General features: G+C 44.3%; 2 protein-coding genes across 2 annotated transcripts; one reads left to right on the top strand and one right to left on the bottom strand.

Annotated features, from left to right (window-relative positions):
* The first annotated feature begins 22,162 nt into the window (after positions 1-22,162).
* On the top strand, positions 22,163-23,909 carry LOC123117365 (BTB/POZ and MATH domain-containing protein 1). The gene has a single exon (XM_044538133.1). It carries the CDS (start codon positions 22,424-22,426, stop codon positions 23,483-23,485), a length of 1,062 nt encoding a protein of 353 aa, XP_044394068.1. The 5' UTR covers positions 22,163-22,423; the 3' UTR covers positions 23,486-23,909.
* A 15,962-nt stretch (positions 23,910-39,871) lies between these two features.
* On the bottom strand, positions 39,872-40,776 carry LOC123115165 (uncharacterized). Its single transcript, XM_044536405.1, has 3 exons — positions 40,430-40,776; positions 40,181-40,294; positions 39,872-40,047 (listed from the first exon to the last, which is right to left on the bottom strand). Exons 1-3 carry the CDS (start codon positions 40,614-40,616, stop codon positions 39,872-39,874), a joined length of 477 nt encoding a protein of 158 aa, XP_044392340.1. The 5' UTR covers positions 40,617-40,776.
* Positions 40,777-72,089: the final 31,313 nt, after the last annotated feature.

The raw sequence follows: 72,089 nt of genomic DNA, 5'->3' as shown, positions 1-72,089 counted from the left end.
GATATATGTTACTTTGTGCTCGCTACTAAATTATAAATCATTGTTAATTAAAATTGGCTTTGATATACCTTGGGATCTGGGTGGATTCATTACTTGAGCACTTTATGCCTAGCTTAATGGCTTTAAAGAAAGCGCTGCCAGGGAGACAACCCGGAAGTTTTAGAGAGTCATTTATTCCTGTTGAGTGCTTTTATATAGTTTAAAAACAAAAAAATAAAGAGGGGAACCTAAAACTTTTCAAAAAGGAAAGTGAAAGTGAGAAAGACAAGCATTGTTGAAGTGGGAGAGCTCCTTGAACTTTGTTCATGCTCACAGAAACTTTGTGAATCTTGATTACAGAAACTTTTCATCAAAAATAATTATCCCCTTGTACAATTCTGTTGTATTATAAAAATAATGTGCTAAGGTTTGCCTTTAGGATGTTTACAATGCTTGTTGGTTTGTACGGTGCAGGACAGAAACTTTAGCTGTAGTACGCGATTTTACATTTCTATCTGGAACGCCAAACGGTTCTGATTCTTTTTGAACTGTCTTTCTGTACAACTTGTTTATTTTTCCTAATTTTGGTAGAATTTTTGGGGTACTAGAAGTATTGTGATTGTTCAGATTGCTACAGACTGTTCTGTTTTTGACAGATTCTGTTTTTGATGCATAGTTTGCTTGTTTTGATGTATCTATCAATTTATATTAATGGACTAAGCCATGGAAAAGCTATATTACAGTAGACACAATGCAAAAACAAAATATGAATTGGTTTGCAAAAGTACTTAAAGTGGTGATTTGCTTTATTATACTAACGGATCTTACCGAGTTTTTTGTTGAAGTTTTGTGTGGATGTAGTGTCTAATCGAGGATGTCTCGATATGAGGAAAAGGAAAAGAGGCAAGAGTTCAAGCTTGTGGATGCCCGAGGCACCCCAAGTAAATATTCAAGGAGACTCAAGCGTCTAAGCTTGGGGATGCCCCGTAAGGCATCCCCTCTTTCTTCAACAAGTATCGGTATGTTTTCGAATTCGTTTCGTTCATGCATTATGTGCAAGTCTTGGAGCGTCTTTTGCATTTAGTTTTCACTTTTCTTTTATGCACCATGCTGGTATGATATAGTCCTTGGTTGATTTATAGAATGCTCATTGCACTTCACTTAAATCTTTTGAGTATGGCTTTATAGAATGCTTCATGTGCTTCACTTATATCATTTGAAGTTTGGATTGCCTGTTTCTCTTCACATAGAAAACCGCCATTTGTAGAATGCTCTTTTGCTTCACTTATATTTGTTAGAGCATGGGCATATCTTTTGTAGAAAGAATTAAACTATCTTGCTTCACTTATATCTATTTAGAGAGATGACAGGAATTGGTCATTCACATGGTTAGTCATAAAATCCTACGTAAACTTGTAGATCGCTTAATATGATATGTTTGATTCCTTGCAATAGTTTTGCGATATAAAGATGGTGATATTAGAGTCATGCTAGTGGGTGGTTGTGGATTGTAGAGACACTTATGTTGAGGTTTGCAAGTCCCGTAGCATGCACGTATGGTAACCGTTGTGTGACAAATTTGAAGCATGGGGTGTTTCTTTGATTCTCTTCCTTATGAGTGGCGGTCGGGGACGAGCGATGGTCTTTTCCTACCAAACTGTCCCTCTAGGGGCATGCGTAGTAGTACTTTGCTTCGAGGGCTAATAAACTTTTGCAATAAGTACATGAGTTCTTTATGACTAATGTGAGTCCATGGATTATACGCACTTTTACCTTTCCATCATTGCTAGCCTCTTCGGTATTGTGCACTGCCCTTTCTCACCTCGAGAGTTGGTGCAAACTTCGCCGGTGAATCCAAACCCCGTGATATGATGCGCTCTATCACACATAAGCCTCCTTATATATTCCTCAAAACAGCCACCATACCTACCTATCATGGCATTTCCATAGCCATTCCGAGATATATTGCCATGCAACCATCATCATCATCATATACATGACTTGAGCATTCATTGTCATATTGCTTTGCATGATCGTAAGATAGCTAGCATGATGTTTTCATGGCTTGTCCGTTTTTTGATGTCATTGCTACGCTAGATCATTGCACATCCCGGTACACCGCCAGAAGCATTCATATAGAGTCATATCTGTGTTCCGGTATCGAGTTGTAATATCGAGTTGTAAGTAAATAAAAGTGTGATGATCATCATTATAGAACATTGCCCCATAAAAAAAGAAAAAGAAAAAAAGGAAAGGCCAAAGAAGCCTAAATAAAAAAGGGGGCCAAAGAAGCCCATCGAAAAAGAAAAAGAAAAAGAAAGAAAAAAAGGGGCAATGTTACTATCCTTTTTCCATAGTTGTGCTTCAAAGTAGCACCATGTTCTTCATATAGTGAGTCTCCTATATTGTCACTTTCATATACTAGTGGGCATTTTCATTATAGAACTTGGCTTGTATATTCCGATGATGGGCTTCCTCAAATGCCCTAGGTCTTCATGAGTAAGCAAGTTGGATGCACACCCACTTAGTTTCAGTTTGAGCTTTCCTACACTTATAGCTCTTAGTGCATCTGTTGCATGGCAATCCCTACTCCTCGCATTGACATCAATTGATTGGCATCTCCATAGCCCGTTGATTAGCCGCGTCGATATGAGACTTTCTCCTTTTTTGTCTTCTCCACACAACCTCCATCATTATATTCTATTCCACCTATAGTGCTATATCCATGGCTTGCGCTCATGTATTGCGTGAGGGTTGAAAAAGCTGAAGCGTGTTAAAAAGTATGAACCAATTGCTCGGCTTGTCATCGGGTTGTGCATGATGGGAGCATTTTTGTGTGACGAAAATGAAGCATGGCCAAACTATATGATTTTGTAGGGATAAGCTTGCTTTGGCCTTGTTGTTTTGAAAAGACATGATTGCTTTATTGGTACACTCGAAGTATTATCATTTTTTATGTCAAATGATAGACTATTGCTTTGAATCACTCGTGTCTTAATATTCATGCCATGATTAGACATATGATCAAGATTATGCTAGGTAGCATTCCACATCAAAAATTATCTTTTTTATCATTGACCTACTCGAGGATGAGCAGGAATTAAGCTTGGGGATGCTGATACGTCTCCGTCGTATCTATAATTTTTGATTGTTCCATGCCAATATTCTTCAACTTTAATAGACTTTTGGCAACTTTTTATATTATTTTTGGGACTAACATATTGATCTAGTGCCCAGTGTCAGTTCCTGTCTATTGCATGTTTTTTGTTTTGCAGAAACCCAATATCAAACAGATTCCAAATGGGATAAAAATGGACGGAGAATTATTTTGGAATATTTGTGATTTTTGGGAAGTAAAATCAACGCGAGACGGTGCCCGAGGGGGCCAGGAGACAGGGGGTGCGCCCTAGGGAGGAAGGCGTGCCCTGGACTCTCCTGGTCACCCCGTAAGGTGGTTGATGCCCTTCTTTTGCCACAAGAAAGCTAATTTTACGAGAAAAATCTGGGCGAAAGATTCACCCCAATCGGAGTTACGGATCTCCAGATATAAAAGAAAGGTGAAAGAGAAGAATCTGAGAACGCAGAAACAGAGAGATAGATCCAATCTCGAAGGGGCTCTCGCCCCTCCCAAGCCATGGGAGCCAAGGACCAGAGGGGAAACCCTTCTCCCATCTAGGGAGGAGGTCAAGGAAGAATAAGAAGAAGGGGGGATCTCTCCCCCTTGCTTCCGGTGGCGCCGGAGCGCTGCCGGGGGCCATCATCATCACCGCGATCTTCACCAACACCGCCGTCATCTTCACCAACATCTCCATCACCTTCCCCATCTATATTCAGCGGTCCACTCTCCCGCAACCCGCTGTACCCTCTACTTGAACATGGTGCTTTATGCTTCATATTATTTTCCAATGATGTGTTGCCATCCTATGATGTTTGAGTAGATTTTCGTTGTCCTATCGGTGATTGATGAATTACTATGATTGGTTTGAGTTGCATGTTTTATTATTGGTGCTGTCCTATTGTGCCCTCCGTGTCGCGCAAGCGTGAGGGATTCCCGCTGTAGGGTTTGCAATATGTTTATGATTTGCTTATGGTGGGTGGCGTGAGTGACAGAAGCACAGACCCGAGTAAGTAGGTTGTTTGCGTATGGGATAAAGGGGACTTGATACTTTAATGCTATGGTTGGGTTTTACCTTAATGAATCTTTAGTATTTGTGGATGCTTGCTAGAGTTCCAATCATAAGTGCATATGATCCAAGTAGAGAAAGTATGTTAGCTTATGCCTCTCCCTCAAATAGAATTGCAATAGTGATTACCGGTCTAGTAACATAGTCAATTGCTTACGGACACTTTCACAACTCCTACCACCACTTTTCCACACTTGCTTTATTTACTTTATTGCATCTTTATCTAAAAAGCCCCTACTTTTTATTTACGTGTTCTTTATTATCTTGCAAACCTATCCTATCACACCTACAAAGTACTTCTAGTTTCATACTTGTTCTAGGTAAAGCGAACGTCAAGCGTGCGTAGAGTCGTATCAGTGGCCGATAGGAATTGAGAGAGTATTTGTTCTACCTTTAGCTCCTCATTGGGTTCGACACTCTTACTTATCGAAAGAGTCTACAACTATCCCATATACTTGCGGGTCATCAAGGTGTCGTACGTTCGGTACTTGATCGGTTGATTCAAGAAGATGTTCGACTACATCAACCGCATTAAGTTAACGCTTCGGCTTTTGGTCTATGAGGGTACGTGGACACACTCTCCCCCTCGCGTTGCTATGCATCTCCTAGATAGATCTTGCGTGAGCATAGGAATTTTTTTGAAATTGCATGCTACGTTTCCCAACATCTCCTAGATAGATCTTGTGTGAGTGTAGGAATTTTTTTGAAATTGCATGCTATGCTTCCTAACAGTGTCATCCGAGCCAAGTCTATGCGTAGATGGTATGCACGAGTAGAACTAAAAGAGTTGTGCGCGGTGATCATCATACTGCTTACCACCAATGTCTTATTTTGATTCGGCGGTATTATTGGACGAAGCGTCCCGGACCAACCTTACATGACCACGTTCATGAGACCGGTTCCACCGACAGACATGCAACTAGTTTTGCATAAAGGTGGCTGGTGGGTGTTTGTTTCTCCAACTTTAGTTGAATCGAATTTGACTACGGCCGGTCCTTATTGAAGGTAAAAAAGCAAACTTGACGAAACACCATTGTAAAACTTGCAACAACAAAGTAGAGGACGTCTAACTTGTTTTGCAGGGAATGTTGTGATGTGCTATTGTCAAGACATGATGTGATATACATTGTTGTATGAGATGATCATATTTTGTAAAAGTTATCGGCAATTGACAGGAGCCTTATGGTTGTCGCTTTATTGTATGAAACGCAAACGCCATGTAATTGCTTTACTTTATCACTATCCGTTAGAGATAGTTGTAGAAGCAATAGTTGGCGAGACGACCACGACGCTATGATGGAGATCAAGGTGTCAAGACGGTGACGATGGAGATCATGACGGTGCTTTGGAGATGGAGATCAAAATCTCAAGATGATGATGGCCATATCATGTCACATATTGTGATTGCATGTGATGTTTATATTTTATATGCATCTTATTTTGCTTAGTACGGCGGTAGCATTATAAGATCCCTTAACTAAATTTCAAGGTATAAGTGTTCTCCCTGAGTATGCACTATTGCGAAAGTTCTTCGTGCTGAGACACCACGGATGATCGGGTGTCATAGGCTCTATGTTCACATACAACGGGTGCAAGATAGTTTTGCACATGCGGAATACTCAGGTTAAACTTGACAAGGCTAGCATGTACAGACATGGTCTCGGAACGCTAGAGACCGAAAGGTCGAACGTGAATCATATAGTAGATATGATCAACATAGAGATGTTCACCATTGAAGACTACTCCATCTCACGTGATGATCGGACATAGTTTAGTTGATTTGGATAATGTGATCATTTAGATGACTCGAGGGATGTCTATCTAAGTGGGAGTTCTTAAGTAATCTGATGAATTGAACTTTAATTTATCATGAACTTAGTTCTGATAGTATTTGCAAACTATGTTGTAGATCAATAGCTCGCGTTGTAGATCCGCTATGTTTTTTGATATGTTCCTAGAGAAAACGAAGTTCAAAGATGATAGTAGCAATGACGTGGACTGGGTCCGTGATCTAAGGATTATCTTTATTGCTGCACAGAAGTATTATGTCCTTACTGCACCGCTAGGTGACAGACCTATTGCAGGAGCAGATACAGAAGTTATGAACGTTTGGCAAGCTCGATATGATGACTACTTGATAGTTTAGTGCACCATGCTTTACGGCTTAGAACCGGGACGTCAAAAATGTTTTGGACACCACGGAGCATATGAGATGTTCCAAGAGCTAAAATTGGTGTTTCAGACTCATGCCCGTATCAGGAGGTATGAGACCTCTGACAAATACTTTGCCTACAAGATGGAGGAGAATAGCTCAGCTAGTGAGCATGTGCTCAGAACGTTTGGGCACTACAATCGCTTGAATCAAGTGGGAGTTAATCTTCCAGATAAGATAGTGATTGACAGATTCTCTAGTCACTATCACCAAGCTACTAGGACTTCATGATGAACTATAATGTGCAAGGGATAACGGAAAAGATTCCCGAGCTCTTCACGATGTTGAAATCAGCGAAGGTAGAAATCAAGAAAGAGCATCAAGTGTTGATGGTTAACAAGACCACTAGTTTCAAGAAAAAGGGCAAAGGAAAAGAAAGGGAACTTCAAGAAGAATGGCAAGCAAGTTTCCACTCCCATGAACAAACCTAAAGTTAGACCCAAGCCTGAAGTGAGTGCTTCTACTGCAAAGGAAATGGTCACTGGAAGTGGAAGTTCCCTGAATACATGGCGGATAAGAAGGATGGCAAAGTGAACAAACGTATATTTGATATACAGATTATTGATGTGTACTTTACTAGTGTTCGTAGTAACCCCTGGGTATTTGATACCGGTTCAGCTACTAAGATTAGTAACTCGAAACAAGAGTTGCAGAATGAATAGAGACTATTTAAGGATGAAGTGACGATGTTTGTTAGAAGTGGTTCCAAGATTGATATGATCATCATCGCACACTCCCTATACTTTCGAGATTAGTGTTCGACCTAAATAAATGTTATTTGGTGTTTGCGTTGATCATGAATATGATTTGATCATGTTTATTGCAATACGGTTATTCATTTAAGTCAGAGAATAATTGTTGTTCTATTTACATGAATAAAACCTTCTATGGTCATACACCCAATGTAAATGGTTTATTGAATCTCGATCGTAGTGATACACATATTCATAATATTGATGCCAAAAGATGCAAAGTTGATAATGATAGTGCAACATACTTGTGGCACTACCATTTAGGTCATATTTTTTGACTATATACTGCAAGGCAACAGCCTCACAGTCCTTTATTAAAGCCAAGTATCACAAGATATACAAGGTTACAAAAAAAGGAACAAGGTTAGGGAGTAAAGGCTACTTACAAAGAGAGTTTAAGGTAGGGAAGCTATCCAAGAAGTTAGACTATTCCTATATTTACACTTGATTCTATGAGCTAAAAGAGAAATATCATGAATAAAAATCCTCCTCCATGATCTGAAAGTAGGCAACTCATAAAGAAACTCCATGCGGATGGACTTTTGGAATCACTTGATTATGATTCATTTGATACTTGCGAACCATGCCTCATAGGCAAGATGACTAAAACTCTGTTCTTTGGAACAATGAAGCGAGCTACTGACTTATTGGAAATAATACATACCGATGTACGCTGTCCAATGAGTGTTGAGGCTCGCGGCGGGTATCATCATTTTCTAACCTTCATAGATGATTTGAGCAGATATGGGTATATCTACTTAATGAAACACAAGTCTGAAACATTTGAAAAGTTCAAAGAATTTCAGAGTGAAGTGGGGAATCATTGTAACAAGAAAATAAAGTTTCTATGATCTGATCGTGGAGGTGAATATTTGAGTTGCAATTTTGGCCTTCATTTAAAACAATGTGGAATAGTTTCACAGCTCACGCCACCTAGAACACCACAACGTAATGGTGTGTCCTAACATCGTAACCGCACTTTATTAGACATGGTGCGATCTATGATGTCTCTTATCGATTTGCTACTAACATTTTGGGGATATAGATTAGAGACAACTGCATTCACATTAAACAGGGCACCGTCAAAATCCGTTGAGACGACACCATATGAACTGTGGTTTGGCAACAAACCTAAGCTGTCGTTTCTTAAAGTTTGGGGATGTGATGCTTATGTCAGAAGGCTTGAGCCTGATAAGCTCGAACCCAAATCGGAGAAGTGCGTCTTCATAGGATACCCTAAGGAAACAATTGGGTACACCTTCTACCACAGATCTGAAGGCAAGATCTTTGTTGCCAAGAACAAAACCTTTCTAGAGAAGGAGTTTGTCTCGAAAGAAGTGAGTGGGAGGAAAGTAGAACTTGATGAGTTAGTTGTACCTTCTCTCAATTTGGAAAGTAGCTCATCCGAGAAATCCGTTCCCGTGATGCTACACCAACTGGAGAGGAAGCTAATGATGATGATCATGAACCTTCAGATCAAGTTGCTACAGAACCTCGTAGGTCCACCAGAGCACGATCCTCACGAGAGTGGTACGGTAATCCTATTCTGCAAATCATGTTACTTGAACATGATGAACCTACGAACTATGAAGAAGCGATGATGAGCCCGGATTCTGATAAATGGCTTGAGACCATTAAATCTGATATAGGATCCATGTATGAGAACAAAGTGTGGACTTTGGTCAACTTGCCCGATGATCGGCGAGCCATAGGGAATAAATGGATCTTCAAGAAGAAGATTGATGCTGATGGTAATGTTACTGTCTACAAAGCTTGACTTCTCACAAAAGGTTTTTGACAAGTTCAAGGAGTTGACTACGATGAGACCTTCTCACCCGTAGCGATGCTTAAGTCTGTCCGAATCATGTTAGCAATTGCCGCATTTTATGATTATGAAATCTGGCAAATGGATGTCAAAACTGCATTCCTTAATGGATTTCTTAAAGAAGAGTTGTATATGATGCAACCAGAAGGTTTTGTCAATCTTAAAGGTGCTAACAAAGTGTTCAAGCTCCAGCGATCCATTTATGGACTGGTGCAAGCATCTCGGAGTTGGAATATACGCTTTGATGAGGTGATCAAAGCATATGGTTTTATACAGACTTTTGGAGAAGCCTGTATTTATAGGAAAGTGAGTGGGAGCTCTGTAGCATTTCTAATATTATATGTGGATGACATATTGTTGATTGGAAATGATATAGAATTTCTGGATATCATAAAAGGATACTTGAATAAAAGTTTTTCAATGAAAGACCTCGGTGAAGCTGCTTACATATTCGGCATTAAGATCAATAGAGATAGATCAAGATGCTTGACAAGATTTTTCAATGAGTACATACCTTGACAAGATTTTGAAGGAGTTCAAAATGGATCAGTCAAAGAAGGAGTTCTAGCCTGTATTGTAAGGTGTGAAGTCGAGTAAGACTCAAAGCCCGACCACGGCAGAAGATAGAGAGAGAATGAAAGTCATTCCCCATGCCTCAACCATAGGTTCTATAAAGTATGCCATGCTATGTAACAAACCTGTTGTGTACCTTGCCATGATTTTGGCAAGGGGGAACAATAGTGATCCAGGAGTAGATCACTAGACAACGGTCAAAATTATCCTTAGAGGACTAAGGAAATATTTCTCGGTTATGGAGGTGATAAAGAGTTCGTCATAAAGAGTTACGGCGATGCAAGCTTTCACACCGATCTGGATGACTCGGAGTCTCAATCTGGATACATATTGAAAGTGGGAGCAATTAGCTAGAGTAGCTCCATGCAGAGCATTGTAGACATAGAAATTTGCAAAATACATAACGGATCAGAATGTGCCAGACCCGTTGACTAAACCTCTCTCACAAGCAAAACATGATCACACCTTAGTACTCTTTGGGTGTTAATCACATAGTGATGCAAACTAGATTATTGACTCTAGTAAACCCTTTGTGTGTTGGTCACATGGCGATGTGAATTATGGGTGTTAATCACATAAAGATGTGAACTATTCATGTTAAATCACATGGCAATGTGAACTAGATTATTGACTCTAGTACAAGTGGGAGACTGAAGGAAATATGCCCTAGAGGCAATAATAAAGTTGTTATTTTATATTTCCTTTTATCATGATAAATGTTTATTATTCATGCTAGAATTTATTAACCGAAAACTTGATACATGTGTGAATACAGAGACAAAACATAGTGTCCCTAGTAAGCCTCTACTAGACTAGCTCGTTAATCAAAGATGATTAAGTTTCCTAACCATAGACATGTGTTGTCATTTGATGAATGGGATCACATCATTAGGAGAATGATGTGATGGACAAGACCCATCTGTTAGCTTATCATAATGATCGTTAAGTTTTATTGCTATTGCTTTCTTCATGACTTATACATATTCCTTTGACTATGAGATTATGCAACTCCCGGATACCGGAGGAATACCTTGTGTGATATCAAACATCACAACGTAACTGGGTGATAATAAAGATGCTCTACAGGTATCTCCGAAGGTGTTTGTTGGGTTGGCACAGATAGAGATTAGGATTTGTCACTCCGAATATCGAAGAGGTATCTCTGGGCCCTCTCGGTAATGCACATCATAATAAGCCTTGCAATGTGACTAATGAGTTAGTTACGGGATGATGTATTACAGAACAAGTAAAGAGACTTGCCGGTAATGAGATTGAACTAGGTATGAAGATACCGACGATCGAATCTCGGGCAAGTAACATACCGATGACAAAGGAAATAACGTGTGTTGTCATAACGGTCCGACCGATAAAGATCTTCATAGAATATGTGGGAACCAATATGAGCATCCAGGTTCCGCTATTGGTTATTGACCGGAGAGGAGTCTCGGTCATGTCTACATAGTTCTCGAACCCGTAGGGTCCGCATGCCTTAACATTCGATGACGATTTGTATTATATGAGTTATGTGATTTGGTGAACAAATGTTGGTCGGAGTCCCGGATGAGATCACGGACATGACAAGGAGTCTCAAAATGGTCGAGTGGCAAAGATTGATGTATTGGTTTATAGTATTCGGACACCGGAAGTGTTCTGAAATGTATCGGGTACATATCGGAGTACCGGGGGGGTTATCGGAACCCCCCGGGGGAAGATATGGGCCATATGGGCCATAGAAGGGAGGCACACCAGTCCACAAGGGGTGTCCCCCTCTCTCTATCTTCCCCTCTTTCCCCCTCCGGTAAAAGGAAAGGGGGGACGAATCCAACTAGGAGCCCAAGTAGGATTCCTCCTACTTGGGCACGCCTAGAGCTGGCTCCATCCCCCTCCCTCCTTTATATACGTGGGGAGGGGGTGCCTAGAACACACATCAAACATTGTTAGCCGTGTGCGGCGCCCCCCCCCCCCCTCCACAATTTACGCCTTCGGTCATATTCACGTAGTGCTTAGGCGAAGCCCTGCGCGGATCACTTCACCATCACCGTCACCACGCCGCCGTGCTGACGGAACACTCCCTCGACACTTTGCTGGATCAAGAGTTTGAGGGGCGTCATAACGTGTGCAGAACTCGGAGGTGTCGTACGTTCGATGCTTGATCGGTCGGAATGAGAAGAAGTTCAACTACATCAACCGCCTTAACAAATGCTTCCCCTTTCGGTCTACGAGGGTACATGGACACACTCTCCCCCTCTTGTTGCTATGCATCTCCTAGATAGATCTTGCGTGAGCGTAGGATTTTTTTTGAAATTGCATGCTATGTTTCCCAACAGATAGCCCTTGTGCTCATCACTGTATCCAAGAAAGACACACTCAACAGACTGAGCGGTTAGTTTGGTGCGTTCACGAGGGGCAAGCAAAACATAACAAACACAACCAAACAAACGGAGTACCGAATAATCAGGAGAACGACCAGAAAGATGCTTGAGAGGAATACCACCTTGTAGAGCAGCAAATGGGTGAACGTTGATGAGATAGGTGGAAGTAGTAACAGCCTCTGCCCAGAAGTGAGGCGGAAGACAGGCGGCTATCATCATCGCACGTGCCGTCTTAAGAAGGTGACTATGCTTGCGCTCAGCCACGCCATTCTGAGGATGAGCACCAGGGCAAGAGAACTGAGCAAGAGTACCCTGTTTAGCAAGAAATCCTCGCAGCGCATGGGAGATATACTCACCAGCTGAATCTACGCGAAAAACATGAATAGGAGTGGAAAACTGGGTATGAACCATGGCAGCAAATTTTTTGTATATAGATAGGACCTCACTATGAGAAGACATGAAATAGATCCAAGTGTAGCGAGAAAAGTCATCTATAAAGATAACAAATTAGCGATGACCCCCTTTCGAAGCGAAGGGAGCCGGACCCCAAACATCAGAGTGAATGAGATTAAAGGGACGCTCGGACACTGACTCGCTGTGATGGTAGGGTAGCTGAATCTACTTACCAAGCCGACAACCCATACAATCCAATGAAGCGTTGCCAGAGACAGACCCTAGAACACCACGATGAACCAGAGAAAAGAGACGAGAACCACATAAATGGCTAAGATGATGATGCCACTGTTGAAAAGAGATGGTAGATGCAACAATAGGGGTTGCATTGGCAGAGGTGGAGCGGAGGAAAGATGAAGCCAGTCAAGCTCCTAGAGAGCATTAGAACGTCGAGGGCCAGCACCAAGTAGAGAGCCCATGCAACAATCCTGAATAGAACATGAATCAAAGTCGAGAATGACCCTACAACTAGAGTCAACAATCTGACCACCAGATATGAGCTGCATGGTAAGTCGAGGAACATGAGAGATAGAGGGAACATGAAATGAAGAAGTGCTAAGAGTGCCTCGACTAGCTACAGGGAGTGGAGTTCCATGAGCCGTAAGAACACGAACATGAGACCCATAGGTCGAACGGAGGTCAAAGTGGAAGAATCATAAGTCATATGAAAAGATGCTCCAGTATCAAGAATCCATGGGGATGTACCTGAATGAGTAGGAAGTGGTTTCTCAATGCCATAAGAGTCAGTCATGGAACCTGCAGAAACTGTCGGTGAGGAATCCCAACCATCAAGCAGGCATCGTTGTTGTGCAATCTCACATGCAGACAGGGACAGGACATAAGAGGTCGAGGTAGAAACATCTACCGACGATGAGCAGTCACCACCACCCATGGAAGCCGAATGTAGAGTCGACGAGAGTAGCGAGTCGACATAGAGTTGCATGTGGAAGCCACATGGGGAGTCGACATAGAGAGGTCACTACGACGCGCACAAGCCGCAAGAGGAGTCGATGTAGAGTGACTAGCAGCACCGGTGGATGTCGCAATAGGTGTCGAAGTAGAGTGACAGCCACCACCTCCAAGTGGGCAAGCACCAAGCACCGATGAACGGCGCATGTGCGAGACGGGATAAATATGTGGAACACTGTCGGAAAACATCAAGCAGTGAGGGAGAGGTGTACCAGACGAAAACATTGCACTCTTTTTTTTACTCTTTCTCTCTATGTCTCTTTTTTTAGAAGACAACAGTTGAGCCAAGAGCCGAAAGAATTGCCAGACCGCTCACGGCGGCCCACCAGGAGCCCAAGCAACCAGCGCCTGAGGAATCGTAGGGATCGATCTGAATGGGAACTAAAAGTGCGGCAGTTTCACACACGCAGACAACCACGCGAGCGCACGCGGAGGCCAACTGCGCAGAGATGCCGGGTCCGGACGGGCGGCCGGCGGCGACGGGCCAGAGGGGCCAGCGGTGACGGGCAGACTGTCCCAGAGCTTGTCAGCGACAGGCAGACGGGGCCGGAGGAGCAGCCGGGCGGCGACGAGAAGACAACGAAGGAGCAGTGCGCCCGATGGGCTGCGGGCGGCGGCTGGAGGAGCACCGGGTGGCAGCCTGAAGTTCACCGACGGCGGTGGAGAACCTCCTCCATGGCGGCCTGGGCGGGGTGAACCAGTTGGAGGAGCCGGAAGGTGCAAGACACACGGGAGCGGCGGCCTTCAGCCACGCTCTAGAGTGGAGACAACAACGATCTGGTGGAAAGAAACGGCAGTAGCGGAGATGAGGGAGCTGCGATGCCGGGCAAGAGGACGACGTCAACGCGACGGAAGGATCAAGCATGAGTTGCACGTGCGGAAAAATTTGACCTAAGCTCTAATACCATGTGAGGAAATATGCAACTTGTATTACTAGGAGGCCAAAGCCACCATATTTACTAGGAGGTATAACTCTAGTATCCAAATCTGTAAAAACAAATTGTCTAGGTTGACTACAGTGGCTTTGTCATGTGGTGGCGGCTCGGCGTTGTTGAAGTTTCGGTTGACAAATTTGTGAAGTTTCGTAATGAAGAGAGCAAATGTCAGCAAAGATCACTGGTATCAAACATATAGCAACTTATATATGTACATATGAAAAGACATCTTTTATTTGAACTTAGATAGGAACATATATATGACGCTGAACCCAGAGACAATATATCTACTGATGATGCTGGATCACAAAGGGGGTTTAGAACTGGATTTGAAAGTGGTTCAGTCACTGGCTCTAGGTCCACGAACCCTAGACAACCAATCACTTGGGCACAACCATCAGACTGGAGAAGCAACTTCCACTTCAATGTTGAAATAACAGTTGCCTGAGTCTCAACACATATCCAGGATTAAAACCCTAGAGCTCCTATTGAACTCTAAACAAGGGGACTCAGTTGGTTTCAATTTCCTAAGGGAGATGGAGTCGCTGAGGATGAACGGTCTTCTCATGAGGAATTGGATGATTTGCAAAAGGAAAAGGAGGAGCTTGCCTGTGGAGAAACTGATGAGATGAATTCAAGTAATGATCAATATGAGGTTTATTTCCCTATGCTTTCCAAGGACAATGGAGACAAATGAAGCTAATGATCAGGTTGGAGGGCTTCAAGTTGCACCACCTGCGTCGAGCGTTAATCATTTGTTGTTCGCGGATGATAGTTTACTATTTTTGGTGCAACATTGGTCCAAGCAGGGAATGTGAAGAGAGTTCTGAAGGCTTATTGTGATGCATCGAGACAAATAGTTAATAATGAGAAGTCATCTATTTTTTCCAGTGGGGGGGTGCCTGAACAGATCAAGGAAGGAATTAAATTGGTACTTCAAGTTCCTAATGAAACATTATCGGAGAAATACTTGGGTTTGCCAACCCTTGTTGGTAGCTCAAGGAATGAAACTTTCAAGTTCTTGAAGGACAAATTATGGGCTAGAATACAAGGCTGGATAGAAAAGTGCTTATCAGTGGCGGGCAAGGAGGTGCTTGTTAAGGCCGTAGCACAGTACCACTTCTTCAATGTCTTGCTTTAAACTTCCCCGTGGATTATGTGAGCATTCTAATGGTATGCTACACAAATTCTGGCGGGGTAGCAAGAACGAGGAATGGAAGGTGGCTTCAGTTTCATGGTCTGGGGTGACACAGCCAATGAATATGGGTGGGCTGGGTTTTAGAGATGTTGAGTTCTTCAACTTACTGATGCTAGAAAAACAAGCTTGAAGATTTTTGCAAGATCAGAGTTCGCTTAGTAGCCTCAAGGCTACTTACTACCCAAACGTAGATTTGTTGGAAGCTGAATTGGGCAGCACCGAGCCAAGTTTGGCGTGCTATAATTTTTCCGATAAAGGGTGATTTTATTATCTCAGAATGTAGCATCAAGGGGATACAAAACCTTATGAGTAACACCCGGCCTTTGCATAACTAAGATGTGCAAAGCCAAATCCAAAAGTCTGACAAAAAACATGAAATAAAAACCAACATATCGGCAACAGTAGAGTCCTATAGACCGACACTATGCCTACGTCGAAGGTGGTGGTGGATTGATCCAGAGGTTATGCTGCCACCCATGTTGGGAAAAAACCTCCATAGCGACCTGCTCCAACCGTGTACGCACTGCCTTGAACAGGATTGGTGCTCCGGTCATTGTAGCATAGACCACATATGAAGCAAGTGCGTACAACGGAAAATAATCTGCAGAGGAGAAGCATTTTTTCCATTAAAAACCAAATAGTTTCTACATAGCCAGTGTGAAGAAATTAACGCATTCACTCCCACCCTTTTTTTGAAGGACCCGGTTTAATGTTGGCGTTTCATTGATTTAGCAGAAGAGAGTGACAAATTCTTTCTGATCAAGTGATCAAATGAGGCAAAGAAAATTACAGCGATCCCTGGGAGAGGCTTTGCTCCCAAGTGTGGATGCCTGAACGCGATACCTCACGTCATGTCCCCAAAGGGTTGCTCTATGAATTTGGCACCTGCCATTCTCCATCCTTATAAGCGCTTTAAACCTATTTGGAATACCGTCCAACCAGTGACCAAATATAATGGCAACACTTGTGGGCGGATATAAATTTGACGCTATTTGGATGATTGACCATGTAGAATGTGCAAACTTACATTGGAAAAAGAGGTGTTTGATTGTCTCGTCATGAGTACAAAAACAACACTTCTTGCTCCCTTGCCAGTTGCGTCGTGCGAGGTTGTCTTTGGTTAACACAACTCTCTTACGAACATACCACATAAAGATTTTCAATTTTAGTGGAATCTTGGACTTCCAAATTTTCTTGTTATTACTCACTGGTACCTCAGAATGTGTGAGCGCACGGTACATAGAGTCTACTGTGAAAGACCCTGATGTAGTAAGGTTCCAGCGAAACACATTCCGGCCTTGTGTCAGTTTAATCGAATCCAACCGGGTTTAATCGAATCCAACCGGGACAAAAGATTATGCCATGACAGAAGTCTGGGGCCAATCAAATCCCGTCTGAACAAAATGTTTAGCAGGGATGAGCTGAGCACGTGCGCAATAGTATTGTTCTTATCGTGAGCAGTGTAATATAAGGCTAGATATTGTTCTCTGAGATTGGCATTGCCTAGTTAGATGTATTCCCAGAAGCGAATCTTCAACCCGTCTTTTATCATGAAAAACCCAAAACAGATGTTTCTTTGCCGCCATTAGGCCAGCCCAGAAGTGCGAGTCACCAGGTTTCCAATATGCCTAGGACACCGCCTTTTGGCCTAGATACTTGTTGCGCAACATGGTTTGCCAAACTACATCCTCGGTAAGAAGTTTCAAAAACCATTTACTGAGCAGGGCCTCATTCTTGTCCTGTAGGTCATGAATTCCAAGGCCGCCTTGGTATTTTGGCCGACAAACCATGCTCTATTTGGCCAACCGATATTTTTTTCTTTTCTCCGTCTCCTTGCCAAAAAATCTGGATCTAAAATAGTCCACTCTTTGCAGGACCCCTTTTGGGAGTTGGAAGAAAGAAAGAACATAGAGAACCATATTTGCGAGGATGGAGTTAATCAAAACCAGCGGTCCTCCAACTGACAGTAGCTTGCATTTCCAACTGCTCAATCGTTTCTCTAGATGCTCCTCTACATGATTCCACTCTGCAATGGTGAGACGCCGATAGTGGATCAGTATTCCCAAATATTTAATCGAGAATTGGCCATGTGCACAACCAAAGAGGTCAGCATAATCGGCAGCTACCTCAACGGCTTCTCCAAAGCAGAAAAGCTCACTTTTATGGAAGTTAATTTTGAGACCCGACATTTTCTCAAACGCTGAAAGCAAGAGTTTTAGGTTTTGAGCCTTGTATAAGTCATGTTCCATAAAAAGGATTGTGTCATTGGCATATTGCAAAATAGAGAGGCCACCATCCACAAGATGTGGCACTACTCCTTCTATCTGGCCGTCCTGCTTGGCGTGCTCAATCAGAATAGCAAACATATCAGCAACAATGTTAAATAAATAACATTGGGGACATGGAATCACCCTGTCGTAGTCATTTTTTGTATGAAAGTAATGCCCTACATCATCATTGACTTTGATGGCCACACTACCTCCAATTACAAAATTTTGGATCCACTGACGCCATTTATCAGAGAAAACTTTCGTTCTTAGGGCTTGTTGGAGGAAAGACCATTTGACCTTGTCATAGGCTTTTTCAAAGTCAATTTTGAATACTACTCCACTCATGTTTTTCTGGTGCATCTCGTGAACGGTCTCATGCAAAATTACTACGCCATCGAGTATATTCCTTCCTTGCATGACCGCTTTTTGAGATGGCCAAACAACATGGTCAGCTACCGAGTTTAACCTATTTGTAGCCACTTTAGTGAAAATCTTGAAGCTAACATTAAAGAGGCATATGGGTCTGAACTGTTGGATCCGTTCAACCTCCTTAATCTTCGGCAACAAGACAATCTCGCCAAAATTAAGTCTAAATAGGTCTAGTCGGTTGGCATGAAGACAATTAAACAAATCCAAAAGGTCAGTCTTGATGATATCCCAGAAATTTTGATAGAATTATGTGGGGAAACCATCTGGGCCTGGAGCTTTGTTATGTTCCATTTAGAACGCCACCGCTCTCACCTCCCCTTCTAAGAATGGTGCCGTTAGGATGTCATTTTCCTCCGCCGTGACTTGTGGAATATCATCCATTCGGGTCTCGTCAAGGGTAAAGTTCCCTTCAACTACGTGCTATACTTGAGGGCAGAGACACCCTCAAGCTCGGACTGATAAAACACATCGGTACTAGGGAGAAAACAAGAGTATGGGATGATAATCGGCTGCCTAGAGACTTCAATCTTAGGCTAATTTTGGCAACAACAAACCCTCTAGAGATGGTGAGTTATTTAATCCAAAGTATGACAAGAACATGGGTTACATCTATTTTGGATGACAACTTTATTGATATGGACAAAGAGATCATAAGAAAAAAATCATATTAGCTCAAGGAGGCAAGATGAATTTTGAACATGGCATTATGAGAAACCCGGTAATTTCTCAGTTTGGTCGGCATACTGGATGCTTGTGGGCATTAAGAAACAGAGAGAAGATTGGCTTGAGCATTGACCAAGCAACTCAAACACAAGCAAGATCAAAAAAATCATGGGTACAGCTGTTGCATGTCCGTATTCCTACCAAGGTGTGGATGTTCATATGGAGGCTAGCAAAGGTGTCTATCCCTACAGGAGAGGTCCATGTTCATAGGAATATGGCCACTGATAGTATCCACCCAATTTGTAATGCAGCCTTGGACACATGGCGACATGCACTGCTTGAATGCAGCATGTTGAGGGTTGTGTGGGTATTAGCTGACGAAGAGATGTTGGAACATGTTATCATGAACCGAACAGATGATGCCGGGCTTTGGATTTTCTGGCTGTTTGACACGATGAAACAGTATGAGTTAGCAATGGTGCTAGTTACTCGATGGGCTATATGGTGGGAGGGGCGTCAGGAAATACATGATGGGGAGTTTCAGAATCCTATATCCACACACAAGTTCATCACAAAGTATGTAGAAGAGATTGATGTTTCGGTGAAACTAAAGAGAGAAGTGCGCCCTATAGGAGAACCATCGAGGCGGAGTAGGAATGGATTCTATCAGAGACTGGATGGTGTAAAATAATTGTGGATGGAGGGCTTTCATGAGATGGCCGAAGAGGAGCAGCAGCAGCTGTTTGCCACGATGGGTTTGGACATTATTTGGGTGCTTCTGTAGTCGTTTTGGCAGGTCAGACAGATCCATCATGTTTGGAAGCTATGGCATGCAATGAAGGCTTTGCACTTGCCCAAGATCTGTAGATTATGTCGGTGAAGCTTGCTTCTGATTGCCTAGAAGTGGTGACTAATTTACAGACAAAAGGCAAACTGCACCTATTCAATAATGATCTTGAGAGAAGTGGAGGAGAGAACTGAACTCTTTGATCGAGTGAACGTGGTTGACCGTCAGGCTATAGCCCCTTCGCCAGGTCCTTAGGCTCTCACCACCATCTGGACGATCCGGCTCCCCTTAAAGATTAGGATCTTCTTATGGCAATGGATTCGTGGCCGCCTTCCGACCGGCGTAGAGGTCCTGAAATGCAACGGCCCTGGTGATGGGCGATGCCCGTTCTGCGGGCATGAAGAGGATATGAACCATATCTTCTTCACATCGTGTCCGCGCAGTTCCTCTGGAGTTGTTTCCACGATTTAGTGGGTGGAAGCTGGGACCACAACAACTTCCCCGCTCTCTTTGCCAAACTTCAGGCGTTACCACCCGCGTATCGCCACATTAGGTGGTTGACCGTCGGTGTGCTAGTCTAGACGCTGTGGACTACTAGGAATAAGCTTGTGATTCAGCATGTCCCTCTTCGTCGTGCTACTGACGCTTTGTTCAAAGTGTCTGGTTACCTGCAGCTTTGGCGGCCGCTTAGCCGCCCCAGGGAGAGAGACGCCATCACCTCCATCATCACCCAGCTTCGTGTGATGGCTCTCCGGATGGCTCCACCGCTTCCCCCACCACCACCAGAGCCGGACTAGATTTTCTCCTATTCGCCGCCACCGTCGTTTATGTGTTGTGCGTGCTTCATTTCTGTGTTGGGCTTGTTATGCAGTGCCCACAGCTGAACCTCATGTAGTGTTTGGGTGTGTGTCGGTTGGATCTTGCCTGTGGTGGCATTGTGTGTGTTTGTTGTTCGGATGGTATCATGTTGATTTTGTGCTTGGTGGTTTGCTTTATTTATAAAATGGAACGAAAGCCTTTTTCGGTAACGTGGTTCCTGAGAGAAGAGAGTACTGCAGAAGCTCATATAGCTTGCCAAAGCCAAACCCTATTCGGCGCCCTCTGCGCCCCTTAAAGTGCAATTCACAAACGGGCGCATACCCCCCCCCTCTCCGCTGGGCCGGCCCATGTAGTTTTTTCTCTATTTTACCAAACCGCAAAAGAGTCTGCAAGTGCTGTGACTCGAACATGGGACGTCCTGTTTAATTACACACTGCACTAACAACCCCGCCATTCCAACTGGACATGGAAACTTCCATCTATTTATGTCTTTATATCTTCCTTTCTTTTTTCTATTTTCGTTTTTCGTTTGTCTTTTTTTTCCTAGGTTCAATGAACTATTTTGAAATTCATGAACTTTTCCTTCAAAATCGATGAACTTTTATCAAATTTGATGAACTTTTTTGAAATATGATGAACTTTCTTCCAAATTCGATGAACTATTTTTGAAATTCGTTGAACTTTTTTTAAAATTCAATGATCTTTTTTCCAGTATTGGTGAACTTTTTCAAAATCGATGAAAAACTCAATGAACTTTTTCAAATTTGGTGAACTTTTTTCTCAAAATTGATTAACTTTTTTCACATTTGTGATTTTTTTAGTCCGATCAACTTTTCTGGAAAACGGTGAACTTTTTTCAAATTTTTGAACTGTTTTATTTCAAATCGATGAACTTTTAAAATTTGTGAACTGTTTTTTTCAAATCGATGAACTTTTCAAAACTGATGAACATTTTCTAATTTTTGTACGAACCTTTTAGAATATATGAAATTTGTTCAAGTTCACGTCTTTTTATTGTGAATTCTCCTTTTCACTTTTTATTAGTATAAAATAATACGTATAATAGACTGGAATTGTCTTACATATTTAATATTGTTGTAACAACAGGGTCAAATATTGTCTTGTCCTTCGAATAGACAAAGAAATGTGGTGGCGCAGTGGTTATTTTCTCTTGTGAGGATGTTGGAGGGCACGGATCGAATCCTGCTTCTACAGAAATCCCTCGCTTTTTTTAGCTGCACGGCTATAAGCTTTTTAGCCTCGTCGCGTTTACTGGGCCGGCCCGCTACCGTGGTGTGCGGGCGCCAGTAGCGCTAACCGGCGCAGAGGGCGCCGAAGAGGACCTCTCCTTGCCAAAGGCGGCTTCATCTCTCGGTGTATTTTACCTGTGGATGTTTTTGATTGAATAAAGAACATATGCCACTCAAAAAAAAAAACTGCACGTAGAAGACAAATTATACGCTGGCTCGGCCGCTGTTGGAAATAATCACGATTCGGTGTCCCTGTCCCGTACGGACCGGTAGCCTTAGCCGAAAAAAAAAAACTGCACGTAGAAGACAAATTATACGCTGGCTCGGCCGCTGTTGGAAATAATCACGAATCACTGTGTCCCTGTCCCTGTCCCTGTCCCTGTCCCGTACGGACCGGTAGCCTTAGCCGAATCAGCTCTGTACTAGATAGATCAGGCACTATATATATCTGTACTAGCTCCACCTATAATAAACCAGATACGAAAGCTCGAGTTGTCGACACGAGCGGTTCTGGTCGTGCGTAGGTATACGCATCAAGCCGCGGCTCTACGCTTGTGAACTAGCACCCTAAGTGTGACATTGGCGGAAGCATCTGCTTGCGAGCTTCGGAAGGCTAGCTTCTACATACTGATTTGTTGTGTGCTCGAGCGTCTTCTGATCGGAAAGCAATCAATCCGAGTGCACCACCGACCTCGTCGGGAAGTACGTGACAAATCGGCGGCTTTCGCCAAACGTCCTTCTGCTGGTCACGAGATGAAGACGTGTAAGACGGTGTCTACATGCACCCCAGTGGAGGAGGCTCAACGTACGCATGTGTTTGATATCTTGGGTTATAGCAAGCACAAGGGCATGGGCCATGGCGTGGATGGCCGCATACGCTCAGGGGTTTTCTCCGTCGGCGGCCACGACTGGGTGATCTTCTTCTTCCCCGACGGGTATAGAGGACATGGTCTAGATTACATATCGGTTTTCCTCATGCTTTCGAGCAACAACGCTAAGGTTCGGGCGTCCTGCGACATGAGGCTGGTGGACCGGTACACCGGATTCTCATCTTCGGTGCATAAAACAGGACCTAGGATTTTCAATTCTGGTGATATTAGTAAGTTTGCTCCACAGTCTAATTGTTTCATAAGGCACAGTGAGATCGAGGGATCCGCATACCTTAGGGATGATTGCCTGACGATCGAATGCGTCGTCACTGTTTTCAACAAGCCACATGTTACCCAAACAAAACCATTCCCTAAAATCGACATGCCACCAGCTGACATGGCTGAGCATGTTAGCAAGTTGCTTGAAGAAAAGCAGGGATTTGATGTCAGCTTCATCGTCGAAGGAGAGACCATTGAAGCGCATAGGTTTGTTCTCGCTATGCGCTCGCCTGTTTTCAAAGCAGAGCTCTATGGGTCGATGCAGGAGGCGAGGCCGGGGCAATGCATAACCATCATGGACATGCAACCTGATGTTTTCAAGGCCCTACTCCATTTCATCTATACGGACTGTTTGCCTAGCGGTGAGGATACCGAGATGGTCCGGCTTTTACTAGTGGCTGCGGACAGATATGCAATGGACAGGCTCAAGCTGGTTTGCCAAAGCATCTTGTGCGAGGATCTGAACAAGGACACCGTGGCAATCACATTGGCTTTAGCTGACCAACATAATTGCCACCGGCTTAAGAATGCTTGCCTTGAATTTATCGAATTATCAAATTTCACGGATGCTCTGGTGGCTACACGACGGTTAAAGGATATCAAGAAGACTTGCCCATCTTTCATAGTGGACGAATTGGAGAAGAGAACAAAGCGTCGTAGAGCATGAGCAGCTACAAAAGGTAGATCTGCTAAATTCCTCATACCAATTCGTCGAAGGAATGATCAGGCCATTGTTAGATGAATCTAAGAGTTGTTACGTAAATCCTGAAGTGATGTGGATGCCGACATGTTGCGAAACTATATATACCGCACTCTTATCTTCTCGTAAGAAGAAATGGTTTTTATACAAGTTGATATATATGTAAGAATATTTATGTAAAAGAGAGAGGATATGGGTGGAAAATATTCATAAATTCGTTATTATTGACCGATTGACATAAAAGGGCGTTAATAAATTCCTGTGAATTTATCAAACCTGCACCACTGCACATTTAAAGTTTGACGACGAGCAAGCTCAATCGATTATTTTTCACGTCCATAATACGAGTAAACTGACTAGCACAAGGACTACATGTGCTGTCGCCACTAGTGATGACCAAACTCTAATTAAAGGGCGTATGTCGCCCATGCTTCCTGCTAAAAAAAATACTCCCTCCATTCTTAAAGATTTCAAATGGAGTACCACATACGGATGTATATAGACATATTTTAGAGTTTAGATTCACTCATTTTGCTCCGTATGTAGTCACTTGTTGAAATCTCTAAAAAAAACAAATATTTAGGAACGGATGGAGTATATGAAAGTGTGCAAACGATTGGCTTGTTTGTATGGTTTAGGGACAAATCATTCATATCATTTTGAAGTGCAATCGGTATGGAAGTAAACAATATTGTTTTTTTTACGGTGACCATGCCTCCGTGAACCATTTCATCCCGAAGGCTATGAAAACAGCTTAGTTTGAACAATTACAATTGCAAAGGTGGAGGAAGCGAATTAAATTCTCGCAGATGGATGAAACAACATAGCACTCCAGTCGCGGAGAAGGGCCTTATTCTCAATGTTGGTCAACAGTTAGACCATAGGATTAGATCAACCCGTCCAAAACTGAACCTTCTATTTCTCTCCAACTTCGTAACACTTGTTGTTAATCTTTTGCCAAAAAAATTTCCCTGTGTGTAACCTTTGTTGAACATTTGAGTAACCAACTATAGCACTGAGATTAAAAGGTTTATGGGTTTTGACTCTTTTTGAATAAACTATGTATAACGAACTCTATCTTCTCGTTAGAAAAACGGGTTTCTATACAATTTGACATGTAAGAATATTCATGTCAAACAATAATAGCATATGTTCTGGGTGGAAAATCATAAATTAGTTATCACTAGCTGATTGACATAAAAGATGTAATACATTCCTGCGAGTTTGTCAAACTTGCACCACTGCACATTTTAAAGTTTGATTGAGCCAAAGAAGTCTTTACAAAAATAACCTACACTAACGAACCTGACTCATAGCAAAACAAAACAAAAAATCTATAGGAGCCAACGACCGTCACCACGCCAAGCGTCGAGACCACAACTTTGCGTTTCTCAGATATAAGGTGCAATACTTGTGCGGCCATTAGCATGATCCAGACCACATCTCTGTGTCTTTTTGTTTTTGGTTGGTCTTCCGCTATTGTCATGATTTGGTTAGTTTTTTCTTCCCTGTATCAATACATTCGGTTTAATTATATGGCCTTTAAGTTTCGATTGTGAACGATTTCTGGAAGTCTTACTGATTTATCATGATTGATAATCTGATATTTGTGTTGCTTAGTTTTTTTCTTGTATCCCCTCTTTGGACTACTCACATGGCTTTCAACTTTTTCTATGCGAATGATTACAGGAAGTTATATCGGTTTAGCATGATTGGTCATTGATCTTTGTTGAGATTACGTTATATGTCTTGTGTAATCTGTTAACTGTTTGCTCCTTCCTGCGGCAGCATAAACCTACAAGTATATCCTAAACCTTTCCTCAAATGGGTTTCACCGAAAATTATCGAGGCCAATTCTGATCAAAGAAAATTCTGTAGAAAGTAACTGAAGACTTGATTGTGAAACACAGTTTAAACTCCAGATTACAGGTTTATCACTCTCTGGTGCAACTTGCAGGTTTGATATCTCTGAATTCCAAATGCGTTTCCATTACTGGAGATCAATGGTACGATAAATAATCCCTGATATTATAACATTAGGGCATATCTGATTAAGAATCCATGATCTGGTAACATAGAGTATTTTCAACAGAGTACTGTTTTCCAAATAGTTGTCAGTCTTCCCGTTCACGGTAAACCTTTTATTGGTCATTGAGTTTTTGGAGCAGGACATCATGATGACAAAAGGAAGAAATGCAGTGTCATTTATTTTTATTTGGAACGCTGCAGCTTGGTAGAAAATGGAATAGTTTCATTGTTTGTAGTTGCTCACTGGACTATTGATCTTGAGTCGCTCACTGGACTATTGATCTTGTATAGTTGCTCTTTGTGTGAGCTTGTTTGGTTCAGCTACGCATGAGAGACGGTAATACTTCACCTGGGTATGATTAAATATTTACTATTGTTTCCTTGCGTCTTTATCAAAAAACAAAAAATCTTGAACGTAGTGTTATTTTTGTCTGCTGACTGGTAGAGTGATATTGAACTTCATTTGTTTGATTAAATAGTGCATCTAATTTTATTTTGAGGGAATGTTGAAGGCTTGCAGAAACTTTGGAAAATTAACCAGCTTCATTTGGGCCATTGGCTGGGCTATCCGAATTCCGAAGTGCATTAGGCCCATGAACTCACTGGTTTCTTCTTGGCAATGGCTCTTTGCAATGTTCAGCAGTCTTCTTCACGGGCAGCAAGGCCAGTCTCCAGCTACGCCGGTGAGCCTCGAGGGGAGCAACAGTACCGGGCTGGGCTGGAAGCGCTGGACGCGGGGCTGCTGGCGGCGGAGAGGATTCTCAACCGACCTCAAAGCTCCGTTCTCTCCTTCCTCATCTCACATGGCTGAGCTCTAGGAGAATTCTTCTGAACTCTGGGAGCAGGCAGCGTAACTGCTGAGCCTTTCTCTGCTTTGCTCTGTTTTCACAATGTGATGTGGCCAAAATGATTCCTCTGTGATGTGGCCAAATGTGGCAATGCATACATGCTTGAGTAGATCCATGAAACTATATACTACTCCCTGTAGTGTCAAAAAACGTCTTACATTATGGGACGGAGGGAGTACTTGCACTCCGTCGTTGTGGAGTCCGATTCGTCCGTTCGTTAACCTTTGATTCTTTTCTGGTGCCACTTTGAGTTTTGCCTCAAGTGTTTGACTGATTTACTTTCAGTTTAACCAAAATGGTCGACCACTCAGAGTTTCGTTTCCACTGATCAGTTTAAGCTTACAAGTGGCGAACACTGTAAATTCTAGCAGTAGTATATGCGTGTGCTTGTTCAGCCCTTGTCATCAGTTTAAGCTGTTTTCTGACGCTTTTGTTTTGCCTCGTGTTTGACTCACTCACTTTCAATTCAACCAAGCGAGTATTCAGAGCTTCCTTGCTATATTGAGGCCCTGTTCGGAGACCCGCCACTCCAAAACTTCGCTCCCGGAGCTGGAGTCAAAAGGCACGGAGCTGGGAAAGAGATGCTCCAGCTCCTTGTATTTTTAGGAGTTGGAGTGACTCCAAATAGGGCCTAAGTGTCCACTTTAAGCTGATGGCATATACATGACGGTTCGGGCTGATTTTAGGTGACCCAGATGATTGTCACTAGGCATGTTCATATTCAGTGACAATTTGAGTGTCACCGAAAAAGTTGGGTGGGTCATTTTTGAAAACATGAATAGAAAAATAACAATTTGTTTTTGCATCTGACTTATTTGGTGGCATGTCCTTTGTTAATAAAGGGAAATTTCTTGGAAATGGGGTTGTTCGGTTCCCTCCTAACAAAGGAATTTGGAACGAGGACTTAGGGTTGTGCTCGAGTATGACGTCCCTGGTGAGGCGAGAGGGCGGCACGGCAAGGTGACGTGGCTAGGGGTGTACAGCAAGGCGACTCACGCCTGGTGCATAGTGAATCAAGGGTGATTTTAGGTGAGATCTGTTTACTAAGAGACAATGTAGCGAAATTGATTAGGTTTCTTGGATTATGTGATGTGAATTATTATGCAGTTTAATGTTTTGTACGAAATATGGATCAAAAATGGATAAATGATGAACCCAAGATGACCCTAACATACAAAAAAGGTGTGAAGGATGTAGGACCCAATTATATCGACCAGAGGGGTGGTGAATGAGAGATTTAAAATTTCTTCCGAAACTTAAATACCCTCAGCGCAGCATACCGAAAATGAAACAAAACACATGCAGTTCTATGAAAAGAGAATCTACTACAGAAAAGAAACATGACAGTGCTGAAAGATAAACTCTCGAAAGATAACTACTAGAATTCAGATGGAAAACTCGAGAGAGAGAAACACTACTGAAAGTAAACTACCGAAACAAAACATGGTTGCATAGCAGATAGAGATGCACGAAAGATATGAGCACACAGATCACGGAAAGATATCTCACGACAGATAATATAGCTGAAAAATAAACTATTAAAAGTAATGCAGTCAGATAGAAATGACAAGTCGTGCATGAAGGCGACAGATGCTTTGATAGACTAATTCACTCTTCTTCAAAAGAGCTACGTCTGGTTGGAAGGACTTATGATTGAACAAGGGAGCAAACCTCCCTCCATCCTATTGTCCTCAATGTGAAGTTTCTCGAACTTCAGTTGATTTTACTCGTGGTAGATTCTTTTCGGCAATCTCCAAACCTTGGAAAGAATTTGCATCGCGTACCACAATGACTCTAGGTTGCTGAAGACTTTGTCTTCGGTGACCACAATTACTCTTAGTTACTCAGACAGACGCCTAACCATCTAGAGAGTTAGCAGCTCTCAAGAGTAATAGGCTCAAAGCTCTCGACTTAGATCTCTGTGATGCTCAACCACTATTAAGTTAGCTCTGGGGTTTTCTTTTGGTGGATTACTCAAATCTTTCAGAGAGGGGTGCTCAATCAATCTTATCGGAAAATTAAGCGGAGCAGCTGACAACAATGGTAGGCATGGGATGGATATTTATAGTCGGAGTAACCTAGAGGGTGAAATGACCAATTAGGACCTGTGGCCCAGCTAATGGCCAACCAACAAGTACCCAACGGTTGGATTCAAACTCACATGGCAACTTTACTTGAGGAACAAGTAAAAGCCGACTCCTCTTTTTTTTGACTATACACAGTAGGGCAAAACCCCACTGCAATTTTTTCAAAATTAAAAAAGCAAGACAAACACTGTCCAATAGTAGAAAGGGCTTGAGGTAAGCCTAAAAAAGCTGACTCCTCTGCTGAAGCATTTCTCTCGCGGCCCAGAAGAACATCCTCTCTAGCTGGCGAGTAAATGTTTCGAAACAAGAAGAGATTTCTCTCAGTTCTCATGGGATAGATTTTGGTTAAGCAGCACAATAGAGAAAAGTCTCAAAATACTTGTACCCCCTTTTAATAGTACGGTGATCCTATGAATCAAAAGAAGAATATGAGACAACGTAACAAATGCTACGACCTAACTTCGTCTTCATTCTTCTCCGTTGTAGTCATTTTTCTCGGACGCCTTGTGTACCAATTGTTTCACGTCAACAATCCTTTTGGGGGTCGTCTCGGACACGCAATCTATTCGATAGGAATATTCTCGAGTGCCTCAACATTCTTCTCTGCTCCGTAGATAACTTCTGCAAAATTTTATAGCAAACTTCTCGGAAGTAGCAACCTTCTTTGAGCTTAGTAATCTTCTCTGCTTTGCAGATAACTTTCACAAAAGTTTATGGCAAACTTCTTGAAAGTAGCAATCTTCTCAGTAGCAAACTTCTCATAACTTAGAAATATCCTCAGCTGCGCAGATAATTTTAGCAGAAGTTTATAGCAAACTTCTCAGAAGTAGCAATCTTCTCGACATCAAACTTCTTGAAGCTGAGCAATCTTCTCGGAACTCTAGGGTCTATAATTTATGTGTGTGAGCTAGCAAACACATTAGCCCGTCAATGTTTCTAGCAACAATCTTCAAAATACAAGGGGGCATTGGACTACACCAACAAAGGATTTTATGGAATTCAAGGTTTCTCACAAGAATGGATACAAAGATGTGTTGTGCCCATGTAGAAAGTGCAGTAATGGGTACCAGCGATCTACAGACGAAATTGAACATCACGTAAGTACCAATGATATGTTCGCGGCATATACAAGGTGGATTCATCATGGCAAACAAGTGGGCAATGGGTGGTTATGAAACTGACCACAGTGATAATGGTGAGGCAGTTGATGTAGCTAACTATGATAATGTGAAATGTCTCATAGATGACTGATGCAGCTGGTGGATTTGATTTGTTTAAAAAGCTCATGAAAGAAGCAAAGCGAGAATGTCACCCGGGGAGCCATAATATGATGTGGTTGGCATTCATTATGAGGGTCATTCATATCAAAACATATACCCATATGACTAATAGAGCATTTGATGTGTTGTTTAAGCTCTTAAAAATGGCTTCCCCTGAAGTGGGCTTTCCTAAATCTTACATTGATGCTAATAAAGCTATTTCTGATGTTGGTATTGATTACGAGACAATTCGTGTATGCAAGTATGACTCGACTTTGTAATTGGAAGATCATGCCAAGAAGACTAATTGTCCTGTGTGTGGATTATCAAGGTGGAAACATGAAGATGGGAATGGAAAGAAAAAGATTCCTTGAAAGGTCCTTTGATACTTACCGATAATTTCACTTTACCAAAGATTTTTTTAGGGCAATATCAGAGCACAACATGTGGCACAAAGAGAAGAGGGGTGGTTGAGGAAAATGTTATTAGGCACCCTACAGATGGCATGGTATGGAAGTCCTTTTACAAAGACCATCCTAAGTTTGCTGTAGATCCTTGTAACTTGAAGTTAGTTTTGCAACAAATGAATTCAAACCCTTTGGGCACATGAGCACTACAAATAGTATGTGGCATATGAATGATAATATAGTACCATTCTATGAACCGATCGATAAAGAAAGTTTCATCATATGAATGATTGTATACTAGCATTCTATGCACGTGTTCCTCAAAAGTATGAGCATAAGCTTCTACTAACTCAGTTTCTGTCAAAGAGAAAAACACATCTATAGCCTAGAGTATTTGTTCCTGTTAAACTTTGGAAAGACAACTACACACAAAGTTGCACAATTGTCAATGCCATGCATTGCTTCGCAAGTCTGTAACCAGAGTGCAGCATTACCTGCAAAGTGCACATTCGCGAAACTGACCCAAAGATCAGCCTGAACATTGTACATGCGAAAGTACTTCTCGCAACTATTTTTCTCCACCACTTTGCATTATCGCCTTCGAATTTAGAAAAATCAAACAATGGAATTCGAGCAGAAAAACGACCGGTAGTATGCTGAAGGTGGGAAACCAGGGACTGATAGAACTCATCATTGTCGTCAGAGAGTTCCTCAGGAGACGAGAATTGGGATTTCGAATGCTCACCAGTGTACAAGGTATGAATTGAGGAACATGGTCCTCGGAGATCAGTATCATGTGGCTGTTGTGCAGCGTCGTGCCGTTCCGGCGAGGTGGTCCTACGCGCGAGGGAAGCGACTGCAAGAGTGTTGTGTGGTGCGGCACCTCTAGGTTGTTGACGTGGTGCACCACTTCGTCCAACGGCCGCCTCATCTTTGCCATCGTCGCATCGAGAGAGGCGGAAAGAGGAAAGCTTAGGAGGAGAATTGTGTTTACAATTGTCATTCGTTGTTGCACACACATGCTACACACACGCTTAGTAGTAGATCGTTACAAGCCACTTGGGCTAGGCTGAGATAGTCAGAACAAACGCACGAGCCAGGCCCATGTCGTTGGATGATATTATACCCGAGAGAATTTGCTTCACACAATTTGACAGAACCTTTGAAGCGATCTTATCCAAATATGACGTTTTTTTTGATAAATCCAAATAGAAATTTGTTGCAGTAATGCTTGTGGCGGCATGGCGGGGTGCTCGCGTTGACGGCTGGGAGAGACGACAAGGGAAACAGAGGATAGGTGGATTCGTGAAGGATGGGATGCTTGGGATTTCTCTGGAAATGGGTGACGTGCTACATGAGGCCCATGGGACGCGTGGCAAGTCATGGAGGCGACAGATGCTAGCGATTTGTCACCCGCCTGAACCAAAGTGTTTCCCTTCTTTATTTAAACAAGTTCATCGAAATCGTTACAATGTCATGTTGTTGAAGGACCACACATGCCTTCTATAAGCCTAAAGATAACGAAAATCCAAACTTTTTCTTTGAGACAATCCAAAAAGGAAGTTTTTTTAGGGGTCAATCCAAATAGGAAGTGAAGCATGAAATGGGAGAGAGGCGAACGAGCTGCACGCGAGCCTGGCCCACTCCTGAGTCATGTGGCCCAACTGCGACATACCGCAGCGCCACTTCCACTCCGCACCACACCACTGGCTTCTCCATCAAGATGCTGGCGCCCGATGCCGACCGCACCATGCCGGAGGGGGCGACGGCGTTGGAGATCCCCTCCGACCGCCCGATCTTCTTAACCAGCCTGTCCTACGGCGGGGGCCCTCCGGCCGCTACAGCGGTTTTCCTCCCCCGGGAGACGCTCACGGCCACGGGACCCCGGCCACAATCAGTGTGTACTTCAATTTCGTCCTCCTGCGGCTGGAGCACCACTGGCGGCGCCTTGTGTACGCCTACATCACCCCATCGGAGGCCCCATGCCGCGCCGACCCGGGGCCCTTCATCTGCCGCGTCTTCCGCACCCTCGCCCTCGACCTGCCGCAGAACTTTGAGCTCCTCCCTCCCGAACACGGCGCCGACATGGCTGTGCGCTTCCGCACGCCCGACTTCCGGGAGGCGACCCTGCTGCGGCAGCCGTTCGTGCTCGACGGCGTCACCGTGAAGCTCCTGCGCGACGGGGAGACCCCCGACACCACGTGGGTGTCGGTGTCGTCCGACTACCTCGTCCCGGTGGAACTGCTGCAGATTCGGGTACGTGCGCGAGATCGACCCGGCCTGCTTCGCGGCGCCCGACCTAGCCACCGTCCACGTCGTCCTTCAGATGAGTGAATTGCAAAAAATATCGACACTTCAGGCAAGGTTTGCATGAACCACAAGTCTCCGAAATTGTGCCAAAAACCACTAATTTTTGTCTAAATTTTTGCAAAAAACACTAGTTGACGGCTTAGACCATTTTAAGCATGATTATGACAGATGGGTCCTGCAAATGATGACATGGCGTAACGGTTCAAGTTAGACACCATTAGGTGAGGGTTTTTCTAGATTTACAAAACAGACCCTATAATTTTACAAAGACCCCCTTAGTCAAAAATAATAAAAGCAATCGGGTCCTCCATGAGTTCATCTCCCACCGGTCCCGTGGTGGACGCAGGCGACCACTGCCTCCCATGCGCGACCGGCGAAGCTGCTGCTTGCTCCGGCGGCTGGGCTGATGGGAGGTCCGGCGCGGTCGGTGACTGGCAGGACGACGGGGCAATGGAGCTCCGGCGGCGGCGGCATGAGCATCAGACGGCGGGGCATGAACTCCGGCCGCGGTGAGGCAGCCTGCCTCGCCACGCCTACGCGGGCCGAGGAGCGGGGAGCGAGAGGGAGAGGGATGCAGACGTCTGTGCCGCCCCTGCCCGCGAGGTCGAGCGAGCTCAACGATCGGACCCTCGCCGGATCCTTTGCTGGGAGCGACGACGGTGGCGGCCCGATGCTTGAAGACGGAGGTGGCCCGATGTGGCAACCTGCTTGGGGACGGCGGCAGACCGGGGACGGAGGGGCGGCGGGTCAGGGAGGGAGGCGCAGCGACGTGAGCAGGGGCGGCAGGCTGGGGAAGAGGGGCGCCCGGGCTAGTGGTCGGCGGCGGGGCCGGTGGCTGGCTTGCACGCACAGGCGATTTTTTTCCTGCTGTTTTGTAGGATTTTTTTTTCAAGGAAGGAGTTTTCGGCAAAATTTCATGCCTAACGACGTCCAGTACGAACCGTTACGCCACTTCAGGTTTTGTGGGCTCCGTATGTCATAATCATCATTAAATGGGTCCAAACGAGCAACCAGTGTTTTTTGCAAAAAATTAAACAAAAAATTAGTGATTTTTGGTACAATTTCGTCGACGTGTGGTTCCTGCAAACCTTGCCTGTGTCGATGTTTTTTGCAATTCACTCCCTTCAGATCGATCACCCCCGTGAGATCCCCCATGAGCTCCGGATCGACTACAATGACGATGATGGTCACTGGTATTCTCCATTTCGGAAGTATCTAACATTTCTTTTATCTGTAAGCAAATGTAAGTTAACCTTCCAAATGTGCATGCCCATGCTTTGAGTAAACATGTTAGCATCTGAGCAAGATGCAGTTCTTTCCTTTTTTCACTATATCCGGAATATGTATACCGTGTAAACATGCAGTTCATGTTTTCGCACAGTACACAGACTCAACTTCCCATGCGGTACGGGCTATCCGGCGCTATGTGCATGGCCATCACACCAACCTTGCCTGTATTTTGCTTTTGCCACAAATTTGACTGCCCAATAACCAATTTTATCCCAAGGTAGATACATTTTCAGCGATCCCTCTTTCCGTTGCTAGTCTGTGCTCCTAAGAGTCCTAATTACTTCTGAATTCCGTAGACAGCACCATTTTATTTCTGCATGACCGGCAGTTAACAGAGCTTCGCAACTCCTCATCCATGGCATCGACCATGCTGTTCTCCGCTGGCCTCGTTTCTCTTGGGTCTCCGCCGCCGCAGCGCCACAGCTGCAGGTTCATCAGGCCGGGCACTCTCATTTCATCAGGCAATTGATCAAATCATATCTGAGTGGTAGACTCTGTATCGGTCTCCTTCTTAATTAGGTGGTCTTTCTGACGGAAGGAATTGTCTTTCTGTAGATATAAGGCATGGTCAGGTTAAAGCTATGGCTGGAGTGAGCATGGATGGCTTGGCACAGCCTCAAGCCCCGGTTGCAGTGGTCACCGGAGCATCGAGGGGGATTGGGCGAGCAATAGCTGTGGCTCTTGGCAAAGCAGGGTGCAAGATAAATACTTCTTAAGTATCAGCAACCGAATAAAAGAAAGAGTGAAGTACTATTCCTTCAAAGAAGCATGGAAATTGTATAATTGTAAGGCTAGTTGAGCTGTGGTTTCATTGGAACAGTACTGAACATCATCTTTTGTTTGTTTAAGGTACTTGTGAACTATGCCAAGTCAGGCATGGAAGCTGAAGAAGTGCGCAGAGAGGTGAGTAAAATCGCTCCTTCTAGCCTTCTAGCCTACCCAATATATGATACAGTTGCTCGCATACAAATGCATTTTACCTCATAGAATTCCTTTCATGCCATGCTCGTCTTCCTTGTGCCACACCTTTCATGATCCATTCAGATCGAGGAGTCCGGTGGCACTGCCATCACCTTTTCAGCTGATGTCTCCATTGAAGCCGAGGTTGAAACCATGACGAGAGCGGTGAGTTGACATCAGTTAATTACTCTAGGCAGAACAATAACAGACAATTCTCCGAGTGAGTGCATACTTTATACTCCCTCCGTTCGGAATTACTTGTCACAAAAAAGGATGTATCTACAACTAAAATACATCTAGATACATTCATTTCTAATTCCGAACGGAGGGAGTACATGATTTAGATGTTGGCTCAGGCAATTGATACTTGGGGAACGCTGGACGTCCTGGTGAACAATGCAGGTTCTCCCTTGTTTTCATCTCTGTCTGCCTTCCCCTGCACAGCTGACTACGTAAGTTGGCATTTGTATCGCCTTGACAGTGGGTTTTGACTATCTAATGTTTTGGCTGTCCTTTGTCTTTGACGTTTTTAGTTTGCATCAAGGAGTATTTGAATTAGCGTGTTAGGCATTTTATACTGTCCGTAGAGCACCTCTACGGAAGACGTGAACTTGAGAATTGAGGCGTCAAAACTTGCGCCAGATTAGCATACATTTCAATGGCCTGGTTACGGGAACAGATCATACGAGTGATTGAAAATTCAGAGCCGGAAACTGCCAACAGGCAACATCTATCTTCGAACATGACGCTGAAAGCCCCTTATATAAATGTCACAGTTAATAGGGATCAAACCCCTTGGAGATTAACTGAAACTGAATTTTAGCACCCATTTGGTTTAACTGAAACTGAATTAGTACGTATGAGGTAACATTACAGCGCCAGGAAACAAGAAGATATTACATTTGCAGGCAGGCGCCCACTGTAGGATCACTAGCACATGATAATATTCGCAACACTTCAGGTATTCTGCATAAAAATATAACAGGGCTGGACTTTATGGATATGACGTGATGTTATATCTCCAAACTCGAGATATATAGCATCAGAACCCTCGAACTAAATGATATTGGCATCGAAGGAGGGAACATGTATTGCAGAAACAAGTCACTGAATAATACTTGGAGAGAAGATGATAACCCAATCCACCAAGTAGTCTAGTTTGTGGCGATCGATCTGATCTACCAAGTACTACCTCCGTCCGAAAATACTTGTCATCAAAATGGACAAAAAAGGATGTATCTAGAACTAAAATACATCTAGATACATCCCCTTTTATTCATTTCAATGACAAGTATTTCCGGACGGAGGGAGTAGATGATAATACTTGGAAAAGAAGATGATAACCCCATCCAGGAATAGCAGAAGTAGGAGGGACTGAAATTACATACAGTGGACAGAGTTAACTGACCCCCGCAAAAAAAGAGTTAACTGAAGCTTAAAGCAATTAAACTTCAGTTAACTGTGTGCTTCCCCCCCCCCCCCCCCCCCCCAAAAAAAAGCTCCAGTCAACAGTAGCCGTTGTCGGACACTGAACAGGGGAGTCTCTGAGGGGCGCTGATCTTTCACAAGTGGGTCGAATTCTTCAGAGAAGGTGCCAATTTCTTCAGGTGTGTTCAGAGGCAAGAAGTTCAGAGAACTAATGTACTGTAACAAGAAAATTTGAGCACTCATTGGGTTTAACTGAAACTAAACCAGTCAATCATACGACGTAAAACCGAGGCATCAGGAAACCAAAGCCTATTCTCCACGTCAAATCACTTACTGACGACAAGCTTAAATTACAACAATCATCACTTGCAAGCTTAAAACGAAGCTCTGAGTAATCATTTGGTTCAATAGTAAGTTAATCAGTCAAACACTCGAGGCAAAACAGAGCAAATATAATCATTTACGAGGACTCGGAGCACTTGAACAGGAAACAAAACAGAGAAAAGCATAAAGGCTCAGCAGTTAAGAGGACATTCAGCGTAACCAGCATCAGACCAGGAGCCGCTGAGACCAGACGGTGGCGGTGGCGGTGGCTGCGGAGCCACGTTGCCGGTCGGACAGCAAGCCCTCCAGTCGGAGCAAGCTACAGTACTTACAGTCAACTGTGGCTATTGTCGGACACTGAACAGTAGAGCCGTTGGTCTTCGTGAGCCGTTCATCTTTCATAACTGGATTGCATCCGAACCATCCATCTCCCTTGGCAGCGTTCCGGTTCGCGTTTTGATACTCAGTTGCTGTCGAATTCTTCAGAGAAGATGTCGATTTCTTCAGGTATGTTCAGAGACAGCAGGAAGTTCAGAGAACTAGTTTCCTGACAACTGAAACTAAAAAAATCGCTTTAACTGAGTACTAACGATTCAGACTGTGGAAGCTAAAAAAGGAAACAACCTCAAGCATTTGGTTAAACTGAAAATGAAGCATTCAAACAGTTGAGGCAAAACTGAAGAGTTAGAAAAGAACCAAAGATTAACGGATCAAACTGCACACTGAATGACATCCACAGCAAGTATATAGTTTCATCTACTAATGTCAGATCACTGACAAGGAAACAAGTACATAGTTTCATGGATCTACTCAAGTATGTATGCATGCATGCCACATTTGGCCACATCAAGTTCAGAGAACTAGTGTACTGACGCATAGTACGAACAAAATATGAGTGCTCATTCGATTTAACTGAAATTAGACCATTCAAACATACGAGGCGAAATCAAAGCATCCCCGACCTTATTCTCCACGCCGGATCACTAACCGACGACAAGCATATGACTGAAGCCTTGATGATAATAAACAGTTAACTGAAGCCTTGATGATAATAAACAGTCAACTGTTGCCTTGATGATAATAAAATTCAGTTAACTGTCCCCCGCAAAAAAGAAAGTGTTAACTGAAGCTTACAGCAGTTAGACTTCAGTTACCTGTCTGTTTTTTTTTTAAAAGAACTTCAGTCAACTCTAGCCGTTGTCGGACTCTGAACAGTGGAGCGCATCCTAGCCGTCCATCTTTCTGGTAGCTGTCGAATTCTTCATAGAAGATGCCGATTTCTTTAGGTGTGTTCAGAGACAGGAAGTTCAGAGAGAACCAAGAGTCTTGACAACTGAAACTAAATACTTCAAGCACTCATTCGGTTTAACTGAAACTAAACCAGTCAAACATACAACGTAAAATCGAGGCATCAGGAAACCAAAGCCTATTCTCCACGCCAAATCACTTACTGAAGACAAGCTTAAATTACAACGATCATCATTTGCAAGCTTAAAACGAAGCTCTGAGTAATCATTTGGTTAAAATGAAAGTTAATCAGTCAAACACTTGAGGCAAAACTAAAAGTTAACAATTAATGCTGACATCAATAGCAAGTATGAAGTATCATTTACTGATGTCAGAGCACTTGAATATAGCAAACAAAACAGAGCAAATCATAAAAGGCTCAGCAGTTAAGAGGACATTCAGCGTAACCAGAATCAGACCACCAAAAGCTACTTACAGTCAAGTGTAGCTATTGTCGGACACTGAACAGTAGAGCCCTTGGTCTTGGAGAGCCGTTCATCTTCCATAACTGGAGCGCATCCCAGCCGTCCGTCTCCCTGGTCGCGATCCGATTCGCGCCTTGATACTCAGTTGCTGTCGAATTCTTCAGAGAAGATGTCGATTTCTTCAGGTATGTTCAGAGAACTAGTGTCCTGGCAACTGATACTAAAAAAATGGAGCACTCATTCGCTTTAACAGATTACCAACGAATCAGACTGTGCAAGATAAAAAGGGAACAACCTCAAGCATTTGATTAAATTGAAAGTGAAGCATTCAAACACTTGAGGCAAAACTGAAGAGTCAGAAAAGAACCCCAAGCACTAATGGATCAAACTGCACACTGAATAACATCAAAAGCAAGTATATAGTTTCATCTACTAATGTCAGATCACCGACAAGGAAACAAGTACTGTACAAAGTTTCATGGATCTACTCAAGTATGTATGCAAGCATTGCCACATTTGGCCACATCACATCACTGGAATCATTCTGTTCTGTTGTGTCAAAACGAGAGCGAAGCAGAAAAGGCTCAGCAGTTAAGCTGTCTGCTCCCAGAGTTGAGAAAAGCTAGCAGAGCCATAGTTGCCGGGAACGGGGAACGATGCCACGTCCCCTGTACCGGGAACATCGACCCGGATCGAGGGTCGGGGCCGACGTAGGGAACGACACGATTCGGGGACGGGAACGCGACCCCGGAAACGTAGGTTCGCAGCCACATTTGGCCACATCACATCACTGGAATCATTCTGTTCTGTTGTGTCAAAACGAGAGCGAAGCAGAAAAGGCTCAGCAGTTAAGCTGTCTGCTCCCAGAGTTGAGAAAAGCTAGCAGAGCCATAGTTGCCGGGAACGGGGAACGATGCCACGTCCCCTGTACCGGGAACATCGACCCGGATCGAGGGTCGGGGCCGACGTAGGGAACGACACGATTCGGGGACGGGAACGCGACCCCGGAAACGTAGGTTCGCAGCCACATTTGGCCACATCACATCACTGGAATCATTCTGTTCTGTTGTGTCAAAACGAGAGCGAAGCAGAAAAGGCTCAGCAGTTAAGCTGTCTGCTCCCAGAGTTGAGAAAAGCTAGCAGAGCCATAGTTGCCGGGAACGGGGAACGATGCCACGTCCCCTGTACCGGGAACATCGACCCGGATCGAGGGTCGGGGCCGACGTAGGGAACGACACGATTCGGGGACGGGAACGCGACCCCGGAAACGTAGGTTCGCAGCCACATTTGGCCACATCACATCACTGGAATCATTCTGTTCTGTTGTGTCAAAACGAGAGCGAAGCAGAAAAGGCTCAGCAGTTAAGCTGTCTGCTCCCAGAGTTGAGAAAAGCTAGCAGAGCCATAGTTGCCGGGAACGGGGAACGATGCCACGTCCCCTGTACCGGGAACATCGACCCGGATCGAGGGTCGGGGCCGACGTAGGGAACGACACGATTCGGGGACGGGAACGCGACCCCGGAAACGTAGGTTCGCAGCTCCGATTCAGCGACCCGAAATACTAGATCCTCCGCGAACCTACGTTTCCGGGGTCGCGTTCCCGTCCCCGAATCGTGTCGTTCCCTACGTCGATCCCGACCCTCGATCCGGGTCAATGTTCCCGGTACAGGGGACGTGGCATCGTTCCCCGTTCCCGGCAACTATGCCACAGAGTGCCCGCCTTCTGCGCAGGCTGTAGAAGGCAGGCACTCCGAGGCCCAAATATCCGTCGACAGCCTGAAAACAGGCCGCTTCTTGCAAACTGAACACACTGGAGAGTCACCGCCGTTGCTGGGGCTGGCGATCTGGTTCTGGCTGCTTGGCGCACTCCCACCGGCTGCAACACAATTACACAACAGAAACCAAGAAATCCAACTCCGGCGTCAGTCAAGAACCAAGAACCGCACGGACAACGGAACAGAGAGAAAGAATTTTGCGCTTTTCTTTTCTTGGGAGGGGAGAGAACGCACCTTGATTGCTCGGCGTCGCCAAACCGCCGGCTGCAGTCGCCGTCGACCCCCCAGGCTGCTCCGAAGTCTCGGCAATGCCATCGACGACTGTAGTTGCCTCACTCTCGTCTTGGGCTGCAACAGAATTACACACCAGAAACCAAGAAATCGAACTCCGACGTCAATGAAGAACCAAGAAACCGCACGGACCAGAAAGAAAGAAATAAATTGGCGCTTTTCTTGGGATTGGGTGATTTCTTGGGCACTCACCTCCACCGAAAAGGAAGCCTGGTGTAGTCGCCGCCGTCAGCCCTGCAGGCGCCTGCGAAGTGCTGGGGCGGGCTGCAGTCTGCTCCGAAGTACCGGTGGCGGCTGCAGTCTCCGTCCGCGCTACATGCGGGGGTGGCTGCCCTGCCCCGGGGATGTCGTCGTCGGTGGCCTTCCACTTGTCCCCCATCTCGGCTCGGTCGAACAGTTTCGCAATCGCAAGAACGCCCAGATGAAGGAGATTCAGAGGTCGCAAGAACTCCGGCGTGGAGGGAAGGAGGCTACAAGAAAGGATGGGAGAGGGGAGGATGGCGAGGCGAGGCGAGGGAGGCTATATAGACGACGACACAGCGTCTCTCTGCTCCCGCGCGCTGCAACGGATTTCAACAAGGAAGCAGAGAGATTCAGAGGTCGGTTGATTTTGGGGAAAGACAGGAAGGATGAGCGTCAGAAATGGGCCTAATGCACTCCGGAAGTCCGGATAGCCCAGCCAATGGCCCAAATGAAGTTAGTTAATTTTCCAAACATTCCCTCAAAATAAAATAAAAATATATTATTCAATCAAACAAATGAAGTTCAATATCACTCTATCAGTCAGCAGACAAAAATAATACTACGTTCAGGAATTTTTGATTTTTGATAAAGACGCCAAGGAAACAATAGTCAATATTTAATCAAACCCACGTGAAGTATTACCGTCTCTCATGCGCAGCTGAACAAAACAAGCTCACACAAAGAGCAACTATACAAGATCAAGATTGACTACAAACAATGAAACTATTCCAACAAAAATAAAAATGACACTGCATTTGTTCCATTTTCATCATGTCCTGCTCCAGGACTGCTCCAAAAACTCAATGACCAATAAAAGGTTTATTGTGAACGGGAAGACTGACAACTATTTGGAAAACAGTACTCTGTTGAAAATATTCTTATGTTACCATATCATGGATTCTTAATCAGATAGGCCCTAATGTTATCACATCAGGGATTATTAATCATACCATTGATCTCCAGTAATGGAAACACATTTGGAATTCAGAGATATCAAACCTGCAAGTTGCACCAGAGTGATAAACCTGCAATCTGGAGATTAAACTGCATTTCACAATCAAGTCTTCAGTTACTTTCTAGAATTTTCTTCGATCAGAATTAGCCTCGATAATTTTGGAGTGAATTACAGAAAACTTTGACATTGAAGGATAGGGTTGCAGGAACCACACTTCTATGGATTTGTGCCAAAAAATCACTAATTTTGAGGTTATTTTTTTTTTTGCAAAAAAGCACTAGTCGACGGTTTTTGTCGTTTTGATGACGATTATGACAGATGGGTCCAGCTTCTGCCGACGTGGCCTAACGGTTCGCAGGCGAAGCAGAGAGTTTCAAAGGTCGGTTGATTTGGAAGACAGGAAGAGCCTAAAAATTGGGCCTAGTGCACATCGGATAGCCCAACCAATGGCCCAAATCATTAGCTGGGCCAGTTTTATCCTCTCTTTTTTGTCTGGAGAAACTATTCCAGTTTTAAAAAGCTCCAGTGCTCCAAATGAAAATAAAATGACACTATACTTTTTATCTATTTGTCATCATGAACACCTGCTCTAATAACATTGCTCCAATTATAGTGCTATAGATGTGATGTATGTACTCCTTTTGGTCCTTTTTTACTCCGCATATAAGATTTGACTGAAGTCAAACTTTGTAAAATTTGACCATATATTCATATAAAAAAATAGCAACATCTATAGTACTAAAGCTACATAATCACTACTTGAAAAACACACGTCGCATAGTATGAAAAAGTAAGCCGAGTGTTGGCTCACGGCTTCTTTCCATGTAAGCTGAGTAGGCACAATAAGACAAACGGCGAAAATAATAATACAATGTTATGACCCGCATGTTAGGGGTTTAGTCCAATTAGTTGTGGCCCAGTCTATCTTATCATTATTAGGGGCTTAGCCCAATTATCGTTATTAGGGGCTTGGGAGTCAAGTAAACCTCTCTATATAAGGAGAGGAAATGTATCAATCTAATCAAACAAAGAAGCAATCATAATTGCTCGGGTTCCTTAGGGAACCGGGAAACCTAACCCTAGCCGCCTCCTCCCTGCATCATCTCCCTCTCAGCCGCCGCCTCCTCGCGCACGATGGCGCCCAGCCGCCGGCAGCCATGAGTTCGCCCACGACCAGCTCCCTCCTTCCCCTACAACCTCCAGCTTAGACCCGGTAGAACCCTAGTTTCTACCAGTTTGGTATCAGGTAGCTCAGTTTCAATCATGTCTTCGCCGCCGCCCACCCCGTCGCTTCCGCTGCCGACCGGCACCACCGTGCCGCTGCCAATCTCCACCGCGCCGCTGCCCTTCCCATCCGCTCCGCTGGTTGCATCCTCCGGTGCCGCCACCGTCCAGATGCCGGCGCCTTCCACCGCACCACCGGCAGCCGCCTACACCCCGGAGGAGATCGCCGGGGTCCTCAACAACCTCGTCACAGCCGTCCAGGAAATCCGGTTGTACCTGACCAGCCCCTACGGTCCGCCACCGCCCCTGCCGCCGACCGTCACCACCGTGCCACCGGCCCTACCGTGGTACTCGCCGCAACCAGGGGCCTCCGTGGCGTTCGCTGGGACGCTGCCCGCTGCCGCCCCGCAGTGGCCGCAATGGCCGGCGCCGGTTTCTGATGCGCCTCCAGCGCCCATCGCCACCTCCCCGCCGACGTGCCTGTCGTGGCAGTCGCCGCACCAGGCGGCCTTCGCGGCGCTCGCCGGGCCACTGCAGCAGCCGCTGCAGCTGCCATCCGTCGCCACCACCACCCACCCCTCGCTGCAGTGGCAACCACCATTCCTGACGGCCTCCATCGCACCCGGCGCTCCGTCGCAGCAGCCGATGCAGCCACCACCGGTCAGCTCCGGCACCGCATGGACCGCGCCTGCGGGAGTTCCGCTCCACCAAGTCCGGTTCCCGTCCTCGCCGTCCCTGCTACCGGCTTGGTTGACCGAGTCGTCATCTCAGCCGGTCTACACGATGGTCTCGGGACCGCCGCACGTGCCGTCACAACAGGCGTAGTACGGCGGGTCATCCAGTTCCGCGGGTCCCTACGTTGGCCTCGACGCGACGCACTTCCATGGGAGGCCCCCTGTGATCACCGACCCAGCGCTGCTGCCCTGCACCGCTCAGCCGTACCCCCACGGCGGCCATATCGAGACGATGCCGTACCCCCACGGCGGTCATACCCATATAGCACCGTGCTTCGCCAAGCCCGCCTTCACCACCTACGACGACACTGAGGACCCCCTCAACTGGCTTAATCAGTGTGACCAATTCTTCCGGGGGCAATGTACGCTCGCGTCGGACCGCACCTGGCTCGCTTCATATCACGTCCGAGGCGCCGCACAGACATGGTATTTCTCTCTTGAGCAGAACGAGGAATGCATGCCTCCATGGGAGCGTTTTCGCGAGCTCTGCCTCCATCTCTTCGGGCCACCGATACATGGGAGCCGGCTGACGGAGTTGGGCCGTCTTCCCTTCACCTCTACGATGCAGGACTTCACCGACCGCTTTCAGGCCCTGGCGTGCCATGTGCCCGGCGTGAAGGCTCGCTAGCGGGCTGAGCTCTTCATCGGCGGTCTGCCAGATCATATCCGCGTGGACATGGAGCTGCGGGGACCCCAGGACCTCCAGACGGGCATGTATTATGCCCACACGTTCGAGCGCCGCGCGGTGGCCATCCAGCAGGCGTCACCATCCCGGGCCGCTCGGCCGCCACCCTGGCCGGATGTTCCAGCACAGGGTCATCCTGCTCAGGCTTCCGCGACACCCCTCACTGCGACCGCGGCGCGCCCGTTCCGCCGGCTCACACCGACCGAGCAACTCCAGCGTTGCCGCCAAGGGTTGTGCTTCAACTGCGACAAGCCCTACGTGCCCGGCCATGTCTGTCCGCGACTCTTCTACCTGGAGGCTGTGGACTACATTGAGGAGGACACCGCCACAGCCGGGCTCGGCGACCTGCCTGCCCCAGCTGCCGTGGAGGTGTTTGGCGACGGTTGATCACCGCAAGGAGTTCCGCAAGCGCTTTCCCGCCTTCCAGCTCGAGGAAGAGCTGTTTGTGCACGCGGGGAGAAATGTTATGACCTGCATGTTAGGGGCTTAGCCCAGTTAGTTGTGGCCCAGTCTATCTTATCGTTATTAGGGGCTTAGCTCAATTATCGTTATTAGGGGCTTGGGAGTCAAGTAAACCTCTCTATATAAGGAGAGGAGATGTATCAATCTAATCAAGCAAAGAAGCAATCATAGTTGCTCGGCTTCCTTAGGGAGCCGGGAGACCTAACCCTAGCCGCCTCCTTCCCTGCGCTATCTCCCTCTCAGCCGCCGCCTCCTCGCGCACGACGGCGCCCAGCCACCAGCGGCCACGAGTTCGCCCACGACCAGCTCCCTCCTTCCCCTACATCCTCCGCCCTAGACCCGGTAGAACCCTAGTTTCTACCAAAGGCTTACTTCTCCGTACGTTGTCGACCCAGTATGTCAACACAAGGCTTAGACAATATTCACGACTTACTCACTGATAAGCCGTAGGTGCAGCAAAAAAGTACTCGACTTATATAGGAGACACATGGCAAACATAATTTCCATGTGGCCCGTCCGCTAACGGCTTTGTGATGGCAGTGACCATAAGCCAAGTACCCGATAAAATGCACTTGGCTTACCGTGCACAAAATATATGTAGTGCAAAAATGATTAGCGTGGTGAGTTGGACTTATAATTACTTATTGCATTTCTTTTCCCTCTCCTATTTCTCACACATTCTGTCTAGGCTACTTTTCATCGCACTTTCAATCCCATTTCATCATTGTTAGAATAATCGGTGACGTGTAGTCGATCTACCAAGGACTAAAAGAAATACTATGAAACGATACCGAGATTTGTGGATGAGATTCACTGATTCAGATACATCCTCGGGACCTGACTACGGGTGCTCCTCCCCGTGGCACCGTCACAATAACACCCACCGTCCAACCGGGCGGTGGCATGATGTCTACTACACAACCTTCTTCTTGTAGACGTTGTTGGGCCTGAAGGGCACAGGTTTGTAGGACAGTAGCAAATTTCCCTCAAGTGGATGACCTAAGGTTTATCAACCCGTGGGAGGCGTAGGATGAAGATGGTCTCTCTCAAACAACCTTACAACCAAATAACAAAGAGTCTCTTGTGTCCCCAACACACCCAATACAGTGGCAAATTGTATAGGTGCACTAGTTCGGAGAAGAGATGGTGATACAAGTGCAATATGGATGGTAGATAAAGGTTTTTGTAATCTGAAAATATAAAAACAGCAAGGTAACTAATGATAAAAGTGAGCGTAAACGGTATTGCAATGATAGGAAACAAGGCCTAGGGTTCATACTTTCACCAGTGCAAGTTCTCTCAACAATAATAACATAGATAGATCATATAACAATCCCTCAACATGCAACAAAGAGTCACTCCAAAGCCACTAATAGCGGAGAACAAACAAAGAGATTATATTAGGGTACGAAACCACCTCAAAGTTATTCTTTTGGATCGATCTACTCAAGAGTTCGTACTAGAATAACACCTTAAGACATAAATCAACCAAAACCCTAATGTCACCTAGGTACTCCATTGTCACCTCAAGTATCCGTGGGCATGATTATACGATATGCATGACACAATCTCATATTCATCCAACCAACACAAAGTACTTCAAAGAGTGCCCCAAAGTTTCTACCGGAGAGTCAAGATGAAAACGTGTGCCAACCCCTATGCATAGGTTCATGGGCGGAACCCGTAAGTTGGTCACCAAAACATACATCAAGTGGCACGTGATGTCCCATTGTCACCACAGATAAGCACGGCAAGACATACATCAAGTGTTCTCAAATCCTTAAAGACTCAATCCGATAAGATAACTTCAAGAGGAAAACTCAATTCATCACAAGAGAGCAGAGGGGGAGAAACATCATAAGATCCAACTATAATAGCAAAGCTCGCGATACATCAAGATCGTGCCATAGAGAGAACACGAGAGAGAGAGAGAGAGAGATCAAACACATAGCTACTGGTACATACCCTCAGCCCTGAGGGTGAACTACTCCCTCCTCGTCATGGATAGCGCCGGGATGATGAAGATGGCCACCGGTGATGGGTTCAACCTCCGGCAGGGTGTTGGAACGGGCCGTCGAGAGGTTTTTGGTGGCTACAGAGGCTTGAAGCGGCGGAACTCCCGATCTATCTTTTGTTTCGATGTTTTTAGGGTATAAGGGAATATATAGGCGAAAGAAGTCGGTCGGGGGAGCCTCGAGGGGCCCACGAGAGGGTAGGGCGTGCCCAGGGGGGTGGGCGCCCCCTATCTCGTGGCCTCCTTGATGATCCCTTGGCTTGCACTCCAAGTTCATGGGATTGGTTCTGTTCCAAAAATAACTTTTCCGAAGGTTTCATTCCGTTTGGACTCCGTTTGATATTCCTTTTATTCGAAATACTGAAACAGACAATAAAACAACAATATGGGCTGGGCCTCTGGTTAGTAGGTTAGTCCCAAAAATGATATAAATGTGTAAAATAAAGCCCATAAACATCCAAAAGGGCTAATATAATAGCATGGAACAATACAAAATTATAGATATGTTGGAGACGTATCAAGCATCCCCAAGCTTAATTCCTGCTCGTCCTCGAGTAGGTAAATGATAAAAATAGAATTTTTGATATGGAATGCTACCTAGCATAATTCTCAATGTAATTTTCTTTATTGGGGCACGAATGTTCACATCCGAATGATTCAAAATAAAAGTTCATATTGACATAAGAAATAGTGATACTTCAAGCATACTAATCAAAGTAATCATGTCTTCTCAAAAAAACATGGCCAAAGAAAGTTATCCCTACAAAATCATATAGTCTGGCTGTTGCTCTATCTTCATCACACAAAGTATTTAATCATGCACAACCCCGATGACAAGCCAAGCAATTGTTTCACACTTTAGTAATCTCAAACTTATTCAACTTTCACGCAATACATGAGCGTGAGCCATGGACATAACACTATATGTGGAATAGAATGGTGGTTGTGGAGAAGACAAAAAGGAGAAGATAGTCTCACATCAACTAGGCATATCAACAGGCTATGGAGATGCCCATTAATAGATATCAATGTGAGTGAGTTGGGATTGCCATGCAACAGATGCACTAGAGCTATAAATATATGAAAGCTCAACAAAAGAAACTAAGTGGGTGTGCATCCAACTTGCTTGCTCACGAAGACCTAGGGCATTTTGAGGAAGCCCATCATTGGAATATACAAGCCAAGTTCTATAATGAAAAATTCCCACTAGTATATGAAAGTGACAACATAGGAGACTCTCTATCATGAAGATCATGGTGCTACTTTGAAGCACAAGTGTGGAATAGAGATAGTAGCATTGTCCCTTCTCTCTTTTTCTCTTGTTTTTTTCTTTTTCTTTTTCTTTTTCTCTTTTTTTTTCTCTTTTTTTGGCCTTTCTCTTTTTCTTTTTCTTTTCGGCCTCCCCCTTTTTTTCTTTTTGTAAAGTTCGAAGTCTCATCCCGACTTGTGGGGGAATCATAGTCTCCATCATCCTTTCCTCACTGGGACAATGCTCTAATAATGAAGATCATCACACTTTTATGGATTTACAACTCAAGAATTACAACTCAAAGCTAGAACAAGATATGACTCTATATGAATGCCTCCGGTGGTGTATCGGGATATGCAATGAATCAAGAGCGACATGTATGAAAATTATGAAGGTGGCCTTGCCACAAATACAATGTCAACTACATGATCATGCAAAGAACAATATTACAAAAGTAATGCGTGTCATATGAACGGAACGGTGGAAAGTTGCATGGCAATATATCTCGGAATGGCTATGGAAATGCCATAATAGGTAGGTATGGTGGGTGTTTTGAGGAAGGTATATGGTGGGTGTATGGTACTGGTGAAAGTTGCGCGACACAAGAGAGGCTAGCAATGGTGGAAGGGTGAAAGTGCGTATAATCCATGGACTCAACATTAGTCAAAAGAACTCATATACTTATTGCAAAAATCTAGAAGTCATCAAAAACAAAGTATTACGCGCATGCTCCTAGGGGGATAGATTGGTAGGAAAGATCATCGCTCGTCCCCGACCGCCACTCATAAGGAAGACAATCAATAAATAAAATTGTGCTCCAACTTCATCACAAAGCGGTTCACCATACGTGCATGCTACGGGAATCCCAAACCTCAACACAAGCATTTTTCATAATCACCTCAACTAGCATGACTTTAATATCACTACCTCCATATCTCAAAACAATTATCAAGTATCAAATTGATCATAGCATCCAATTCACTTTCTATGATAGTTTTTATTATACCCAACTTGGATGCTCATCATTCTAGGACCAATTTCATAACCATAGCAAATACCATGCTGTTCTAAAAGACTCTCAAAATAATATAAGTGAAGCATGATAGACTAGCAATTTCTACAAAATATAACCACCGCCGTGCTCTAAAAGATATAAGTGATGCACTAGAGCAAATGACAAACTACTCCGAAAGATATAAGTGAAGATCAATGAGTAGTCGAATAATTGTGAAACTATGTGAAGACTCTCTAAAATTAAGGAATTTCAGATCTTGGTATTGTATTCAAACAGCAAGCAAAACAAAATAAAATGACACTGCAAGGATAACACAACTCATGTGAAGAAGCAAAAACTTAGGCTCAACCGATACTAACCGATAGTTGTTGAAGAAGAAAGGTGGGATGCCTACCGGGGCATCCCCAAGCTTAGATGCTTGAGACTTCTTGAAATATTATCTTGGGGTGCCTTGGGCATCCCCAAGCTTGAACTTTTGTGTCTCCTTAATTCCTCTCATATCATGGTTTCTCTTTTTATCAAAAGCTTCATCCACACCAAACTCAACAAGATCTCGTGAGATAGGTTAGTATAAACAATTGCAAAACCTTATCATTTTCTACTGTAACAAATCACTAAAATTATTACTCAACATTGCATACTAAATGCCTCTGCATATTAAATACTCCTATCCTCAAATAGAATCATTAAACAAGCAAACATATGCAAACAATGCAAACATAACAGCAATCTGCCAAAACAGTATAGTCTGTAAAGAAGGGAAACGTATCAATACTTCCCTAACTCCAAAAATTATGAGAAAAATACTATGCTGTAGAAGATTTATCAGAGCTCAATATGCAAAAAGTTTCAACATTATACCATTCTCTGACTTCTCCATGGAATTTTTGCAACAGCGGTAAACTTTCTGTTTTCAAACAGCAACATGTATACTAGCAAAATAAGCATGGCAAAGGCTATCCTTGACATTTTTATTGAAAATAAAGATGCAAAAAAATATTCTAAATAACAGAAAGCAAAAACTAACAAAATAAAATAACATGACGCTCCAAGCAAAACACATATCCTGTGGTGAATACAAATATAGCTCCAAGTAAAGTTACCGATGAACGAGGACGAAAGAGGGGATGCCTTCCCGGGGCATCCCCAAGCTTAGGCTTTTGGCTATCCTTGAATATCTTGGGGTTCCATGGGCATCCCCAAGCTTAGGATCTTGCCACTCCTTATTCCATAGTCCATAAAAGCTTTACCCAAAACTTGAAAACTTCACAGCACACACAGGAAATCTTATAAGCTCTGTTAGTGAAAGAAAACAAAACCACCACATAAGTTACTGTAATGAACTAATTCTTTATTTAATTTGGTGTTAAACCAACTGTATTCAAACTTCTCTATGGATTATAAACTATTTTACTAGCCATAGATGCATCGAAATAAGCAAACAACACACGAAAAACAGAATCTGTCAAAAACAGAACAGTCTGTAGCAATCTGTAACTAACGGAAACTTCTGGAACTCTAAAAATCCTACAAAATTAGGAAGACCTGAGAAATTTGTGTACAAATACAGAGAAAAAAGAATCAGATCAAGAGAACGTTTCTGTGAATTAAAAAAACTAATTTACTGGGTGCAAAAGTTTCTGATTTTCAGCAGGATCAACACAACTATCACCGTAAGCTATCCTAAAGGTCTTACTTGGCACTTTATTGAAGCAAAAGATATAAAACATGATTACTACAGTAGCATAATCATGTGGACACACAAAAACAGTAAGGATAAATATTGGGTTGTCTCCCAACAAGGACTTTTCTTTAATGCCTTTCTAGCTAGGCATGATGATGACAATGATGCTCTCATAAAAGATACGAATTGAAACATAACGGGAGCATCATGAAGCATATGACTAGCACATTTAAGTCTAACCCACTTCCTATGCATAGGGATTTTGTGAGCAAACAACTTATGGGAACAATAATCAACTAGCATAGGAGGGTAAAACAAGCATAACTTCAAGATTTTAAGCACATAGAGAGGAAACTTGATATTATTGCAATTCCTACAAGCATATATTCCTCCCTCATAATAATGTTCAGTAGCATCATGACTGAATTAAAAAATATAACCATCACCTAAAGCATTATTTTCATGATCTACAAGCATAGAAAATTTACTACTCTCCACATAAGCAAATTTTTTCTCATGAATAGTAGTGGGAGCAAACTCAACAAAATAATTATCATGTGAGGCATAATCCAATTGAAAACTAAAATCATGATGACAAGTTTCATGGTTATCATTATTCTTAATAGCATACAAGTCATCACAATAATCATCATAGATAGCAACTTTGTTCTCATAATCAATTGGAACCTCTTCCGAAATAGTGGATTCATCACTAAATAAAGCCACGACCTCTCCAAATCCACTTTCATAAATATAGTCATCGTAAATAGGAGGCATGCTTTCATCATAATAAATATTCTCATCAAAACTTGGGGGACTAAACATATCATCTTCATCAAACATAGCTTCCCCAAGCTTGTGGCTTTGCATATCATTAGCATCATGGATATTCAAGGAATTCATACTAACAACATTGCAATCATGCTCATCATACAAAGATCTAGTACCAAACATTCTAATGCATTCTTCTTCTAGCACTTGAGCACAATTTTCCTTTCCATCATACTCACGAAAGATATTAAAAAGACGAAGCGTATGGGACAAACTTAACTCCATTTTTTGTTTTCTTTTATAAACTAAACTAGTGATAAAACAAGAAACAAAAAGATTCGATTGCAAGATCTAAAGATATACCTTCAAGCACTCACCTCCCCGGCAACGGCGCCAGAAAAGAGCTTGATGTCTACTAGACAACCTCCTTCTTGTAGACGTTGTTGGGCCTGCAAGTGCACATGTTTGTAGGACAGTAGCAAATTTCCCTCAAGTGGATGACCTAAGGTTTATCAATCCGTGAGAGGCGTAGGATGAAGATGGTCTCTCTCAAACAACCCTGCAACCAAATAACAAAGGGTCTCTTGTGTCCCCAACACACCCAATACAATGGCAAATTGTATAGGTGCACTAGTTCGGCGAAGAGATGGTGATACAAGTGCAATATGGATGGTAGATAAAGGTTTCTGTAATCTGAAAATATAAAAACAGCAAGGTAAATAATGATAAAAGTGAGTGTAAACGGTACTGCAATGATAGGAAACAAGGCCTAGGGTTCATACTCTCACTAGTGCAAGTTCTCTCAGCAACAATAACATAGATAGATCATATAACAATCCCTCAACATGCAACAAAGAGTCACTCCAAAGCCACTAATAGCAGAGAACAAATGAAGAGATGATGGTAGGGTACGAAACCACCTCAAAGTTATTCTTTCGGATCGATCTACTCAAGAGTTCGTACTAGAATAACACCTTAAGACACAAATCAACCAAAACCCTAATGTCACCTAGATACTCCATTGTCACCTCAAGTATCCGTGGGCATGATTATATGATATGCTTGACACAATCTCAGATTCATCCAACCAACACAAAGTACTTCAAAGAGTGCCCCAAAGTTTCTACCGGAGAGTCAAGACGAAAACGTGTGCCAACCCCTATGCATAGGTTCATGGGCGGAACCCGCAAGTTGGTCACCAAAACATACATCAAGTGGCACGTGATATCCCATTGTCACCACAGATAAGCACGGCAAGACATACATCAAGTGTTCTCAAATCCTTAAAGACTCAATCCGATAAGATAACTTCAAGAGGAAAATTCAATTCATCACAAGAGAGTAGAGGGGGAGAAACATCATAAGATCCAACTATAATAGCAAAGCTCGCGATACATCAAGATCGTGCCATAGAGAGAACACAAGAGAGAGAGAGAGAGATCAAACACATAGCTACTGGTACATACCCTCAGCCCCGAGGGTGAACTACTCCCTACTCGTCATGGATAGCGCCGGGATGATGAAGATGGCCACCGGTGATGGGTTCTCCCTTCGGCAGGGTGCCGTAACGGGATCCCGAGAGGTTTTTGGTGGCTACAGAGGCTTGCGGCGGCGGAACTCTCGATCTATCTTCTGTTTTGATGTTTTTAGGGTATAAGGGAATATATAGGCGAAAGAAGTCGGTCGGGGGAGTCTCGAGGGGCCCACGAGAGGGTAGGGCGCGCCCAGGGGGGTGGGCGCGCCCCCCTATCTCGTGGCCTCCTCGATGATCCCCTGGCTTTCACTCCAAGTTCCTGGGATTGGTTCTGTTCCATAAATAACTTTTCCGAAGGTTTCATTCCGTTTGGACTCCGTTTGATATTCCTTTTATTTGAAATACTGAAACAGGCAATAAAACAACAATATGGGCTGGGCCTCCGGTTAGTAGGTTAGTCCCAAAAATGATATAAATGTGTAAAATAAAGCCCATAAACATCCAAAAGGGGTAATATAATAGCATGGAACAATCAAAAATTATAGATATGTTGGAGACGTATCATGGCACACACGGCCAACTCCCTCTGCGTGCTTCTACTATTATGTTGGCATAGGTTACATCATATGTCTGCCCTCACATACATCTAAGAGTACTATGATACAAGTGTTGGAAACCGCTCGGGCCCACGGACGTGGTCACGGCGTTGAAAACCTCTGCATGAAGGTTCAGGACACAGAGTGGTACGTAGCCCCCCCCCCCCGCCCACATTGAGCAGGGAGGAGGGATTCCTGTGATCACGTGCACACCAACCTAGTCTGACATGTTGGCATGAACTTCTGTGATACCGAACAAGAGAAATATCCCTCGGGTCAAACCCTTGTGGCATCCGTTCAACACTGCAGACCGCTCGGGCCCGTAGATGGTCACGACATCGAAAACCACCCTAGGGAGGGCCTGGAGAGCACACCAGCCTGCGTGGGGCCGGAATATATCAATGAAAGGGCGACCTGATGTTTAAATACCTAGTGCACAACATTGACATGGCACCTCCCTCACAAACCGGATTGTCACGCAGGAAGTTTCATGACGTACGGTGCTAGTCCCCCCACATCGAGTGACGGTGTCCCGGACTAAAGGGTACTAACCTATACGATCCGCAATCCATGGTGTAAGGGCATATTTCTCCCTAAGTGGTTTTTGTGATTGGTGATAGTACATTTGCAGACTAATTGTGTGCATTGAGCATTTCAGATATTTCATATCTAGGCACAAGACGATTCGGTGCCCCTCGGAGCCTATCAAAGACGGATGTTCTCTACGGTTCCTTTTGGTGGATTTGAGTCGTAGGAAAGCCGTGCTATTAAGAGGGGGTCCACTTCGGAAAAGGTTAGGGTGGAATCAACACATACACATCTGTTCCTTTGCACCACCTTTGCTTCACATCAATGGAGCACCGTCCGTTTATCTTTTGTCTCTACGAAATGAAGGCTTCCAATTACTAAAGTGTCTGTGGGGTGCGGTAGTACTGCTCAAGGGAGCAGTAGTACCTCAAGTGTTTGCGGTAGTACCGCTCACGACAGTAGTAGTACCGCATGGCCCAGTGGTAGTACCGCTCCGGGTGAGCGGTAGTAATGCTGCCTCTAGTCCTGACACCGAAGCATGCGGAAGTAGGTGCGGAAGTAATTTTTTACTTCCGCTCGGTAGTACCGCTCCCTGCGAGCGGTAGTACCGTGCTGGGTTTTTGCACAGCTCTGAACTCAGCAGAAGTATTTACAGATGTAATTTATTTATTCTGTGTATTTCCAGCTCTAGTTGAGCCCTGCCTTACGGTAGTACCGTAGGGGCGCCCAGTAGTACCGCTCCAGTAGTTCTACCGCCCGTTGCCCTGTGCAACAGGGCCTCGACTGGTCTCTACCGTGCAAGCGGTAATACCGCATCCAGCAGCGATAGTACTGCAAGCCTTTGCGGTAGTACCATGGCTGTGTGCGGTAGTACCGCACCGCACTGGCTGAGTGGGGGGATAACGGTTGGATATTTTCCCCTACTATATAAAGGGGGTCTTCTTCCCCAAGAAGACGACCTCTTCCCTCCCCAAGCTCCATTGTTGCTCAAACCTCCATTTTCGCCCGATCTCTCTCCCTAGCTAATCAAACATGTTGATTTTCTAGGGATTGGTTGGGAAGGCCCTGATCTACACTTCCACCAAGAGAAATTTGATCCCCCCTACTAATTCCTTGCGGATCTTGTTACTCTTGGGTGTTTGAGCACCCTATATGGTTGAGGTCACCTCAGAGCCATATTCCATTGTGGTGAAGCACTGGTACGGGTCGGTGTTATACAAACGGTTTTAAACCACTTTCCGCGACGTCATTCGGAACCGTTGCCTACTGAGTGTGGGCAATTAGGGGGTCCTTCGCACACGACCCAGAAACCATCGGGGATATGCCCTCCTGGCACACACGCTTCGCAAAATGAGGTCGTGTGCGACCGGTGAGCGAGCAAATACGGTTATACATATAGTAGTGCTCAAAAAAATACAATTATACAGGCGAAATCATTTCCGATCGTATGTTCATCCCACACAGTCAGTCCCTGCGAAATGTTTCCGTTCGTACATACATCCCACATAGTCGCTGCAAGGAGAACGTTTCCATTCGTAGGTACATCACACACAATTTTCCCCGTTAAATCGTTTGTGATGGCCTTCCCATCGCACACAATATTAATAATTTTATCGTTTGCATTATTGAATGCATCACACACGGTGCGTAGAAGAAACTGTGTGCGTTGCCTTAGGTCATCGCCCACGGTATTTTCTCAATAACCATTTGCAATAGAAAAAACCAATTAGCAGGCTAATTGCCCTATTATTAATAATCCATTTATTAATCTAATTGACATTCATATTAAACACATAATATATTTCATTCCCATATTAAGGAAGCAGGATTTCATAGTTGAAATACATCAGAGTACAACATGATATAGCTTCAGCACTCAGCTACCCCATTACACAACTACACCAGCACCAAGTTTCACATGCAACATCTAGAACCTTTCGAAATTAGCATCATAGACGGTACATAGACAGATGCATCTCATCGTGGAAACTGCTGAAGCGGAAGGCGAATATTGAGCATTCATTGATGCTGAAGGTCTTTGCAAGTTTAGGCCAGTGTCCGTGGATGATTGACCGTCCATCCTTCGTCCTCTTCAAGAACACTTCAATATTGAACCGTGGGTGTTGTATGAAAACCTTACTCGCCTCCTGTCCATACAGGTGGTTTGAGAGGTAATCATCAGTGAACTGTTTTGGAAAGGCCTGAAAACAAGGATGTGCATAAATATCTTCTCTATATTGGGAATGGGGCAAAGGAATACAAAAGACAAGGTATAATAGTATACAATAACAGAATGCAGCCACACCAATTGAACATCGCATTGCAGAATTGAACCAAGCAATTAACTAAACACCCCAACAAATGAACCAACCATTAACTGAGCACCACATTGCAAGAATATAACATACTCATAATAGAAGATTGGACAGTTAACCAAACCAAGCGTGCTTAACAACTTGGAAATATAGCAATTGTATTTGTTTCTCACGTATTTAGTACAGCCAAATTCGATTTATTTCTCACATGGTATACAATAATAGAATGCACACACAAGAATTGAGCATCACATTGCAGAATTGAATCAAATAGTTAACTAAACACCACAACAAATGAACCGAACGTTAACTGAGCACCACATTGCACAATATAACATACTCCTAATAGAAGATCAAACAGTTAACCAACCCAAGCATGCTTGACAACTTGGAAAATTGCACCCTAAAGAATTGAACATCACATTTGCAGAATTGAAGCAAACAGTTAACTGAACACCACATTGCACGACATATAGAACATATACACTAGAGTAGAAGATTGAATGGTAAAAGTAGATAGCACAATTCACTAAAATTTGTTAAGGAAAGGCAATAGCTAGCAAACTGAACATGGGTCCTTATGGTGAGCTAATAAGACAAGGTACTCATTGTCGGAGATATCGATGACGATTGGCTCCTTGGACATGGAAGAGGGCAAGGCCTCCGCATCGTGGGTTCCCTCATCATGGTGGTGAGTTGCCTGAGCCGCTCTGGGCACCAACCTGCTGGCTCTCGAAGAAGAGTTGCATATGATGCAACCAGAAGGTTTTGTCGATTGAAAGGGTGCTAACAAAGTGTGCAAGCTCTAGTGATCCATTGATGGACTGGTGCAAGCCTCTCGGAGTTGGAATAAACGCTTTGATAGTGTGATCAAAGCATATGGTTTTATACAGACTTTTGGAGAAGCCTGTATTTACAAGAAAGTGAGTGGGAGCTCTGTAGAAATTCTAATATTATATGTGTATGACATATAGTTGATTGGAAATGATATAGAATTTCTAGATAACATAAAGGGATACCTGAATAAGAGTTTTTCCATGAAAGACCTCAGTGAAGCTGCTTACATATTGGGCATCAAGATCTATAGAGATAGATCAAGACGCTTAATTGGACTTTCACAAAGCACACACCTTGATAAAGTTTTGAAGAAGTTCAAAATGGATCAGTCAAAGAAAGGGTTCTTGCCTGTATTAGAAGGTGTGAAGATGAGTCAGACTCAATGCCCGACCACTACAGAAGATAGACAGAAAATGAAAGTCATTCCCTATGCTTCAGCCATAGGTTCTATCATGTATGCAATGCTGTGTACCAGACCTGATGTGTGCCATGCTGTTAGCATAACAGGGAGGTACCAAAGTTGTCGGGGGGATGAACCCCGGGCAGGCAACGAAACCCGGATCCTTTTCAAAATCAACGGGGCTAGCAATGCCTCTCAAGCCGGCACTCGACCCGGCCAGGCCCCTCGACCCGGCCGAACTCTCCGACCCGGCAAATCCCTCGACTTGGCCTTGACAACCAGCACAAGACAGCCGAACCCGGTACGACCAAGACTTCCCCAACAAGCCAGCTCCACCCTTGTCATGTTCCTCAACCCAGCCACGGGTCAGCTCCCATCCCATCCAAGCCGTACGATGGGACGAGTCTTCATCCACTGATGACCGAGGAAACAGTGCCCTTCCCATGCCTCTTATCAGCCAAAGCGTGGCAATAGTGCCCCTCACCTGCCCGCTGACCAGGGCCGACATGGCAACAGTGCCCCCGCCGTCACTGCTGAGGCCAGCAAGCGGCAACCTGTCGGAGCGCCACTGTACCCGACTCGACTCGGCCACTCCCTGATGATCGACAAGACGGTGCACAGTCCCCCTAGGCATGCGGGGTCCGCACCTAGGGGAACCCGGCGAACCACAAACACCCGGCGGGGCCCAGCCTCGGGTCCCCAGACGCTGACGACCCGGCCCTACGGCTCCGTAACATTACCATTGTACCCCTGGGGGGGGGGGGGGTTGGCCTATAAAACCCCCCCAGGAGCCCTCGCGTATATGGGCAAGCAAGCTAGAGAAGCAGTAAGCACACATGAACTAGCCACTGATCAGTAGAACCCACCTAGGAAGAAGGAGCAGCCTAAGCCTTGGCCAGTCTTCCTTCTTCCTCCATACAACTCAAGGAGCAACCCTGTACCATTGCATATCAACCACACTAGGCAGGACTAGGGGTATTATCTCTCCGGAGAGCCCTGAACCTGGGTATGTCCTGCGTCCCGCGCTCGATCATGCCAACCTCGCCTCTGGAGCCCACCAGTGCCCTCGAGCCTCCTCCTCTCTTTAGCCATCCCATGGCATCTGCCGTGCGCCCACCACAATAGTTGGCGCCCACCGTGGGGCAGCTCGAGGGGCTGGCCGAGAGCATGCTTCAGATGGGGCTCCTCTCCGACTCCGGCGAGCCCGTCATGCTGGCGGACGACATCGTCGACGCATTCGCCGCCTCCTTCGTCGCACTGCGCATCTCCGATGCGCCCGTGGCCGATGGGTACCCCAACGAGGTACTCAGCTACGCCGACTCTCCCCTCTCCCTCGACGAAAGCATCTCTGCCGGGGCAATGGGCGTCCACATGGAGGTCTTCGTCACCGGCACCGACGCCTCCACTTCGTCAAGCAAGACGAGGAAGGCCGCCGAGGCCAAGGCCGCAGCGGAACGGGCCGACACGTCCAACCTGTTGCGCGCCATGATGCAGATCCTCCGCGTCCCTATCGGCACCGACATCGATGCCTCCAACGTTGCCGAGGCCCGGGTCCGGCTGGAGGAAAGGCGCCAGCAGTTGCTGGACCTGACTGAGACGCTCGCTGCCATGCAGCGTCGCCTGGACTCCGCTCAGCTGGAGCGCAATGCCGCCTACAGCTTCATGCCTACCGCGGCCGAGCCAAGCCGGGTCACCGACGTGCGAGCCCGGGGAGGAGCGATTGTCCGCGCCCTCGGCGCCATCCCGACCATCTACGAGACTCCAGTGAAGAACATGTGCGCTGCCCAGGAGGCCGCGGTCAGCCTGGATCAGCTCATAGGCGAGGAGCTGAAGGAGCGCATCAGGCGGATGCACGACCTCCTCGACGCGGCCAATGCGTAGCCAGACCGCCTCAACCAGCTCGCTGAGCCGACGGGATCCGGCTCCGCCCGCATTGCCGGACCAGGCGATCATCAGCACACGGCGTCCTCACTACCCGGCGAGGCGCATTCCAGCCGAATCCAGACTCGGCGCGACCCGCCCCCTAAGGCTGCCGGCGGCTTAGGCGACGGGCCCACCCTGGAGAACCGACGCGGACCCGGCCAGCCTGGTCGGCGTCCGGCTCCAACCGACCCCCCCCCCCGTGGCCCGGTGGCCAGCCGACTCGATGCACGCGCCACCGACGACACCGACGCTCGCCACTGCCTTGACCGGCTTGCTTTTTCCCTGGAGGTGGAAGAGAGCGGCGCCGTTGGACCGGCGTGCTTCGGCCCACGCATCTGGGAGGAGCCCTTTCCGAAAGGGTTCACGCTCCCCCGCGACACCCCCAAGTACAACGGAACCGTGAACCCGGAGGACTGGCTCACCGACTACACCACCGCCATCGGCATCACCGATGGCAACTACTGCGCCATGCGCTACACACCGCTCATGCTCCAAGGGTCGGCCCGCACCTGGTTGAACAGCCTACCGGTGGGCAGCGTCAACATGTGGGTCGATTTCGAGCAGGCCTTTGACTGCAACTTCACGGGGACCTACAAGAGACCCGGCCGCCCCAGCCAGCTCGCCATGTGCGTGCGGGGGCCAACGGAGACTGGCCTCGAGTACCTCGCATGCTAGACCAAGCTCCGGAACAACTGCGGGGGCGTCCATGAGGTTCAAGCGATCCAATACTTCGTCAACGGGTGACGAGATGACACCCTCCTCAAGCACAAGCTCCTGCGCTCCGAGCCGGACACCATGGCCGTGCTCATGGTGATGTCGGACAAGTATGCCAACGCTGACTCCGCCATGAAGATCCAGGTGGCGCTGGATGAAGCCGGCAAGGCAAAGCCGGTTCCCTCGCCGAAGTCGGCCGACGAGAGCAGCCGGAAGCAGCACCAGCAGAACAACAACCGCAAGGCCGACCAACCGGCCCAGCGCTACGACAACCGGTTCGTCACGGCCACCGAGCCCACGGTGGACCCGGCAGCCAAGTGCCGGCAGACCGGCAAGACGGCGTGGCAACCCGCCATGAGCTTCGAGGAGATGCTCGATGCCCCCTGCAAGCACCACAGTGGCGCAAGGCCGTCCACGCACACACTTTGGCAGTGCGGCATCACCAAGCGCATCATGAGGGGCGACGTCTGATACGTCTCCATCGTATCTTCTTTTCCAAACACTTTTGCCCTTGTTTTGGACTCTAACTTGTATGATTTGAATGGAACTAACCTGAACTGACGTTGTTTTCAGCAGAATTGCCATGATGTTGTTTTTTGTGCAGAAAATAAAAGTTCTCGGAATGACCTGAAACTCCACGGAATATCTTCGAATAAATAATAAAAAATCCTCGCCAAAGATGAAGACCAGGGGGCCCACACTGTGTCCACGAGAATGGGGGGCGCGCCCCCCCTCCTGGGCGCGCCCCCTACCTCGTGGGCCCCCTGGAGACCCTCCGACGCCAACTCCAACTCCATATATTGGCTTTCGGGGAGAAAAAAACATCAGAGAGAAGAAATCATTGCATTTTACGATACGGAGCCGCCGCCAAGCCCTAATCTCTCTCGGGAGGGCTGATCTGGAGTCCGTTCGGGGCTCCAGAGAGGGGGATTCGTTGCCGTCGTCATCATCAACCATCCTCCATCACCAATTTCATGATGCTCACCGCCGTGCGTGAGTAATTCCATTGTAGGCTTGCTGGACGGTGATGGGTTGGATGAGATTTATCATGTAATCGAGTTAGCTTTGTTAGGGTTTGATCCCTAGTATCCACTATGTTCTCAGATTGATGTTGCTATGACTTTGCTATGCTTAATGCTTGTCACTACGGCCCGAGTGCCATGATTTCAGATCTGAACCTATTATGTTTTCATGAATATAAGTGAGTTCTTGATCCTATCTTGCAAGTCCATAGTCACCTACTATGTGTTATGATCCGGCGACCCCGAAGTGACAATAATCGGGACCACTCCCAGTGATGACCATAGTTTGAGGAGTTCATGTATTCACTATGTGCTAATGCTTTGTTCTGGTTCTCTATTAAAAGGAGGCCTTAATATCCCTTAGTTTCCAATAGGACCCCGCTGCCACGGGAGGGTAGGACAAAAGATGTCATGGAAGTTCTTTTCCATAAGCACGTATGACTATATTCGGAATACATGCCTACATTACATTGATGAATTGGAGCTAGTTCTATGTCACCCTATGTTATGACTGTTACATGACGAACCGCATCCGACATAATTATCCATCACTAATCCGGTGCCTACGAGTTTTCCATATACTGGTTCTCGCTTATTTACTTTTCCATTGCTACTGTTACAATCACTACAAAATACCAAAAACATTACTTTTGCTGTCTTTACTTTTGTTACCGTTACCACCACTATCATATTACTTTGCTACTAAACACTTTGTTGCAGATACTAAGTTTCTAGGTGTGGTTGAATTGACAACTCAGCTTCTAATACTTGAGAATATTCTTTGGCTCCCCTTGTGTCGAATCAATAAATTTGGGTTGAATACTCTACCCTCGAAAACTGTTGCGATCCCCTATACTTGTGGGTTATCAAGACCTTTTTCTGGCGCCGTTGCCGGGGAGCATAGCTCTATTCCTTGAGTCACTTGGGATTTATATCTGCTAGACACTATGAAGAACTTGAAAGACGCTAAGACAACAATTTATCCCTCAACTATGAGGGGAGGTAAGGAACTGCCATCTAGCTCTGCACTTGATTCACCTTCTGTTATGAGTAAGCTAGCGACACCTAAACCTCCTTCTGCTATTCGTTCCGATATGTCACATGTTATTGATGATGCTACTTCTGCTATGCATGATGCTTATGATGAAACTACTTCTATGCTTGATACTATTGTGCCCCTTGGTGAATTTCTTGATCAACAAATTTCTAGGTCTAGAGAGAGAGAAATTATTGAAACTGATAATATTGATGAAAGTGATGATGAAGATATGCCTGCTATTCCTGAGGGTTATCTTTTTGATGCAGAATCTTCTGCAGCTATTTTTGCTTGTAAAGATAGATATGAACTTAAGAGGCTGCTAGTTAAATGGAGTAAAGAATCTCTTGGAGATAGAATGAAACCCGACCTTGCTTTTGCTACTTCACCTATCTGTGTTCCCGATAAGGATTATTATGAATTTTTCTGTTGATCCAAATATAATTACTTTGGTTGAATCTGATCCTTTTTATGGCTATGAATCCGAAACTGTTGTGGCACATCTTAGTAAGTTAAATGATATAGCCGCCCTGTTTACTAATGATGAGAGATCGCGCTACTTTTATATACTCAAAATATTTCCGTTCTCATTAAAGGGTGATGCTAAGATATGGTTTAATTCTCTTGATCCTGGTTGTGTGCGTAGTCCCCAGGATATGATTTATTACTTCTCTGCTAAATATTTCCCTGCTCATAAGAAACAAGCTGCTTTGAGGGAAATATAAAACTTCGTGCAAATTAAAGAAGAGAGTCTCCCACAAGCTTGGGGGAGGCTTCTCAAGTTACTTAATGCTTTGCCTGATCATCCTCTTAAGAAACCTGAAATACTTGATATCTTTTACAATGGACTAACTGATGCTTCCAGAGATTACCTGGATAGTTGTGCTGGTTCTCTTTTCAGGGAAAGAATACCAGATGAAGCTGAAATTCTATTGAATAATATGTTGACAAATGAAAATAATTGGGCACCTTCTGAGCCAGCTCCCGAGCCAATTACTGAGTCTATTCCTAAACCAACTCTGAAGAAGAGAGGTGTTCTATTTCTCAGTCCCGAAGATATGCAAGAGCCAAAGAAATCTATGAAAGAAAAAGGTATTAAAGCTGAAGATGTTAAGAATTTACCTCCTATTGAAGAAATACATGGTCTTAATTTACCGCCTGTTGAAGAAGTATATGATCTCAATTCTTTATTCACTGAAGAACCTCCTGATCCCGATATCCCGACACAGGTAGTAAAGGTAAATTCTCTCTATAGATATGATAAAGCTGAAGTCCCTCCTACTAAAATTGCTAGTCAGTGCTTGGATGAGTTTGATAACTTTATGTTTAAGCAAGATGACTTTAATGCTTATTTTGGTAGACAATTAAAACAAGATGCCTATATGATTAAACGCTTGGGTGATTATATGGCTAATATTAGAGGTGAACTTAAACTTGTTAGCGAACATGCTTCTATGGTTACCACTCATGTAGAACAAGTACTTAAAGCTCAAAAAGAAGTGCTTGATGAAATGAATAGTAAGAAAAATGATTATGCTGTTAGAGTGGCTACTAGAACTGGTAGAATGACTCAGGAACCTTTGTATCCTAAGGGCCACCCTAAGAGAATCGAGCAAGATTCTCAGAGAAATAATATTGATGTACCTAGTTCTTCTAAAAGGAAGAAAAAGAAAAATGATAGGGCTTTGCAAACTTCTAGTGAACCTATTGCTGAACCACCTGAGAATCCAAATGATATCTCTATGTCTGATGCTGAAACACAGTCTGGTAATGAACATGAACCTAGTGAAAATGTTAATGATGATGCTCAACCTAGTAATGATAATGATGTAGAAGTTGAACCTGCTGTTGATCTTGATAACCCACAATCAAAGAATCAACGTTATGATAAAAGAGACTTCGTTGCTAGGAAACATGGTAAAGAAAGGGAACCATGGGTTCAGAAACCCATGCCTTTTCCTCCGAAACCATCCAAGAAAAAGGATGATGAGGATTTTGAGCGCTTTGCTGAAATGATTAGACCTATCTTTTTGCGTATGCGATTAACTGATGTGCTCAAAACAAATCCTTATGCTAAGTATATGAAAGATATCATTACTAATAAAAGAAAGATACCGGAAGCTGAAATTTCCACCATGCTTGCTAATTATATTTTTAAGGGTGGAATACCAAAGAAACTTGGAGATCCCGGAGTACCTACTATACCATGCTCCATTAGGAGAAATTATGTTAAAACTGCTTTATGTGATCTTGGACCGGTGTTAGTGTTATGCCTCTCTCTTTATATCCTAGACTTGACTTGAATAAGTTGACACCTACTGAAATATCTTTGCAAATGGCTGATAAATCAACTGCTATACCTGTCGGAATTTGTGAGGATGTGCCTGTTGTGGTTGCAAACATTACTATTTTAACAGACTTTGTTATTCTTGATATTCCCGAGGATGATAGTATGTCTATTATTCTTGGAAGACCTTTCCTTAATACTGCAGGGGTTGTTATTGATTGCAACAAAGGCAATGTCACTTTCCATGTTAATGGTAACGAGCATACGGTACACTTTCCGAGGAAACAACCTCAAGTTTATAGTATCAATTCTATTGGAAAAATTCCATCGATTATATTTGCAGGTTTTGAATTTCCTCTCCCTACTGTCAAGAAGAAATATGATATACTTATCATTGGGGATGTCCATATCCCCGTTGAGGTAACATAGTGTTATTCGAAATTTCTCCGGTTCCATGTTAATCGGAATGAGTTTGTTAACAAGACTTGATCAACCTTGTTAGTGGATTCTTTTTGATGAACATGAGATGGATGAAACTAGAAGCACAACCTGCTATACCCTCTTTATATTTTCTATTATTTAGTAGAAATAAAGTAAAATAGTATTTTTTCTCTCTGTTTCCTGATTTATCCGTGCAATATAGAAATATCCCGAAAATAAAAGTCCTCAGAATGCCATGCCAATTTAATAAGATTTTTCGGGAATATTTGAGGATTTACTGTGCAAAAATTACCACGGGGGGAGCTGCCACCTGGCCACGAGGGTGGAGGGCGCGCCCCCTGCCTCATGGGACCATGGTGGCCCTCCTCCACTTATCCCTACACCCATCTTCTTCCTCTGCCTCACACAAACACGAAAAACCAACTCAAGCATGAGTTCCAGCCCCTTTTGCTGTGATTTTCGATCTCCTTGCTCAAAGCACCTCTCGCAAAACTGCTTGGGGAGATTGTTCCTTGGTATGTGACTGCTCCATTGGTCCAATTAGTTTTTGTTCTAGTGCTCTATTCATTGCAAATTTATGCTGCATAGGTGACCATGTTCTTTAGCTTGCATGTCAAATTTATATGGTTCCAAGTAGTTCTAATGCTTGATATTGGCTCTAGGCACTTGTGGGAGTAGTTGCTATCAATTTTATTGAAGTTGGTTCACTTTTATTTGAAGTTACTAAAAATTTCAGAAATTTTTCAGAGGAAACAATATGTTTAGGAGGATGTTCCAAGGTGGTTCTTCGAGGAAGCAAGGTCCCAGGCTTGCAATGCGCGATGCTGATGAGGAACCACCAAGAGAGGCTCCTGTTAGGCCCTGTGAATGGCCTTCGAAAATTTTTATGGATGAAGCGGGAATCCAAGAAGAATTCAACGCATATATACACAATGCCGGTCTTGAGGACTTTGAAGCTGACAAATGCCCCCAGTATCATGACCTCAGAAGTTCATTTGTGAGGAGGTTTGAGTTTTCATCTTCGCGCAATTCTCCTTCAGTCATGTTTGACCTTTATGACAAATCTTATACCATGGACTTAGAGGATTTCACTTTTTCTTGCAAACTTCCATCTTGGGGTAGTGTCAGAGATCCCCCTAAATATGAATATAGAGACTTTCTTGTTAAAATAACTATGGGGGAATCTAGAGATATAACACAAGCCACTATAGGGAGCATTCACTTTCCTGCCATACATTATTTTGCTCTCTTTATAGGTAGATGCATTAATGCTAAGGATGAAGCATGTCACACGTGTGCCCCTGATCTCAGCATTCTCAGAAGTGCTGTGTTAGGAGACCAATCTTATCATATGGGAGCCATTGTAGCTCATAGGTTGCATCATAATAGACATAACGGAGATTTCTTTGGAGGAATTTATGCAACCCGCTTAGCTATTTTCTTGAGATAGACATTCGTGAGGGTGATATGGAGTTACCCCCTATTTACTTAGATTTTGATTCTATGGTTTCCCACAAGTTTGTTGAGAGGACTGAACCACCTCTCCAGTATCGACTAATCTTTAACAAACGGCTTGTAGTCCGTATTACACTTCCTGCTCCTTCCTTCTTTGATTCTCAGACAAAAGGAAGATATATTATTACCAGAGAGGAGGCAGATGAGTACGAGAGAAGAGCGGAGGCGGCTCGACACCATGCTGCAGCTCAGGAGGCGATAGCCGCTGCATCGCAGTATGACCCCAGCTTCACCTACGGGTATCCGCGAGGTTATCCTTGGCAATAGACCAACTTAGGCCAAAAGTCTAAGCTTGGGGGAGTACGTATTTCCCACCGACATTACATTCATGTTCACACACACTCATTGCTAGATGTCGGTGCTCATACTCTTTCACTGTAATATCCATGCTAGTTTATTTTCTTTTTCCCGCCTTCTTCTTGTGTGTTTAATAAACCTTAAGAAAAACAAAAAAATTAGTAGTAGTTTACTTCTTTGCTATAGTAATTAAAAAGAAAACCCAAAAAATATTTCCCATTCTTCTTTTGCTTGTTGGGAGCTTTCTCGTGTAAATAGTTTTTATTTCTTTTCTTTTCTTTGGGGGTCAGTAGGAGAAGACCATGATTAAATTGTTGAAGTGGCTCTTATATGCATCATTGTTGATTTAACCAAGAGCCCATATTGCCTCGTCTTCTCCTGTTTATTGAATGCTCGCAGATTCCAGCTTAGTCCAATGCACATGCACTCTTATTATTATTCACACCGTTCGGTCGTGCAAGTGAAAGGCAATTATGATGATACATGATGGACTGACTGAGATGGGAAAAGCTGGTATGAACTCGACCTCTCTTGTTTTTGTAAATATGATGAGGTCATCGTTCTTGATTGAGCTTATTATGAATAAATATGTTTGCAATGACAATTAGAGATCATAGTTGCTCGTGCCATGCTTGACTAGCTATGAGTTATAATGGTTTACCTTGCATGCCAACATGCTATTAAAATGGTTGTGATGTGGTATGATGGGGTGGTATCCTCCTTTGAATGATTTGAGTGACTTGACTTGGCACATGTTCACGCATGTAGTTGAAACAAATCAACATAGCCTTCACGATATTTATGTTCATAGTGGATTATATCCTACTCATGATTGTATTCAATGTTTATTAATTTTAATGCATGTTCATGACTGTTGTCGCTCTCTAGTTAGTCGCTTCCCAGCTTTTGCTAGCCTTCACTTGTACTAAGCAGGAATACTACTTGTGCATCCAATCCCTTAAAACCCAAAGTTATTCCATATGAGTCCACTATACCTTCTTATATGCGGTATTTACCTGCCGTTGCAAGTAAATTTGTATGTGCCAAACTCTAAACCTTTAAATCATTCTGTTTTGCATGCTCAAATAGCTCATATATCAACTAGGGCTGCCCTTATCTTCCGTGTTAGGCGGGTTATTCTCAAGAGGAGTGGACTCCGCTCCTCATTCACAAGCAAATGGCTGGTCACTGGGATGCCCAGTCCCATGCTTTATGCAAACTAAATCAAAATAATTGCAAACAAAACTCCCGCTGGGACCCGTTGAATGTTGGAGGCACTCGTTGTTTCGAGCAAGCCATGGATTGATGCTTGTGGAGGAGGGGGAGTATAAACTTTACCATTCTGTTTGGGAACCGCCTATAATTTGTTTAGCATGGAAGATATCATCATCTCTTAGTTGTTATGTTGACAATGAAAGTATGCCGCTCAAAATATAATTTACCTCTATTTCAAAACCGAGCTCTGGCACCTCTACAAATCCCTGCTTCCCTCTACGAAGGGCCTATCTATTTACTTTTATGTTGAGTCATCACCCTCTTATTAAAAGCACTAGCTGGAGAGCACAACTGTCATTTGCATTCATTACTGTTAATTTATATCGGGTATGACTATGATTGGATCTCTTTTACCATGAATTACAATGTCTAGTGAGTCCTTGATGTTTGAAGGTGCTCTGCATTTATGTTTTGCGGTCTCAGATAGGGCTAGCGAGATACCATCTTGTTATATCACATTATGATTGTTTTGAGAAAGTGTTGTCATCTGAGATTTATTATTATGGTTTGCTAGCTGATTATGTTATTGATATGAGTAAACATGAGACCTGAGAATTATTGCAAATGTGGTTAGTTATGATCTTTGCTGAAAACCTGAATGGTGGCTTGACATAGGTACAACAACAAGAGCAAACAGAGTTTGTAAATGTTTTTCTTTTTCTCTTTCAGTTTGTCAACTGAATTGCTTGAGGACAAGCAAGGCTTTAAGCTTGGGGAGTTGATACGTCTCCATCGTATCTACTTTTCCAAACACTTTTGCCCTTGTTTTGGACTCTAACTTGTATGATTTGAATGGAACTAACCCGGACTGACGCTGTTTTCAGCAGAATTGCCATGATGTTGTTTTTTGTGCAGAAAATAAAAGTTCTCGGACTGACCTGAAACTCCACGGAATATCTTAGAATAAATAATAAAAAATCCTCGCCAAAGATGAAGACCAGGGGGCCCACACCCTGTCCACGAGGGTGGGGGGCGCCCCCCTCCTGGACGCACCCCCTACCTCATGGCCCCCTTGGAGACCCTCCGACGCCAACTCCAACTCCATATATTGGCTTTCGGGGAGAAAAAAATCGGAGAGAAGAAATCATCGCGTCTTATGATACGAAGCCGCCGCCAAGCCCTAATCTCTCTCGGGAGGGCTGATCTGGAGTCCGTTTGGGGCTCCGGAGAGGGGGATTCGTCGCCGTCGTCATCATCAACCATCCTCCATCACCAATTTCATGATGCTCACCGCCGTGCGTGAGTAATTCCATTGTAGGCTTGCTGGACGGTGATGGGTTGGATGAGATTTATCATGTAATCGAGTTAGCTTTGTTAGGGTTTGATCCCTAGTATCCCCTATGTTCTGAGATTGATGTTGCTATGACTTTGGTATGCTTAATGCTTGTCACTAGGGCCCGGGTGCCATGATTTCAGATCTGAACCTATTATGTTTTCATGAATATATGTGAGTTCCTGATCCTATCTTGCAAGTCTATAGTCACCTACTATGTGTTATGATCCAGCAACCCCGAAGTGACAATAATTGGCACTACAAGAAATATGTCAACTAGTGACCTTTTGCCAGTGACCCTGGAAGAATTGGTCATAGATCTATGACCATTTTAGACCAATTGGTCAAAAGCTGTTCGAGGGGCTCCAAGCCCTAAACCATTGCGACCATTTTGGTCAGAAAGGTCGTAATTTCCTTACACGAAAAGGTCACAAAGCAAACAGTGCTAGTCCGCTGCCTTATTTCTAGTTGTTAATGACCAATATAGATGGTCATAACCTTATAGATTGTGGTGGGTTGTGATGACTAGGCGCCACCTCATCATTTTTGCCTATGTGTCATGTCCATGTGGCAGTTTTTGCCCTAGGTTGTGAAGCAACCTATATTTCTGTCATTCCCAAAATTCCCAAAAAAATCTCATAAATTCTTTGGGTCATATCTTCGTCAAATATGTAAAAACCTTCCTTGCCTAGTTCAAAAATAATTGAAAAATATTCATTTTCCTATTCTGTTCAGAACAACAGTTTGTGAAGGAAGTACCACTTTGGCATGTCCAAATAGTATCCATTTTCTACAGTGCTTTCCTATGCCCAAATAACCATCCTCCACCAAATGCCATCTCAATCCATTCATTATTTTGAGCCGAACTTCAACATTCGTATTTATGTCCAGTGTGGTAGTTTGCAAAGCAAGTACCACCTAGGCTCCTCCTTTTGAGCTGAAAATTTGTGAAGACGGTCTTCTTAGTAACTGATCATCCTCAGCCAAAACTCACACCCATTAGCCATGTGCATTTCCCGTACCGCAAATCAAACACTTGGCTGCTTATTCATGTTTGAGCATCGATCGGTCTCCTCGTGAGAATCTTATGTTGTGATTTTCTTCCTAGCACCTACCTGGGGAGTGCCCAACCCACCAGAGATGCCTAGGCCGCCCAGAACACATGGCAACGCCACGGTCATGCGGTGACCACGCGGCGGGCATGCGAGCTTACGCGCTCTAGTGTTGGGGCCCTCGGCCACCGTCCAAACCTTGATGTCTCGCCATCAAACCATGTATTTCTGATTAAATAGATACTTATTTACCTAGAAATGATTTTTGGAAAAAATAAAGAGCAAACTATGAGGCAGCTGTAGTTCAAATTTGACCCGCTTCCAACTGAATTAACGGGAATTTGTCTTTTTCACCGGAGGTGGATCAAATTTTTTGACACCCAACCATTTTGTCAATTGTGCATTATATATGGCCTAGTATTTTATAAAATTGATTTGGTCCATTTTTGCAACAATTATTTGGTAGTTCCTTCACAAAAAACCTCCTTTTGGGCACTCAAAAAATGAAAAATGAATTTTCCGTGCAAAGAAAATGAAAACTTCCTTAGGCAACATTGTTTGGCATTCCAAGATGTACCCTTGTGCACAATATGAGATCATTTGAACAAACTATGCCATGAATGTGGCCATAAGATTGGTCATTTGGCTTGAAAGCCATGAATCTTCACGCATGATAGCTCATTTCTGATAACACTTTTTTAAAATAATTACCGTATTACAAGTTTATTATTTTTCCTGGAAACTTGGTCACGTATAATGACACAATGCGAAGGTTTTACAATTTTTTGATTTTTTTTGAATTTTTTATGCCCGTTTCAAAATGCGGTCAAAACGGCGGGCTTGACCGTTCCTAGCTAGTGGTTGAATCTTGGAATTTTTTTGGTGTTTCTATGATTAAATAGATACTTATTTACCTAGAAATGATTTTTGGAAAAAACAAAGAGCAAACTATGAGGCAGCTGCAGTTCAAATTTGACCCGCTTCCAACTGAATTGACGGGAATTTGTCATTTTCACTGGAGGTGGATCAAAATTTTTGACACCCAACCATTTTGTCAATTGTGCATTATATATGGCCTAGTATTTTATAAAATTGATTTGGTCCATTTTTGCAACAATTATTTGGTAGTTCCTTCACAAAAAAACCTCCTTTTGGGCACTCGGAAAATGGAAAATGAATTTTCCGTGCAAAGAAAATGAAAACTTCCTTAGGCAACATTGTTTGGAATTCCAAGATGTACCCTTGTGCACAATATGATATCATTGGAACAAACTATGCCATGAATGTAGCCATAAGATTGGTCATTTGGCTTGAAAGCCATGAATCTTCACGCATGATAGCTCATTTCTAAGAACACTTTTTTAAAATAATTACCGTATTACAAGTTTATTATTTTTCCTGGAAACTTGGTCACATATAATGACACAATGCGAAGGTTTTCCAATTTTTTGATTTTTTTTGAATTTTTTATGCCCGTTTCAAAATGCGGTCAAAACGGCGGGCTTGACCGTTCCTAGCTAGTGGTTGAATATTGGAATTTTTTTGGTGTTTCTATGATTAAATAGATACTTATTTACCTATAAATGATTTTTGGAAAAAATAAAGAGCAAACTATGAGGCAGCTGCAGTTCAAATCTGACCCGTTTCCAACTGAATCAACAACAATTTGTCTTTTTCACCGGAGGTGGATCAAAAATTTTGACACCCAACCATTTTGTCAATTGTGCATAATATATGGCCTATTTTATAAAATTGATTTGGTCCATTTTTGCAACAATTATTTGGTAGTTCCTTCACAAAAAACCTCCTTTTGGGCACTCGAGAAATGAAA

This window comes from Triticum aestivum, chromosome 5B (assembly GCF_018294505.1).
Source record: "Triticum aestivum cultivar Chinese Spring chromosome 5B, IWGSC CS RefSeq v2.1, whole genome shotgun sequence".
In the NCBI taxonomy this organism is placed as follows: domain Eukaryota; kingdom Viridiplantae; phylum Streptophyta; class Magnoliopsida; order Poales; family Poaceae; genus Triticum; species Triticum aestivum.
This window is presented reverse-complemented; position numbering and strand designations above follow the sequence as displayed.

What these genes read in the sequence shown, in the direction of transcription:
- LOC123117365 (XM_044538133.1), top strand. Translation starts at nt 22,424, where the DNA reads ATGAAGACGTGTAAGACGGTGTCTACATGCACCCCAGTGGAGGAGGCT.
- LOC123115165 (XM_044536405.1), bottom strand. Translation starts at nt 40,616, where the DNA reads ATGGGGGACAAGTGGAAGGCCACCGACGACGACATCCCCGGGGCAGGG. An exon ending in AGGCTTCCTTTTCGGTGGAG is followed by an intron (nt 40,295 to 40,429) that starts GTGAGTGCCCAA and finishes ATTCTGTTGCAG; the next exon opens with CCCAAGACGAGAGTGAGGCA. An exon ending in GGCGACGCCGAGCAATCAAG is followed by an intron (nt 40,048 to 40,180) that starts GTGCGTTCTCTC and finishes ATTGTGTTGCAG; the next exon opens with CCGGTGGGAGTGCGCCAAGC.